General features: G+C 36.9%; 1 protein-coding gene and 2 pseudogenes across 1 annotated transcript; 2 read left to right on the top strand and 1 right to left on the bottom strand.

Annotated features, from left to right (window-relative positions):
* Positions 1-11,333: 11,333 nt before the first annotated feature.
* On the top strand, positions 11,334-33,116 carry LOC115420997 (protein NDRG4-like). Its single transcript, XM_030136651.1, is given in 16 exon segments — positions 11,334-11,675; positions 14,341-14,446; positions 19,605-19,725; positions 20,328-20,394; positions 21,566-21,625; positions 22,985-23,039; positions 23,042-23,070; positions 24,086-24,151; positions 24,230-24,333; positions 25,443-25,499; positions 25,930-25,981; positions 27,592-27,639; positions 28,148-28,183; positions 28,538-28,589; positions 28,721-28,759; positions 31,889-33,116. Coding segments are annotated over 16 exon segments (1,386 nt in total). The 5' UTR covers positions 11,334-11,336; the 3' UTR covers positions 32,044-33,116.
* A 6,149-nt stretch (positions 33,117-39,265) lies between these two features.
* Positions 39,266-45,269, bottom strand: LOC115420741 (olfactomedin-4-like; annotated as a pseudogene).
* A 5,041-nt stretch (positions 45,270-50,310) lies between these two features.
* Positions 50,311-55,115, top strand: LOC115420998 (olfactomedin-4-like; annotated as a pseudogene).
* The last annotated feature ends 16,974 nt before the right edge of the window (positions 55,116-72,089 follow it).

A 72,089-nucleotide genomic window follows, 5' to 3' on the forward strand; every position in this document is an offset into this window, starting at 1 on the left:
TGTGTGGTCATATATTACGTCAAGACCTCTTTTGCGCATGCGGGTCATTTCAGGGTCACATTCAGTTCATACTGAAAACTGATAGAAGTCACAATTAATGTGTAACATTAACAAACACACACACAAAAAAAAAACAGATTTCACCAAAAAATCTGAATTTTGCATTAAGACTGAACGTAGTTAATGAACAACTAAATGTCTAAAGAAAATAGAATAGAATATGATAGAAAAGTGTAAAATAGAATAGAATGAATAGAATAGAAAAGTATAAAATAGAATAGAATAGAATAGAATAGAATAGAATAGAATAGAATAGAATAAAAGAATAGAATAGAATAGAATAGAATAGAATAGAAAAGTATAGAATAGAATAGAATAGAATAGAATAGAATAGAAAAGTATAGAATAGAATAGAATAGAATAGAATAGAATAGAATAGAATAGAATAGAATAGAAAAGTATAAAATAGAATAGAATACAATACAATGCAGTACAATACAATACAATACAATACAATAGTGCTACTCCAGTCAGTGTAACATTAATTTAAAAAAAAAAACAATACATATGAAAACAAGACTAGAGTGAAAATAAAATTACAAAAACTAAAAGGAAAAATAAGAAAATAAAATATAAAATTGAACAAAAAGTAAAATAAGAATAGAGCTACAGTAGGATAAAAAAGATAGACATAAAATATTAATAGACACAATATTAACAATATTAACAGTATGTGTGTTTATGACAAATCTATAAAAATAGTTTGCAATAGTTGCATTTATGTTTGAAGAAATACTGAATAAATATTACATTGTTATTGCAAAAACAGAGGATTCAACCTTATCATGTATAAATAATAAGCTGAGGCATGATATTGTTAAAATTGTGGAAATTTCATTTTTTTCAGGCTATTCACATCTTTTATTGTTTGTAAATGTAAATATTTTCATTATTTAATGTTGTTTTATTGTACTAAAACATAGATAGACATCAGCATTTGTCAGTATTCATATATTAATTCTGTTATTATTTTACTGGTTCTGATCCACTTTAGATCATATTTGTCTGTATGTGGAACCTGAACTAAACTGAGTTTGTCTTTCCTGCTTTAAATCGTTTACTGTTCACGCTTCAGCTCCAGTCTGAATGGGCTGAGCTGCTACTCAATAAGAAGGATAAGAGCGCCACCTGCTGGTCCGACCACCGCACTGTCATCCCTGCCATTTACCCTCTGGAAAAAAACAACAAAAATAGACCAAAAAAAAAAAGAAAAACCTGAGCTACTTGCATGAAATCCTCAGGGGCTGAAGCTGCTCTTTCAGGTTTCAGTTTATTGGATTCTTCTCATGTTTGGTGATGAAACAGGAGCTGGTTTTTTGGTTTTATTCCATTTTATTCCTGTTCAGAGCAGCTTCAGCTTCTGTTGGACGCTGAATCCTTTTCTCTTGAGGCTTGACCCTGGTTTTACTTTATGAACTGAGTCCAATCCTGTCCTTTATTTCTTTATTTCTGTTTCTTTTTTTTCTTCCTTACAGTTTTTTCCTCCTCTTTTCTTAATCTGTCTTTAACCCTGTCACGTTTTCTTTCAGAAATCTCCTCCAAACCCTCTGTAAACTCACAGCCAGGACTTATTTGTGCATGATTCAATGACAGAAATGTTTAAAAAAAAAAAAAAAAAAAAAAGGAGCCCAGACCGGGTTCATCCAGGTGCATGCCCTCGGTGTTAATATGTCCAGATGTTCCTGCTCTGCTCTTGGTTTAATGAAGGCAGTCGAGCAGGAACAGGCTCTGAAATTACTTGTCCTGAAATAACACAGACTAGGATGTGCTGCTGTGCTGGAAAAACAACCATTTTTGCTTTGAACAGTCATGACCTGGTCCTTTAAGCTTAGAGGAGGTCAGGGGTCGGGGTGGAACATTAGAGGAACGACCTGAATCTGTTCATGTCAATACAGCAAGTCAGGATTTTGAGTTTTTAATCACAAAGATCAATAGATAAAATGGAACAAATGTCAAGTTGCTCCATTTAACACTGTGGATATTAAAAAAAAACACCAAAAAAAACCTACATCTGCACCAACCAAACCAAACTATGAGACACTTATTTGTCTCTGAACCTGAGTTTACACCGATCATCCACTGACAGAAGAGTTAATTAAACTGATTATTTCATCCCATTGGTTCCTTTCACTGGTTTGATAAATGAGACACCAAGTGAACATTTAGTGGTTGAATCAGTTAAATGTTTAACATAATGAACTGACTGACTTTGGTCCATACAGTACCAGTGATGGTTAATTTCTTGGTTAGTTTGGTCTGTATTTGTTCATTTTTGTTCATTTTGTTGGTTAGTTTGATCAGTATTTGTTCATTTTTGTTCATGTTGTTAGTTAGTTTGGTCAGTATTTGTTCATTTTTGTTCATTTTGTTGGTTAGTGTGATCAGTATTTGTTCATTTTGTTGGTTAGTTTGGTCAGTATTTGGTCATTTTTAGTCATTTTGTTGGTTAGTTTGGTCAGTATTTCTTCATTTGCGTTCATTTTATTGGTTAGTTTGATCAGTATTTGATCATTTTTGGTCATTTTGTTGGTTAGTTTGATGAGTATCTGTTCATTTTTGGTCATTTTGTTGGTTAGTGTTGTCAGTATTTGTTCATTTTTGTTCATTTTGTTGGTTAGTTTCGTCAGTTTTTGTTCATTTTTGTTCATTTTGTTGGTTAGTTTGGTCAGTATTTGTTCATTTTTGGTCATTTTGTTGGTTAGTTTGGTCAGTATTTGTTCATTTTTGTTCATTTTGTTAGTTAGTTTGGTCAGTATTTGGTCATTTTTGTTCATTTTGTTGGTTAGTTTGGTCAGTGTTTGGTCATTTTTAGTCATTTTGTTGGTTAGTGTGGTCATTATTTGTTCATTTTTGGTCATTTTGTTGGTTAGTGTGGTCAGTATTTGTTCATTTTTGGTCATTTTGTTGGTTAGTTTGGTCAGTATTTGTTCATTTTTGTTCATTTTGTTGGTTAGTTTGGTCAGTATTTGTTCATTTTTGTTCATTTTGTTGGTTAGTTTGGTCAGTATTTGTTCATTTTTGTTCATTTTGTTGGTTAGTTTGGTCAGTGTTTGGTCATTTTTAGTCATTTTGTTGGTTAGTGTGGTCAGTATTTGTTCATTTTTGGTCATTTTGTTGGTTAGTGTGGTCAGTATTTGTTCATTTTTGGTCATTTTGTTGGTTAGTGTGGTCAGTATTTGTTCATTTTTGGTCATTTTGTTGGTTAGTTTGGTCAGTATTTGTTCATTTTTGTTCATTTTGCTGGTGTTTTAATTGTTCTACTCATAGATACTGGATTGGTTAAGATCCGATTGTTGTTCTTTAGATACTTTTAGTCGGTTTGAACCACTTCAATCTGTGAATGAACAACTAAATCTGAAGACTATCTGACCCAGTGGTTTAGACATCAAACTTTACTGCATGTCAAATTTAATCAGATCCTACTTTCTTCTCTTTCAAGGTCTACATGTTGACTTGGTGACTAATATGAGAATCAGGTAGTCCACATTAATACCACTTTACCTGTGAGTGGGTGTTGAAACAAACCCATCACCAAGACCAATGAACCGTCTTTTTTTGCCACTTCTAAGTCAAAGATTCAAACATATTTAGTTCCTCAAACATGTGATTATTTTAGGAGTGGGTGTGGCCAGTTCTTGAGCCCAAACAATTGAAATAAGAAGGTTTGAGTGGTTCTTTTGCAGCACATCAGCATGTATTTAGAATAAATCCATGTCTTATGTCAACGTGTCTCTCCTCAGAGCGAATTAATGGCCAGAATCCTCTAAATGAAAAGAGCGCCGCTGCTGTAAAATGTTCTTCCAACACATGAAATTTCATCCAAGTCATATTTTAAACTCTTCAGACACGGTGGCTTGTCTTCAGTCAGCGATGTTGAGTGGTTCAGTCTATTTTGGCGGTGGATGAGTCCAATCCCCGCCCCCCCCACCGACAGAATCCACTTTTATTCCCTGCCTCCGTTTTGTTTCCAGACATAGATGAGTGTTGAAGTCAGGGGAGGGTCTGGCTGCTCTGTTTTCTTCATCTAATATTAAAACACCATCTTTTCCTCACTTTTTACTGCTGATTCATCCCCAGTTTCCCACATGCACTTTAGCGACTTATCCGAGTTTATTTAAATGAAACTGCAGCATTATCGTGTGGATTTGACACCGTGTAGCAGTAATGAAAAGTAAATATCACAAAGAAAAGTTTATCTCAGGAAATAACTATTGTGCAGTCTATTTATTACCGTGTATTTATTGTATATGCATTGGATTTTATTGGATTATGACCTTTATTGTGACTGCAGAGGAAGATGCAGCTAAATTGCTTTTCATTTTCATATTCTATTCTATTATTTTCTTGCACAAATTAATTGTATTTTTTGTCAGTCTAATTCTGCCCACGTCATGTGCTGCTGCAAATATGGTTGAGTTTAACTGTGCAGCATTACATTTTTCACATTTTTCCTCATGTCGTCTTCGTGGAAATGGATCTACAGGCTGTTACCACATCGTAATAATTAAATCAAATGGACAAAAGTATGTGGACATGTTGAATTCAGGTGTTTCTTTCCTAACAGGGGTCTGGGATACAAAACAATGCTGACAAATGTCATAATGTAGTTTTATATTGGAATAAATATCATATTGATTAGTAATATTGATGTTTCTGTGTCAAATAATCATGAACAGGACATCTATGTATTACCTCCGCCAAGGAAGTTATGTTTTTGCCAGGGTTTGTTTGTTTGTTTGTTTGTTTGTTTGTTGTTTAGTTAGCAAGATAACTCAAAAAGTTATGGACAGATTTTCATGAAATTTTCAGGAAATGTTGATACTGGCACAAGAAACAAATAATTAAATTTTGGTGGTGATGAGGGGGGGGCAAATCTGCCTTGGCGGAGGTCTGTGCTGTCCGAGTAGTTTTCTAGTTTGTTTATTTATTTATTTATTTATTTATTTATTTATCTTGCTCTTTTTTCTTCTCTTTCTCTTCTTCTTTCCTTCTCATTCTATCTTGTATATCTTATTCTTGCTCTAGGAAAGTTAGTGTATTTTTAGACTGTAAGCCCCATTTTATGTATTTGGCTGAAGCCATTCAATTTGAGCAGACTTTCCTATACCTGTCATGTTTAATAGTTTTCTTCCAGTATATTATGACTTTGTAATCTAAGTCATGTTTGTTATGTTCGTTGTTTGTCCAGGACAACAGATAGAAACAAGAAAAGCACTTGGAGGGCGCAGACCTTCGCCAAGACAGATCTGCCCCAACCTCCACCACCACCAAAATTTAATCATTTCTTCCTTGTGCCAGTATCAACATTCCCTGAAAATTTCATGAAAATCCGTCCATAACTTTTTGAGTTATCTTGCTAACAAGAAAACAAACACGCACGCACTCACGCACACAAAGCAAAGTGATCACAATACCTCCTGGTGGAGGTAATTAGCTTCTCCGTTAAATCTGGTGCATGCATCTTCTTCTCTGTAACTAATGCCAAACCACACTTTCCTGTAACTAAATGAATAAATACAAATACAAATCATACAGCTGTAGACATGATGTGTCCCAATATTTATGTCCATATAGTTTAGAAATGTCAATATTTCCTTAACCCATAAAGACCCAGTGCTAACTTTTCTGGCAGTTCCCAACTGCATTTTTCTCTGTATTTACCTTTTCTTAAGTAATTTATCACCCTTTATTATAATATTACCCTCTGTATTTTGAGTTTTTCACCGAAAATCATGTATTTTCCTTTATTTCATTTCTTATATTTAATGTAGAGGTTCATGAAAACTCAATAAATTAAAAGGTTAGTATATAAAAACATAGAAAAATGAAGAAAAATTTTCTTTTTTTAGTAAAATATATTAATAACTGAACATAAAACAAGCAAGTCCATCCACTGTCATTGATCCAACTCCATGGGTTTTACCGGTCAGTCAATGTTGTTGAAGACGACAGTGTTTCCACGGTAACTACGAGCCTCTGAACGTCCAAATGGGTCATATCTCATGACCATGAAAAGATGAATAACTACATTTTACACCAATTATTTACATATATTGATAGGATTAATGGATTAACAGGTATTAAACAGTTTAGATCGGTTGATGGTTTTAGTCACCAGTGGGTCACTGGGTCTTTATGGGAGATTGGGAGATTTTTCTTCTTCAGTGAGATGTGAAGACAGAAGATGGTTAGATGTGGTAGAAAATTATTATTTACAGTCAGAGCATGGAAAATATGTTAGAAATTTAGAGGTAGAACATTTTAAATCATAGTCGGAGACAATTTTTAAAAATCAGCGTTGAGAGAAATGAGGTATATACGATCTCAGAAGCATTTTGGAAGCAAAGATAATTTAAACCAAACTACCCAATGCAATTATATTTATCCCAATATAAAACTATTATTTCATTTGTCATTATTGTTTTGGATCCCAGACCCCTGTTAGAAAAGAAACACCTGAACTTAACATGTCCACATACTTTTGTCCATCTGTGTATGACTTAATTATGATATGAGGATAATGATATGTAGTCGTTAAAAAGACAGTGTTTGGTTTGTTTTCGAGACAAAATAAAGCTTTGACTTCACTGAGGGGCTTGTGGGAAACTGTTCTTTGTGTCTTTGTGGTTTGGACCTACAGTTGTTCTGTAAGTGTAGCGGCCTTCGCTCCAGCAGTGGATGCACTATGTAAATGTATGAGGTTCATATAGAAACATAGATATTTATATATGTATGTATGTATGTATGACAGAGTTTATATACTGTGTTACTATCCTGTTCCATCATGTAATTGTGTTTTTCTTTTTCATTTCTCTTCTATCTGACTCTACAGGACAGTTGTGAGCAGCTGATGCCCATCGGAGATTGGAAGGTATGAGCCTATTTCTGTTCTTATCACCTCGGTTCAGCTTCTGTTTCCGTTGTCTTCGCTTTTTCATTTTCTGTTGTTTGTCGCCCCTTGGGGTGAATGGTAATGCACAAGTTGACAAAGAATGGAGAAAAAAAAGGTGAAACATGATTTCTCGAGGTCCTTGTGGGATGTGCTTAGTGTTAGCTTAGCTCTGTTAGCTTAGCTCTGCACAGTTTGTCTCATTGTTCTGTTTTATTAAACATGGGTCTCAGACTGTTGGACTAGTTTATATATTTGAACATTTAAGAGCTTGTTTGAGTTGTGTTCTGGTTTTGTTGCATTTTTAGCTGATGTTCTTCTGGTTTAGTGGATTTATGGAACATGGATATTGGTACAAGCCTCATGTAGCGTTACCATGACAACACACTTCCCGTCTCCTAAGTGGGTGTGGCCAGAGGGGCTGAGAATATCATGTTTTAACGTCTGAAAACCTGCTGTTTCACAATGATGTGATGAGGCGCTGTCGATTTTCTCCCTTAAACATGTTAAAAAGTGCAGGTTTTCATCGTCTTTTTTCGAAGATGAGAAGAATTAGCGAGACTTAAAGTGTGAACGTGACACTGAGTTACTTATAGCAGCTGCATGTCTGGTGTCTAGGAAACAGTGAAGGTATTAAAAACAGCCTGTTATGGGTTTTATTCTTAGAATCGTGTTCTTCAGAGGACATGGTGTCACCTTTAATAAGCAGAGAAAACATGAGGCTTTGATAGTGTGTTATCGTCAGCTGTTTCCTGTTTAATCCTAACACACACTTTATATTTATTACACTGTGATGTAAAACCAGCCTCTGATGGTTTAATAAAGTCAAACTGAACCAACAAACACCACATGTTTGGTTTTAAATGTCCAAGTAATCATCAAATCAAAATGAAACATATAAAGAAATGATTCTTGAGAGGTACAGTATTTAATTATGACAATGTGGCCTGTTTGTTTATGGATGATGTACTGACAAATATGCTGTGATTGTTGAAGGAAATGGTTGAATTGTTGAGTCTGTTTGTATGACTGTACAGCCATGAACATATTGTTGTGTGTAATTCAGTTACTGCATTATGTATTTGTTGTGGTTCAGTGCTAAAATTAGGAAAATTGTATTGTTTGATTCTTGTATCAAGTTAGTGATAAAGGTGTAAAAGCACTGAGGGGTTGGGTTAAATAAGTTTATACTTCTTCCTACTCCTTTTCGACCGTGCAAAATTCAGACTTGTATGTGCTTGAAGATAGATTCTGTCCATTTAAATGTTTTATTTTGTTTTGTTTTATTTTGTTTCTTTGCATGTTCGAAATAAATAAATAAATCAAATCAAACCATCGTATGTATCAGTTGAGATAAAAACTGAATCAGAACTAGAACCAGCGTCATTTATTAATCTAAGGAAAAATTATTGTTACAGTTGCTCCGTTTAAGTATAATAAAAAGTAACAGTAAAGAAATCTTATGTATATATATGTATATATATATATGTATATATATATATATATATATATATATATATATATATATATATATATATATATATACACACACACATATGTACAATTAGAACAGCAATAGCAATTTGTACGATATGTACTGTACAATATATTAGTATGATAATTAACCCTATAACCCCAAACGTATCATATTTGATACATGAGTTTTGAAGCCCTCTACATGATCAGTGTGATATTTTTTTTCTTGAAAAACCTGATGTATACTATTAGATACATGCAATATACAGATAATCCACCAGGGGGAGGAATTCATTCACCAGAGGCCTTTCCAGTGACACTACAAGACTGTCATTAATGAGGAAGGAGGAAGAACTTTGACAATTTTGAAAAATAATTACCAATTTGTTAGACATGTTTAGGTTTTTGTTTGTTCAAAAATAATAATATTTGAGCACTGATGTATGAAGTATGATACAAAATTGAAACTCATACATGGAAATTGATATTTGAAAAAAGGATTTTTTTTTCTTTTTGGTTGTTCAGAAGGACCACTAAAGGCTCCACTTTCAAAGAAGTGGAATTTTCTGTCGAGGATTTAACAGTTCAGGCTTTATAGGGTTTTAAGAAATATACATAAGTAAGTGTGCAATAACTAACTAACTAACTAACTAAAGGGCTAAATAAATCTATAAATATATATTGTTATGTGGTACTTAATAAAAGTTTTAATTGGAGGTACCTTTGATATTGCTTAATGACTTTAATACAGGGGTGTCAAACATACGGCCCGTGGGCCAACACTGGCCACCAAAGAGTCCAATCCGGTCCATGGGATGAAAATTACACTGAAGATATTAACATTCAATGATGTTAAAATCAGTTTAGTTCAGGTTCCACATTCAGACCAACATGATCTCAAGTGGATCAGAACCAGTAAAATAATAACTGAGTAACATCTAAATAATAACAAATACAAATGTTTCTATTTGTTTAATGTAAAAAAAAGTGAAATTACATGAACGTGTTTACATCAACAAACTATCCATTAACAATAAAATGTGAATAAACTGAACAAATATGAACAATCTGAAAGGTGAAATCAGTCTAATTTTACCAATATTCTCTCTGTTATTAAATGTTTAGTGTCTTTGTAGATCCACTGTAATCCGTACATGATAAACTGATCCACTGTGATCCTTTAATCTGCTGGTTTGGGTTGTTAAGTTCCCCCTCAGTTTGAACTAAACCAGCTATGACATACTGGAGACTCAGCATCAAACCAGACGTAAACTGACTGAACATTTGATCAACCTGCTTTAACGTTACATCATCATGTTTTCTCCTTCCTCTGGGGTCGATCTGGGCAGGTTTTAACGCTGATTTATTTCTATCCGACACCAGGTGTCAACGCTGAGAATGAAACAGCTTCGTTTCACACCGAAGCCCAACACTGCATCTCATCAATTAAAACCTTTAACGATGATGTCGGCTTAATTAGACTGAGAAAGTTATATGACGACGGAAAAAATGTCTAGTCAAAGAATCAACATAATGAATAAAAGAATCAACAAAATGAACAAAAATGAACAAAATTACAAACAAATTGATGAAAATAATCGACAAAATGACTAAAATAATGGTGTTTGATGTTTCTGTTTGTGTTTTTTGTCGTCATATGGGTCAAAGGTCACAGTAAACAGTGACTTTAACACATGTAGTTTTTCTTTTTCTGTGTGTTGAAGTCTGTATAAAGTGTCCACATGTCTTCATGGGTCTTTGCAGTGGTTTGGACAGACTGTGTGTTTAAGACACAGGATGCAGAGTCAGCAGGGAGGGGGTTTATCTCTATGGATGGGAGGGGGTTCTTCTGTCAACAGGATGGGGGGGTTTAGAGGGACAGAAAAGGGGCTGAGGTGGAACAGGAACAAAGGCTGGATGGGGTCTGGAGTCAGCAGGATGGACACTGGTGTCCATGGCGACCGTGGTCATGTACACGTACACAGTAGTTTTTCTGTGTAAATCCTGTATTTTTTTATATTTAATTCACTGATCATACAGATGTTCATTCAATCTCAGAGTAAATTCAAATGTTTTCTTTTTATCAAAAACAGAGAAAAAGTGACTTTAACAGCCAAATCTATCATTAACTGAACATCAAAACAAAAGTCTTCAGCCTTATTTTGTTCATTGGCACTTATTATTTTGTACATTTTTATTAATTTTGTTCATTTTCATTCTTTTTTTGTTCATTTTGTCATCTGTATTATTATTATTATTATTATTATTATTTTCATTTTTATTCATTTTGTGGCTTATTTTTTCATGTTACTTATGATTTATTATTTATTTTTGTTCATTTTATGGATCACCATTGCAGTTTATGTTCAGAATTATCAACAAAAGTAATTAAATAATCAACAAAATGAGCAAAAATAACCAAAATTCACCAACAAAATGAGCAAAAATGAACAAAATTACCAACAAAATCAACAAAATCAACAAAATGAATATGATAATCAACGAATTGAACAACAGTAAACAAAATAATCAACAAAATTTTGCTGATGTCATTTTGTTGCTTATTTTATTCATTTTTTTTTTTTTTGGTTTATTTTTTCCATGTTATATATTATTTTGCCTGTTCTTTTTCATTTTTGTTCATTTTATTTATCATTTAACATAAACCCAGTGTCTCCATCCAATGTCATTGATCCAACTCTATGGGTTTTACTGGCGAGTCAATGTTGTCGAAGGTGACGGTGTTTCCACGGTAACTACAGCGCCTCTGAATGTCCTCATATTGAATTAGTTGAAAGCTTTGGCGTCGTTCCATCAGCTGTTCATCAGCAGTAACAGGTTTGAACAGGGTTAGAAAAACAGACCAGATTTATGCGAGTGGTGCTGATGAGAGAGATGCTGAGACGGACAGATGAGCCGACCAATGACACGCAGGGGGAGAGACAGTGTGTCCGGCCCTGCCCCATCCCCTGACTGTGATGGGGGAGGGAGGAGGAAGAGGAGGAGGAGGAGGAAGAGGAGGAGGAGGGGCTTAAGAGTCGTGTGGAAGCAGAGTCGATCAGACAAAGACGCTGCAGCATCAGACGAACCAACGTCCACGACTGCGAGTATCACCAGGACTAGTCCCGTCAAACAGGAGAGGCCTGGCTGCTTGTCTTCATCCTCCTCATCCTCCTCTTCTTCTTATTCTTCTCCTTCTTCTTCTTGTTCGTACATCTGCAGTGCAGCTATGCCTGAGTGCTGGGACGGGGTGAGTCACTCTTGGATTTGTCTGATTTATTTATTTATTTTTTTACAGTGACAGTTTTGTCCTTGATTTGATCCTAAAAGATAAATTCCAACACATGCCGTCGTTGTCATGGAAACACCGATCTGATCCGGTGTTCCTGCAGCGTCAGTGTCCGAGTGCAGGGTCACTGTTGTGTAGCTGTGGTTGCGTAGCTGTGGTTGTGTCCCACTGACACACATCCACCCATTCCTGCGGATCAGCACCGACATGTGCAGAACAACTGTTAATCCTATGAAACACAGTACATTATTAATATATTAGGTATTATATCTATTATTTATGATCAATATAAGAGGGGAAATGTGTGTTATAGTTGGTCCATTCAGGTTTAATTAAAAATAGCTGGAGAGAAATTACCAGTATATACATGTATATACATATGTGTGTGTGTACATATTAAATTATACATATTAAAACACAATTTGAGCAGCAATTTGTACTAGAGAATATATGATCAATATGATAATTTAATAAATATACATAAATAAGTGTGTAAAGCTCTAAATGCTGTGTTTGTACAGTAGATAGTTCCTCAGTCCTGAAGGTCATGTGCAGCTGTAACGTCTCCTTTCACTGTTTTAACCTTTAAATAAATCCCTCTGATGTTGTAACTCAGTCTAATTAAATCCATAACACTGATAATAGACTTAATCTGACTGGATTCACTCCACCGCTGACCTGCCTTTGTGTTGGTTGCTCTTTGGGGTTTTTTGGCGTTGACTTCTGGCGCTGGATGGACGTTTGTTTCTGGGAATTGTGGGTAATACTGCGAGGCAGTCGGATGCTGCAGTGAATCGATGATTGACAGGAGCAGGTTGAACTGTGATGAAGCGTCTTGCGGACCAGAGCTCAGTGGGTTGGGTTGTACAGAATAGAAAACAGTGACCGGGCTCTCAGGTTTCCCATGATGCCTCAGTGTTGTGTGTTTTGGAGCCTGCTCATGGAAAACACATCCCTCCATTTTGAGCTGAGCTGCCTCTGACCAGACACACCAACAAAATGTGGGTCATTTAAAGGCTCATTTATGTACAGAGTCAAAGAAACCACAGTTAACCCTCTGGTATCCGGGTGAGCAGATTATGCACACTTTACACTTTATATTATTAGAGGTCATATTATTGTTCACAATTTGTTTTAGGTCAGAATTCAAAAGTTGTTCTTTTTTACATAATTTTTAAAATTCTGATCCATCCACTAAAATCATCACATTATAAACACTGTTAAATTCTGACACTAACACCCTTCTACCAAGTGAGTACAAAATGCACACTGACAGATTTTAGGATTAATCATTTGACCTAGAACCAAAAATAATAATGTATATTAACCAATGTTGGTGTTAATAATTGACATATGCCAGGATGAAAAGAAAAAAAAATAACTAATGCAATTGATATGTTAAATACTGAAAAAAAAGTTACTATGTTTTTCCATCAAAAAATCTTAGTTTTTTGTGTTTTTTTTACATTACAAACATGACATTTAATCCTGTAAAGCCTGAACCATTAAATAATTGAAACTGGAGCCTTTATTGGTGCTTCCGAACAACCAAAAAAAAAACTTTTTTCAAATATCAATTTCTATGTATGAGTTTCAATTTTGTATCATATTTGCTACATCGGGTCTCAATGCTCACATATTATTATTTTGAACAAACAAAAACATAACAGAATATATCTAACAAACTGGTAATTCCTTTTCAAAATTGTCAAAGTTCTGCCTCCTTCCTCATTAATGACAGTCTTGTAGTGTCACTGGAAAGGCCTCTGGTGAATGAATTCCTCCCCCAGGTGGATTATCTGTGTATGGCATGTATCTAATTGTATACATCAGGTTTTTCAAGACAAAAAATATCTCACTGATCATGTAGAGGGCTTCAAAACTCGTGTATCAAATATAATACATTTGGCGTCATGGGGTCAAAGGGTTAAAAATATGACAATTACTGAGTATTTGGTGTTTTTGTTTATGACTGAAGTTGATGAAATACAAAAAAAATGTAAAAAAGTTAAAAACAAACTGTATGAAAAACATTTTGACATTACGACAGTGTGCAGATTATGCGCTATAGGAGGTTAAAGGACCTCTATGGGCGGGGTACCGACGGCTTATCAGAAAGTACAGTTTAGGTACGTTTTCATTCAGGTTTGGCAGAAAATTTGACCAAAATGTGATGCAAACGTTAATAAGCACAACAGAAAAAGTAATGTTAAAATGTGTCAGTGTGCATTTTGTACTCACTTGGTAGAAGGGTATTAGTGTAGGAATTTAACAGGGTTTATAATGTGATGATTTTAGTGGATGGGTCAGAAAAATGAACAACTTTTGAATTCTGACCTAAAACTAATTGCAAAAAATAATATGACTTTTAATGAAATGAAGTGTAAAGTGTGCATAATAAGCTTACCTGGATACCAGAGGGTTAATTTTCTGTTAATTTCTGTTTCAACCTTTGTTTTTTCTGTGATAAAACCACAGTTTGTGTTGTTTCTTCCGTCATCTTGGATGTTTTGGATCCGTGTGCTTTTATTTCCCTCCATCTCTTCCACTCAGGTGCTGATGTTTGTCCGAACCAGGCCACTGTTTTGTTTTGTGTTTTTTAACGCTGTGTTTGCGTCTTTCACAGGAACATGACATCGAAACCCCCTATGGGATGCTGCATGTGGTGATCCGCGGGGCGCCCAAAGGCAACAAACCCGCCATCCTCACCTACCACGACGTCGGACTGAACCGTGAGTATTTACACCGTCTGACAGATGTGTCAGTCGAGGTGTTGGTTCGTTTATTGGAGGTGATAATGAGTCTGTTTTTACTTTATGCAACACGGAAACTTGTTATCATCTCAACAGGACGTCAGTGTCAGCCGCGATAATTAACACATGAAGACATTCAACTAGTTTTATGCTGACAAATGACTTTACTCTACATTGAACTTTTCCTTAATGATTTACCACCATTTATTGTAATATTATCCTTTGTATTTTACATTTTTCAATGTAAATCATGTATTTTGCTACATTTAATTCACTGATCATGTAGACGTTCATTAAAGGTCACAGTAACTTCAAAGGTTATTATATAAAAAGAGAGAAAAAACTTAATTTAATCTCAGAAACAACAGACTGATGTTCTGTTTCACAGCGTCTCTGAACTCCAAAAGAAACTGAGGATGAAACAGCTGTAACATAATGTCACAGGAAATGTGGGATATTAAGGATATATGTATATGTAATAAAAGTGTCTGATCATCACCACTTTTTATATTTAAGATCCCACTGGAATCAGCCGGATCCTTCCATATCTGACTGGAATTCACACTTTACGTCATTATCTGCCCTAGAATCTGGTTTCGACCAACTCGATATGTAAAGTGTCATGAGATAACTTTTGTTATGATTTGGCGCTATATAAATAAAATTTGATTGATTGATTGATTGATTGATCTCAGACTTAGACAAACTTGATTGTCCTTCAGGTATTATATATAGGTAGTGTATACAGAACAAAATTTGGTTGCATTTAGGCTCAGGACAACAATCTAATGTAAAGCGCTAAGTTATATAGATGAATAATGATAAAATACTACTATACAGTTATTAAAAATGTATGTACATGTGTGCAAAGGAGCAGGAATAAAATGCAGCAGTGTTTAAAAAGAGAAAATGCAGCAGGAGTAAAATATGGCAGTTATCGAAATCTGCACCATCTACAGCAGGGACCAGTTAAGAGTTCTGCAGCCTGATGGCTACGGGTAAAAAGCTGTAGTAGAACCTGGTGGTCCTGCATCGGATGCTGCGGAACCGCTTTCCAGAAGATATAATGATATATATTATGATGATATATATATATATTATAATATATATATTAGTGCTGTCAAACGATTGAAAGTTTTCATCAGATTAATCGCAGGGTTGCTATGGATTAATTTTGATTAATCACGATTAAATATCACTCCTTTTTAATCTATTAGTCGCATTTCATTTTGCATGAGCACACAGACTCAACAAAGAAGGGAATATATATGCACTTAACATGTTTGTCACAAGCTGGGCGATGCGTTAGCCAAAGTGCTAGCAGAATCCCTGACTAATGTATACTTGGTGCTCATGTGGCATTTGAAACTGGAAGTGCTTCGGTAAAAAGAAAACTCCTTCCTACAAAGTGTGTAGAATACTTTATGTGGGTCAACTGTTCCGTCTTGTTTTTTTTTTTGTCTTCATATTTCCATCTGGAGGGTCAACGTGCAGTTTAGCGTCTTCCATCTTTATGGGTTGGTTCTGCTGCCTGTCACTACCGGATCAACTGACCATTTGTTCATGTGTGACGCTAACTCTACGTGGACAAACTGACCCAAATGTGTTAGCAGAGACGCTCAGAGTCATTCTGCTGCAGATGGGTTAATTATGTTAAAATTTTAATCAGATTAATCATGATGATGAATTAATCTGTGTTAATGCGTTAATTTTGACGGCCCTAACATATATATATGGGTCAAAACATGGTATTCGAAATCTCTTTGAAAGGATATTTTAGAGACAATTTGACAGATTAGTGTTGCCTAACGACTTACATTTTTACTTTTAAATTCATTTTTGTTTTAGTTTGACCATAAGGGATTATCCAAAACAAGAAGCTACTTTATTAATAATAATAATAATAATAATAATAATAATAATAGTAATACATTTTATTTGTATAGTGCTTTTCATGGAACTGAAAGACACTTTACATACAGAAGATAAAAACAGAAACCAAACACATTAAAAACGGATAAAAAGCAGGTTCAACACACAGGTATATGAATATAAAACAATTAAACATTAAAATTAAACATTAAATATTTTTACTTTATATTGAAATAAATGTTGGGATGACAATCAATTAAAGTTCGCTGTCTGATGGGACATTACTGTGTTCTGGCCCATATATATAGTGTCACAAACTCAAATAACTATAGAAATAGGGAAGTTGAATCAGAGGTTAGTTTTAGATTTCAGCTAACTTTGTTTATGTTGATCTGTTTTTGGTTTGTTTGTTTTTTTTTTACAGAAAATGGCTGATGTGGCATTGAACATATGAATATTCTCTCATTTATATCAATGCAAAAGCAGAGTTTGCAGTGAATTCCACCGTCCACTTCATATTTTTGATGCATTTCCACTGGTTTTACATTGACAAAAGCTGCACAATCCTTTTATGACTCTGACCTCATTTATGAAAACATAATGATGAGTATTATATCCCAGTATGTGCAGTCCCATCCTCCTAAATCTGACCGTATCTGTTCATCAGGTCATTGTCTCATGTTAACTGTGGCACCGACATATTCAACCCAACATCATGGCAGTAAAATCATCTGTTTTTAGCGGTGCTGAATAGAAGCCGAGGGCTCAGTGACTTAATAAAGGCAGGGATAATAATATATGTGCGTAGGATGAGGACGGCGGTAACAGCAGGAGATGAAAACAAAGAGAGGAGGAGGTGATGAAGGAGAAAGAGGAGGAGGAGGAGGTGCAGAGCTGATCCCAAAATAGAAAAGAGGAGGAGATGAAGAAGGAAAAGGGTGAGTTTGAGAAGCATCGATGAAATGTAGGTCAGAAAAACATCCCCGTCCTGCAGCGGGAGGTGGGCGGGGCTAATGGGGATGCAGCACCGCATTGATGGGAGGAGGAGGAGGAGGAAGAGGAAGAGGAGGAGGACGACTGCAGACACAGGCCTTCAGTTAAATCTATCATTAACTGAACATAAAAACAAACGCCTACAGCCTTATTTTGTTCATTTTTAGTTGTTATTGTATTAGTTGTTTATTTTGTTGCTTATTTTGCGTTGCCTATTTTCTTATTTTTTCTTCAATTCTGTTCATTTTCTTGCCTGTTTTATGATTTTTTTCCTTTAATTTTGTTGAGGTCCGGGCATATTTTGGTTTTATTTTTTTTCAGTTCAATTCATTTTATTGATCACTTTGCCTGTTTTTGGTCATTTTGTTGCTTTTTTAAAAAAATTTTGGTTGATTATTTGTGTATGTTTTCACGTTATTTATTATTTTGTCCGTTTTTCTATCAGGCTGTGGATGTTCAGGTCTTTATGGGTTAAATATAAATATATATTTAGCTGCAGCTCAGCCTCACAGGGTTATTAGTATTCAATGGCAGCAGGTAAAGAAGTGAACTGCAGCACAATCACGGACGATGGAAAGGACATGAAATAGGCTGAGTGGTGTTAAAACGAACAGAGGGAAAAGAGGTCAGCGCTCAGGAAGTAATGTACAGAACATAAAATATGGAGGAGAGGAAGATGATGGTGGTATTGGTGTTGGTGGTGATGATGAAGATGATAGTGGTACTGAAGATGAGGGTGTTGGTAGTGTTGATGAAGGTGATAAAGACAATGAAGAAGATGATGATGACGATGATGATGATAATGGTGGTGATGATGAAGATGATAAAGACAAGGAAGAAGATGATGATGAAGATGATGATGATAATGGTGGTGATGATGAAAATGATAAAGACAATGAAGAAGATGATGATGAAGATGGTGATGATGATAATGGTGATGGTGGTGATGATGAAGATGATGAAAATAATGAAGAAGATGGTGATGATGATGATGATGGTGGTGGTAGTGATGAAGATGAAGAAGATGATAATGAAGATGGTGATGATGATGATAATGGTGGTGGTGATGATGATGATGAAGAAGATGATGGTGTTGGTGATGAAGATGATGAAGACAATGAAGAAAATGATGAAGATGGTAATGATGAGGATGATGAAGACAATGAAGAAGATGATGATGAAGATGGTGATGATGATAATGATGATAATGCTGATGATGATGGTGGTGATGGTGGTGATGATGAAGACAATGAAGAAGATGATAATGAAGATTATGATGATGATGATAATGGTGGTGATGATGACGATGAAGATGATGAAGACAATGATGATGATGATGATGATGATGAAGATGAAGATGAAGGGGAAGTGGATAAGACCCAGGAGTCAGCACCACCCCAAGGGAACCTGTGAAAAATATTGTCCATATTTCTGTTTGTGTTCATCACCTTCCAAACCTTTTCTTTTTCATATTTTCATCTCTGTCTCACTCGTTTTACTAATTAGTCCATTTAATTAAAGCCGTTGAACTGAGCCCGAGGCAGAAATAAAGTATGTGAGTCCGATACATGTGGACGCAAAAGTAGGTCAACGTGGACGTTACAGTGGCTTTATATAAATCCTCAGTGAAAATAAACGGGTGGAGGATCATCATCATCATCTTCATCCTCCTCACCACATTCAGACTAATCACAGACGCAGTACGATGGAGGATGACAATACAGCACATCCTTCATCTGAACCAGAACCTGAACCAGACTGGAAAACATCTGAATCTGACAGCTGACCGACTCATGTTTGGTTTTTTAGAGCTGATGGAAACGTATTTAGATTTGATCTGTATGTGCAGATGGAACACATTTAAGACACAGTTATGTTTTATTTATCAGCTCCATTAAATCAGACCTCAGACGGAAAGGATTCCTTTCTATGTTTACTTTAACCCTTGAACCTAGGGGTGTCAAACATATGGCCCGTGGCCCAAAACCGGACGCCAAAGAGTCCAGTCCCATCATTTTAGTTCAGGTTCCACATTCAGACCGATATGATCTAAAGTGGATCAGAACCATTAAATAATAACAGAGAATAATGACAAATACTAATGTTTGTCTGTTTTAGAGTGAAAAAAAGTCTGTTCTGGCTGAGCGTCAGATGAACAGATGGTCATTTATGAGCGTCTCTGCGTGTAGTTGGTACTGAATATGAAACACGTTCCTCATGTCTACGTCTGTCTCATGTCCATCTCATGTCCTCATCCTGTCTCTGTCTACAGACAAGCTTTGCTTCAACTCCTTCTTCAATAATGACGACATGCAGGAGATCACCAAACACTTTGTGGTTTGTCACGTTGATGCTCCGGGTCAACAGGTTGGAGCGTCGCAGATGCCACAGGGGTAAAGAATATGCATCACACACACAAAAGACAACAGAAAAAACATAATAACAGGATAAATGAAGATATATTTATTATCTGTAGGTTATATACACACACATACACGACTGATGATGACTGACTTTTACAGACGAGACATAAATTAACCACAGAAAATGAACAGAGGTCAAAGTAAACTTCAAATTAGTTCTGTTATTGTTTCATCTTTTTATAATAATAATAATAATTATTATTATTATTATTAGTAGTAGTAGTAGTAGTAGTAGTATTTACATACTTATATTGCTTATTACTTATATATTCACAATGTCATTTTACTTTTTTACTACAAACAAAGAGATAAGTTTGTATTTGTTATTATTTATATGGTATCGTGTTATTATTTTACTGGTTCTGGCCCACTTTAGATCATATCAGTCTGAATGTGGAACCTGAACTCATAGTTTGACAGTCCAGGTCTATAAAGTGGTAATATAGTGAAAAAGTTTAGCATTAATAAATGATTATAATTAATGGGTCAGTATTATGAAGCTAATTAAACTTTTTGTTGCACATTGGTCATGTGATGCAGTGATGATGTCATCCTGTGGTTGGTCTCTACAGGTACCAGTACCCGACCATGGACCAGTTGGCTGGGATGTTACCCACCGTGGTGCAGCACTTTGGGTCAGTGCTTTTTATTCACATCACACATGTGTTCCACATGTTCTACAGAGGATTATAAAACACACACGGTGTTTTAATGCTGAAACATCCTGCCCTAGTTTCATTCAACATGCAGATGAAGCAGAGTTTTGGTTTCTACAGATGTCAAGTATTGCGTTAAAAATAATAGTTCAGTTTTTAACCTTTCGATGCCTGAGTGTGTGGACCCTCCAGTTTAACATAAATGGGTCAAAATGACCCAAGTTTAAATCAATGTGTTTTTTTTTGACTCTTTGGTCATTTTATCATGTTCAAAATAATCATCTGTCTTATATTTTGGTCAAAAGAATGATTTCATGTGTGAAATAGTTATTATTATTATTTATTTATTTTTACATTTTTAACACATTTCAAAATGCTTTTTTTTATATTTTGAACATTTGAAAAGCAAAGTATATATAGTATATAATATTTAGTATAAAATACCAATGAAACAATGTCAGCATGCATTTAATGAGAGTGAGTCCTTTGGATTTGCTGTTGAATGAATCAAAGGTTCAGATGTAATTCTATAGTAATTGAATGTGGGTTGTTTTTACCCACCTGTGGAAGCTTGGATAAGTTATCCAAAAACTACAATTACATAAAATCTATAAAAGTTAAGTTAAAAAGGTAAATATGATGCTGATAACATGTTTTTTTGAGAAATACCTGGAGTATGAAATAATAACTTTTATTACAAAGATACTCTTAATAAAAAACCTCACCGGGTCATTTTGATCCATTTATGCATCTAAGGGTTAATAATAATCATAATAGTTCCGTTTTTACACCAACACTAACATATTTTTCAACAGTCAGTAAATGTCACACCTTGTATAGAATAACAGAACAGTGTGTTTTCAGTGGATAGTTCAGTCCATGAGTCCCTTTGTTTCGTATCAGAGTAGGAAACTCTGAAACACTGGGGGGTTTAACTGCAAACTGGAGGTAATTCTATCCTGGACATGAAGCTGAGATGACAACGGATTCTGTACAAACGTGGATTTGATCCTGCACCGCCAACAACACCATTCTGTGTCACTGAGGGCAGAAATAACTCCATATCTCTCCAAACTATTACATGTTTTCAAAGGTTCATTCTGCTTTAGCTTTAAAATGGTGCATCTAATGAATCCATAATCTGCATTTTTTAGATTCAGAGCATCGTTGGAATCGGCGTCGGAGCTGGAGCGTACGTTCTGGCCAAATTTGCTGTAAGTGTTGTTGTGATTCTTTGCTGCTTCCTCAGATTCAGGAGCATGTGTCAACTGAATCAGACCCTCAGAGCTTCTGTTTATTGAATAAAACAGATACGTTTACTCTTCCTGGGTTAAGAAGTCAAACTGATGACGAATCCAAGTTTACTGTCATTTAATTTCAATGCACGAGCTGTTGGCGTTAATTAGCTTCTTAGATAAGATAAGATAAGATAAGATAAGATAAGATAAGATAAGATAAGATAAGATATGACTATTGATCCCACTGGGGGAAAACTGCTTGTGTTTTCAACAGCAAAACACAAAAAACAAAGCACAGGAAAGACAGGCAGAAGCTGGAAATCTAAAAGAGAATCTGTCATTTATTTTACTGAATCATTTTTAACAATATTTATATTGATGTTAGCATGATTCAGTATCACATTATAGTCTGTTGTTGTGACAATGCTAATTAGATGAATCTGGCATTACTGTTATGTGTTGAAATATGTGTTCAAAGTCATCGAGTTCCTGGAATGACCTGATGATATTTAACAACAGTGTTAACAGAATGGTGGATGTTTTCATGTTAGCATTAGCTCAGCGAGTTTCATCCCTTGATTTTCACCAGCTTTTATAAAACTAAAACCCCAAAAAACATGAGCATTGATGTCCATTTCTTTATTCAGGCTGTTTTTCTAGTTTACCGCATCCTGTTAGCATAACTTAGCTTCACTGGCTATGCTACTATAGCTAATGGCTAGTGATGAGTTGTTGTAATAATAATAATAATAATAATAATAACAATAAATTTTATTTGTAACACACTTTACATTTGACCCCAAATCTCAAACTGCACAATACAAAAACAACCACAGAAGCGGCAACAACATACAAAAAAAATTCCAAAACAGATAAAATCAACCAGAAAAGGCTTATATCTTGTGGCTGCTCAACTAGTTTGCTAATGGAGAGCTGATGTTCTGTCTCATGGGATGAAACTTTGGAAGAAATATGAAGAGACAAATAATTTTTCGATCTTGTTGCATTTGCAGCTACAATGTCTAACTCAAAAGTTAATTTCACAAGTCAAGAAACCTGCAGTTTGGTGTAAAGACAGTAAAGTAACATCTAGTTTAGTGTAAAATGACTCAGTGGAGTGCATCTCCTACCAGTAAAACGATGGTTAACTCTCAAAAACTGAAAATATTTCACCTTTTTTCTTTAAGAACAAGTTAATTCCCACTTATCCTGATAATCTACCCCAGAATTCATTTCGTTTTCATACTTTCGCAACGGGAGGGAAACGTCCGTCATCTTCTATACTGGTCTGGTTTAAGTCAAATGAGGTGTTTTCTGTCTGTTCTTTGTCCTCAGCTGATCTTCCCGGACCTGGTCGAGGGTTTGGTTCTGCTTAACATCGACCCCAACGGTAAGGATGGATCGACTGGGCCGCCACCAAGGTACTGATCCAAGTGCAGGAGGTTTTTTATCTCAGTGAACGATCGGCCATGAGCTAATGTGGAAGCACTGTGTCTTCTACAATACCACTGGTTGGATTTGTTTTAAATTTAGATGTAGCTTCTTCTGGACGATAGTCACTTTTCCATTGGACATCTGCGCAAACCTTTTCCGTTTTTTACTAAATGTCGAAAAACCAGAAGTGCGTAATGTCAGTTTTTCCATTAAATCACAAATGCGATGATTTGTTTATTTATTATCGTGAGATGACATGATAAATCATTCCATAAACATGGCAACGAATGTAAATATGGCGTTGATTTACAGATATATTCGTTATTATTATATATTACCCCTCTATCTCGTACTAAATTTAAAAATGACTGGGTTTCCTGGTGTGTCCACACATACCACGACATGTTTCTTCTTCTTCTTCGCTTGTTGTTAACGTACGTCAACATCGTTTTTTGTAATTCACCTGACTGTAGTTGCATAGAAAAACTCTTTCCATTGCAGTTTTGCGTGATATACTGCGCCCGAAAAACCACCTCTTGCCAGCTCAAAAACTTTTAAAATCGAAAATGAGACTTGTGGCAAAATTGTCGTTTTTTCCAGTTAGATAAATTTTTACATGCAAGTTATATTTGCACAATTTGTGGGTCAGTGGAAAAGCGACTCGTGTCTACAAAGTATGTACTTCTGGTGGTCCATATTTTGATGGTTTATTACATGGAAATGGTTACAGATATCAATATAGTTACTGTTTGAGCACTGATAGGAAGTCATATATGACTTTGATTTGGGTTCATGACCTTTGACCTTGAGTGACCTTGAAGGGTATCAGTCAAGGCACCAATGTCTAGATTTCACCATCCTCTCTAAAACTACTGGTCGAATTCATTTCGAATCCAACCAGTAGTTTCGGCCAAATACCTTTTTCTGGATTTGTTTGTCGTAACATGTATCCAGAGCTGATTTTCTTGGTATTAAACTTTAATCCTAAACTAATCCTGTGTTTTCCCCTCAGCTGTCGGGCTGACCAGTACTCTGCCTGATACCGTCCTGCCTCATCTTTTCAGCCAGGTACATGTCCTGTTCATGTGAAACCACGCATCTGCGTTTGAACATGTTAAACTGACGCTGCTGTTGTCTGATGTTCAGGAGGAGCTGATGAATAACACAGAGCTGGTGCAGACTTACCGACAACAGATCAACAACAACATCAACCAGTTTAACCTGCAGCTCTTCTGGAACATGTACAACAGGTAAAACCCATTCACCATTCATTCAAGCACAAACTAACTCAATGTGCAGCTTTTTAATCCTCCGGTATCACACCCATAGAGGTCCTACTAATCTGCAAAAGCACGTAGTCTGCACAGTGCCATAGTATATAATGTAAATGTTATGTAAATAAACAAAAATACCAAATACTCAAAAACTGTTATGTTTTTAACCCTTTAAATGCCATGTTTGTAATGTAAAACCATATTTTTTGAGCAAAAAAAAACACAAACTTTTTTCCCCAATATTCTACTTAAAAATTGGATTTTTTTTTTTTCTTCCATCCTGTCATACGTCAATGATTAACACCAACATCTATATTATAAAAGGGAACTGGACTCTGTGTGTGTGTCGTGGGCATTACATTAAATCCCTACAGAGCTGACTGCTGCAGTTTGTCCTACTTATGTATTTTTTGTTCATTGAACAGACTAGTGAAAACAGCAAGTTGATAGGACCAATACTTAGGGAAATATTAGTAATTTTGGAGTACAATAGCCTTACAGTCATGTTGCTATGCCCATAACGGTTGACAGGAAGTGCAGTACCACACTGCATGATGGGAAATGAAGTTAAAAACAGGAACGATGCATTTACTAATTTCAGTCGCAAGATATTGATTGTGATATTAATTGTCGTTTAAATTTTAACAAATGATTTACAAACAATTTTTATGTCAGAACTTATAAAATATAGACTCACATCTTTTCCCAAAAGTCAGCTCTGCCCAGCATGAAAACGACCACATCTAGAATCAACACACTATCGCACAATCAACACACTAGTTGGTTAATATACATTGTTATTTTTTTGTTCTAGGTCAAATGTTGTTAAAATGTGTCAGTGTGCATTTTGTACTCACTTGGTAGAAGGGTGTTAGTGTAGGAATTTAACAGTGTTTATTATGTGATGATTTTAGTGGATGGGTCAGAATTTAAAAAATCCTGCAAAAATGAGCAACTTTTGATTCTGACCTAAAAACAAATTGTAAAAAATAACATGACCTTAAATGCTATGAAGTGAAAGTGTGCGTAATATGCTTACCTGGATACTGGAAGGATAACCATGGGTCATTTATTGTCTTTATCAGTCGGAGGGATTTGGAGATGAACCGAAGTGGGACAGCGCTCAACGCCAAGACTCTGAAGTAAGTTGGACATTCACAGTTAGTTTAGTTTGAATACATTTAATGGGGAATTATTACTCACAGTTGAACCTGAATGAATGGAACACTAACAAATACAGAAGAAATAGCAACAGGAAAAAGACTGAGAACACGTAATAAGACCAAAGAAGAAGACAGTGATGGAAAAGATAAGACAAAAACAGGATCCAAACCACCTCCATGATGAAAATGATGCAACGAGACGAGAGGGAATAATGGAGATGGAACGAGATGAAAGAAAACAGAAGATAAAACACTGAAAATGATCCGACAAGATGAAAACAATACATGAGGTTCAAGAGAGAAGGAAACAGATGAATAAAAGAGTGAAGTAAACCTTTGTCTGGCTGAAACGTTGCTGGATATGTGTGTAAAGGGTTAATGTTGTGTTCTGTGTGTGTTTGTTGTGTAGGTGTCCGGTGATGCTGGTTGTTGGAGACAACGCTCCAGCTGAGGAGGGAGTGGTGAGTGTTTGATTAGTCCTTTTCATCCATTTCCTCCTTCAACTGATCATTGAAATAGGTTCCTTTTCATCATCTCCTCCTCCTCCTTTTCTTCTTTTTTTCTTCTTCTTCTTCACTGTTTTATTCTTGTTGTATGTATCCTTCTTAATGACAGTTTGTCCTGGTTTAATGGAAACAGAACCAGGTCATTCATCATCATGTTCGTCTAGGGACAGTGTCTGTCTATCTTTCGTCTGTCTGTCCTGTCTGTCTGTCGGTCTGTCTGTCCATCTGTGTCCATGTGACTCAGTCCCCCTGCTGCTTCATCTGTAGTAATAATGTCACAATGTTTCACCAGTTTATTGAATGGATCCGGATTTTAAAAAAATCAGGCAAAAATGAACAACTTTTGAATTCTGACCTAAAACAAATAAATGAAAAATAATCTGACTTTTTATAATATGAAGTACAAAGTGTTCATAATATGCTCACCTGGATAACAGTGTATAAAGCTCAAGTCTTGACCCCAGAACAGTAATAGAAGAACCAACTGGACCCAATCATTGGTCCTAGACCTACAACTGGAGGGATTTCATGAAGGGGGGGGGGGCATTCTGCATGAGTCATGTCTGTTATAATAGGTGTGACTGTGTTCTCTTGGGGGGGGGGGCGACTTCTGCACCAGTGAATCTGCTGCATGTGTTAAGTTAAGTCAGCCTATGGGGGGGGGGTTATATAAACGCCTGTTGGACTGAGAGGAAGTGGTGTTATTGGATCAGACAGATACAGGTCATGGAATAATTCTGACCACTTGAATCTGCTGCAGTTGACCCTGATTCATATGATTCATTAAAATTAAAACTGAATATCACAGAAATCAGACTGAAAATCACAGAAATGAGACTGAAAATCACAGATGTGAGACTGAATATCACAGATATGAGACTGAAAATCACAGATATGAGACTGAAAATCACAGATATGAGACTGAATATCACAGATATGACTGAAAATCACAGATATGAGACTGAAAATCACAGATATGAGACTGAATGAAATCACAGATATGAGACTGAAAATCACAGATATGAGACTGGATATCAGATAACAACACATTTACTGTCACATTCCACAACTCCAACTCAACAGTAATAGATGTGTCATATTTGAGGGTTAACAGGCTGACTTATGGAAGGATTAAAGATTTAACACAGAGTAAACCACTAGAGTGTGTGTTCAGCCCTGTTGGTGCTATGTTGTTGTGGTTTTTATATGTTGTGTGTGTGTGTGTGTGTGTGTGTGCGTGGTGTGCGTGCGTGCGTGCGTGCGTGCGTGCGTGCGTGTGTGTGGCTATGCTACGGCTACGTGTGCTGTGTGTGTTTACATCTGTGCTGCAGCGCTGCCTCAGTGACTCATCTCTGCAGTGCTGCAGTATCTGGGTCACATTCACTCACACTAGTACAGCAAACATATGGGAGTACACCACAGTACACACACAACATATGGATGGATGGATGGACTGCAGTACATGTACGTATAGTACATGGTAGTGGTTGTTGCTGCTGCTGCTTTTCCAGTTCAATGACTTGTCCTGTTGTTGTTGTTGTTGTTGTTTTGTTTATTTTCTCCAGGTTGAGTGTAATTCCAAACTGGACCCGACCAACACCACCTTCCTAAAGGTAAACCACCTGAACCCTTTACACACAAAGAATCAACTCTAGTTTTCCACAGAATACCAGTTTTTTTCCTGATGTACACAACATACAGTACTACGATGGTCATTTACTCTAATAGTTAAAATAAAGTCATTCTGTTACTTTAATTTTCTAATAAATACCAGATATTTGATATTGAAGTAACCAATATATGTATGTAGAATTGAGTTTTTACATTTTACCAATGTCATTTTGTTGATAATTCCACAAATATTCTCATAAATTCATTAAAAACACATATTTTAGTCAAAAACCAAATGTATGAAACAACCAATATGTAAATAAGTCCCATGTGTCAAACCTTTTATCAATGATTTTATTTAAACCGCCATTTATACACTTTATACTGAAATTAAATGAACCAATGTAAATATTACAATATGAACTTTAAAGATAGAAATCTAATAAATGAAGAATGGTCAAATATTCAGTGTTTTTTTTATTTATTGTTTGTGTTTTATTCTTGTGACAGATGGCCGACTCTGGTGGACTCCCACAACTCACACAGGTAAGAGTACCCACATGTATTTGTATATATGTACTAATACTACAATTCAAGTTAACTCTAACTTAAAGTCAAGTTAACTTTAAAGTAAGTGCTTTGAGTACGCAAAATAATTAAGCACCAGATAAATCTAATCCATTATTATTACTTATGGTAGTTTCTATAGTAATATTGTCTTTGGGAAAAATAATGACCTTTTACAACATGAAGTGCAAAGTCTGCATAGTACGCTCACTCGGACACTGGAAGGTTAATTGTATTCATGTTCATATTCATGTTTTTAAAACCTTACAGTTGTGTTCAAAGTCTGTGTTTGTCAGTTAAAGTCAAATAAACTTGTGGTGTTTTTTTTTTCAGCCTGGAAAGTTGACTGAAGCCTTCAAGTACTTCCTCCAGGGGATGGGCTACAGTAAGTACCATCACGATGCATTCACTGTCCTACTGTTACTGTTGTTTCTGACAGATACTGTGTGTTGTGTGATGGAGGAGCGTTGTGTGACTTGTGTTAATCTTCCCTCTGTTTCCTCGTCCTGTTCTCAGTCGCGTATGTGAAGGATCGGAGGTTGAGTGGAGGTCCAGGTACTTCCTCCTCCCCATTCACCTCTGACCTCTGACCTCTTATTACTGCCCTGTTCAGTCACATTTGGACATTTATTTATGGTTTTATGTTTGGTTTTTTATGAATGAATCCAATATCTGGGCTGTTATGAAACGTTTACTTTGCTGTCATTTCTGGTATTTATTCTTTTATTTAAGTACCATCTTTGTTTACTGAAAACAATTTTTCCTCCTTTGGAAAAATACAACCCTCCTAACCCCCCCTGACTCTGCTACCCCCCTGCTTCCCCCCATTGCATCTGAAGTGTTGCTCTTTGCATGGCCTTCAGCTTGCTTTGAGCAAAGCCTTTTGGACTGAGATTAACAAACACCAACATTTAAGAACCAATAGAACAGAACCATCCAACAGCGACACATGAGGGTTTTGTGTTAGTGTTTTGTGTCATTACTGTAATAAAAATACTTGAATGCCCATGTGAACACAAGCACTTTTTTAAAAACAACAGCTATTTAACAGATAGAAACTTAAATTATCCACATTCACAGATCAGCTACAACATCATTACCACTAACAAGAGAAGGAGTCTTAATGTTGATTATCTCATTACAAATGACCAAAAATGAACAAATACTGACCAAAACTAACCAACAAAATGAACAAAATGAACAAATACTGACCAAACCAATGAAATGAACAAAATAAGCAAATACTGATCAAACCAACCAACAAAATGAACAAATACTGACCAAACTAAAAATAAAATGACCAACTATGAACAAATACTGACCAAACCAATCAACAAATGACAAAAAATCAACAAATACTGACCAAACTAACCAACAAAATGAACAAAAATGAACAAATACTGACCAAACCAATGAAATGAACAAAATAAGTCAAATACTGATCAAACCAACCAACAAAATGAACAAATACTGACCAACTAAAAATAAAATGACCAACTATGAACAAATACTGACCAAACCAATCACAAAATGACAAAAAATCACAAATAATGACCAAACTAACCAACAAAATGACCAAATATAAGCCAATACTGACCAAACTAAAAATAAAATGACCACTATGAACAGATACTGACCAAACCAACCAACTAATGACCAGAATCTACAATACTGACCAAACTAAGCCAACAAAATGACCAAATATAAACAAATATTGACCAAACTAACAAAATGACCAAATATGAACAAATACTGACAAAACCAACCAATAAAATTAACAAAAAACAAATACTGACCAAAATAACCAACAAAATGATGAATACTGACCAAAGCAACCAACAAAATGACCAAAAATGAACAATACTGACCAAACTAACCAACAAAATGAACAAAAATGAACAAATACTGACCAAACTAACCAACAAAATTAACAAAAATGAACAAATACTGACCAAACTAAACCAACAAAATTACTAAAAATCATTCTTTATGTTAAACATTTGACTGATTCAACCACTAAATATTCACTTGGTGTCTAAAACATCCAACCAGTGAAAGGAACCAGTAAAATTATCAGTATAATTAGCTCTTCTCCTGTCAGTGGATGATGTTACTGATGATCAGTGTATTTTCCCCTTGATAATAACCTGTATTTATATTGTTGTAAGCACTTCTATAACCCTTTCCTGACCCACTGTTGCCATGACAACATGCTCTTATTCAGCTGTGAACCGTGCCACTCATGTTTTCAGGTGATTATCTGAGGTCTTAAAGGCAGAGCTCGGTGTTTCAGGAAGGTTCAGTTCAGATCATGGAGCTTTAAGAAGCACTAACTGAGCCCCGAAAGTCTGCAGTGCATGATGGGTACTGAGGATGTGTATGGACCAGGGGTTCTCCGACAAAAACCAAACCTATAATAGAACAGACCTGATAAAACTGTCATCGTATTCTGTTCATTGCACAGTTTGGATTCAGTCACGCTACTGAACATGAGTACTTAACCCTCTGGTATCCGACTCATAGAAGTCCTTTAACCACTGACAGTGTGTAAGTCTGCACAGTGGGGTATATGACATTTTTTTCATACGGTTTGTAACTTTTATTTATTTATTTATTTAATTAAACATTTTTTTGTATTTCATCAACTTGAGCCATAAACAAAAATACCAAATACTCAATAACTGTAATATTTTAGCCCTTTAAATGTCATGTTCGTAATGTAAATAAACCTTATTTTTGATGCAAAAAAACAAAAAAAACTTTTTTTCCCCTCAATATTCTACACAAAAATTGGATTAGTTATTTTTTAATTTTTTCATCCTGGCATATGTCAATGATTAACACCAATATTGGTTAATTTACATTATTATTTTTTGTTCTAGATCAAATATTAAGTGCTAAAATGTGTCAGTGTGCATTTTATACTCACTCGGTAGAAGTGCGTTAGTGTAGGAATTGAACATAGTTTGTATTATGATTTTAGTGGATGTGTCAGAACTTAAAAGATCATGCAAAAATGATCAACTTTTGAATTCTGACCTAAAACGAATTGTGAAAAATAGTATGACCTTTAATAACAAAGTGCAAAGTGTGCATAATACGCTCACCTGGATACTGGAGGGTTATGTTACATCTTTCAAAATATATGGAAGCATTTACTTTATTACAAGGGATTAGTCTCAGTGTAAAAGGAGACAAAAGCAATAAATATATTTAGAAAACAGAGAAATCAAAAGAAACATACGATGAAAAAAATATAAATATATAAAAATACAAATATACAAGAATGTACAAAATGTGTAATAATGAGTAATGTTTAGATTTATAGCATTAATTCTGACCAGACAGATGTGAACACATGACAGTCATATGTTCATCATCCCTTCGTTTATTGACCGTAGACATGATTCCTCAGGTTCCGTTCCAGTCAGTCTTTGATCGTCTTTGATTATCTTTGATAGTTCTTTGTGTTCTTTGTGTGACTTCCTGGTTGTGATGTCATGGACCCTTTGAGAACCACTGGTTTAAACACATCTATACAATCATTCACATCCACCGTCACCTTCTCACCAGCTGCTAACAGGAACAGTCAGTTCTCCATATTAGCATGTTTCTGACAAACAACAGCATATGTCATACAGTATCTAACTCTCCCCCCGGTTACCCCCCCCCCCCCTCCTCCAGTGCCCTCGGCCAGTATGACCCGCCTGACCCGCTCCAGGACCGCCTCCCTGACCAGCGCCAGCTCCATGGACGGGTCGCGCTCCAGGGCCTGCACCCACTCCGACAGCACCGAGGGGGTGGGCACGGTCACCCACACCATGGAGGTGTCCTGCTGAGGGGGCGGAGAAAGAGAGAGGGGATGGGGGGGAGGGGGGGCAGAGAGAGGGGCGGGGTTATGGGGGAGGGGGGTGGTGACGAAAACGCAAACAGGTATGAGAATAAAAACGAACAAAAAAGAAGATGTGAAAGGTGGAAACGGGGTGGTCTCTCTGTCTTCACCCCCCCAACTGTAAAATATCATATGTATTAACTATTAACCCCCCACCCCACCTTTAAAACACCCACCTCAGCTCCAGCACTTACAGAGTTAGTTTTGTTCTCGTGTCATCCTCGTTTGCTCAGTGTCTCCCCATTCTTTTGCTTGCACTGTATTAAATAAACACCCCCACATTATCCCCCCCCCCCCCCCCCCCCCCCCCAAAAGAAGAAACACAGCACAGCAATATGTCATAATAAGCTGCCATTATTCTGGTAATATTAGGAAGTGAAAGACAGAAGAGCTAGGGGGTGCCACTGGGACGGATTTTCAATATTGTCGTTTATTTTGTTGTTTTCCATTGTGTCAGAATCTCTCTCTTTGTTTTGCATCGGGGGCATTTGGAGGGGGGCGGGGAAGGGAGCGTGTCCAGAAGGTGGTCGACAGCAGGATGATGCATATTGTAGCTGAGTGCATCTGTAGCACATAGAGATGAACCGTTAGCTTCTAGAATTAGTTGGCTTCGTTAGCTTGGTGCCGATTTAAAGCTGCACTCGGTCACATTTTATTCCAATCGGACTTTAACGTTTGAGCTTCATCATCAGCATACATAGATTTTGGCGCTTTGTGATGACGCGGTTAATCGAGGGCTTTTTGCTCAGAAGTTGACCATGTGTTGATTAATATTAGAGCGTCTGCAGCTGCTGTGAGAATCAGGCAAAACAATAGTTTTTATTGAATGGAGTTAAACGCAGCATAGACTGAATTATCTGTCTTTGCATGAACACAGTGAGTTAAAAATCAACACAATGCATTTGACAATCAGTTGAGTATTGTGATGGAAGATAATGGGACTTGTACATGTTTGGGGTCATTAGGTCGCATGACTGGTCACATGACATTAGTATGCATGTTTAAAAAAACAGAAAAAACCTAATTCATCTAAATGTAATTTAAATCCACATATAAAACAAATGTTCTAAACTATAGGTTTTATCTTTAAATGAGGTGTCATTTGTTCATTTAGTTCTTGTGCTTCTTTTTTGTGATTATCTTTTATTTATTCCTTCTCCTGTTGTGAATCACACTGAACTGAAATCTGAACGATATGAAGCCAAATTCCTCCAACGTTGCCGAGTGCAGCTTTAACCCGTGCGTCATCGTATTATGACAATCCACACATGGTTGTAGACTAGAGGACGTACATATTAACACGTATATGCATGTGGATGTGTAATGGTAGGGCATTCTAGTATCGAAGTAGAACCTAATATTAGGGCATTTTAGTTAGACTTTAAATGTGGATGTTTAACCTTCCGGTATCTGGGTGAGCATATTAGGCACACTTTGGACTACATGTTTTAAAAGGTCATTTTATTTTTCACAGTTTGTTTTAGGTCAGAATTCATTGATTTTTAAAATTCTGACCCATCTGCTAAAATCCTAACATTATAAACAATGTTAAATTCCTACACTTACACCCTTCTACTGAGTGAGTGACACATTTTAGCATTTAACATTTAACTGAGCACAAAAAATAATAATGTCTATTAACCAGTGTTTGTGTTAATCACTGACATATGCCAGGATGAAAAAAATCGAACATAATTAATCCAATTTTTATGTAGAATATTGAAAAAAAAATGTTCTTTGCATCATACAACATGATTTGTTTACATTACAAACATGACATTTACAGGGTTAAAAATATGACACTTATGGAGTATTTGGTATTTTTGTTTATGGCTCAAGTTGATGAAATACAAACATTTTTTTAAATGGTTAAAAACAAACTATATGAAAAACCTTTTGACTTTAGTACCCTACTGCACATATTACACATATTATTTAGTTTTTTTTATTAGGACCTGTATGGGTCAGATACCGGAGGGTTAAAAGTGAAACCACCGCCATCATTGTGTAATTCATGTGGTTCTGCCTGTGGTCTGGTCTCTAATATGACAATCATATTCTGACCCAAACCAACCAGATCGGGGGGGGTGGGGGGATCGGGGGGATGAGGCCGAGCCAATAAACATGACCAAAGACGTCACTGAGCTCCAGTTTATGGACGAACCAAAGCTGCACTTCTGAACACACACATGTTCCCATTCACATCCTGTAAACACACACCTCTTCCACACCACAGTGACTCCACGGCTTTGGTGTATTTTTGTGCTGTTTAACCTTAATCTGATGAGTATAGTACGTGTATAAGTAGCTGTAGATTAGCGCCGTCATTCGCCGTCGACCACCGGGGCCTCCTGACACTATCCACGTACCGTCGCTGTTATCTGTATCCACTTCTACCACAAACCTTCGGACCCCCGTCAGTAGGGGGCGTAGCTTCCAATCGCTGAGGCGTGTGCTACTCTCAGGAGCCTGTAAGGGGCGGGGCTTTTTTGGAGCCATTTGGGCGCCAAGCTCAGAATGTAGGGCAACCCCCAGCATCCTTAAAAAAAAAAAAAAAAAAAAAAAAAAAAAAGAAAAAAGATAAAAATAAAACCCCTTCCCCTTAAAAAAAATCACAAGGTGCCCCGGCCCTCACAGGCAGACCTGGCCACACCCTAAAGGGCTATCAGCTGACATCACCATGACAACGACACCCATGGGAGGTGTGTTTCTGAGCACCAGGGGGCCCCGGGGAGCAGGAAATGGACTCAACCTTCGAAGGCTGAATTCAGGGAGTTTGGGTTTGGATGCAACAGAACGTTAAGTGAATAAAGGCTTAAATTTAGGCTTAAAACCGAATGAACAAAATGACAAAGCCATAAAACTAACCTTAAATTCACTTAAGTTATGGGTATTTACACCTAAACGACCACAAGTGTCGTTAAGGTTCCGGTTTAGAACAGAAGAAGCTGAGACGACGACAAGAAACGTCAAGTTTAAGCCTCGACGTCGATGTTAAAAGGTTTTAACGAAGCTCAGAGAGAGATTCTGGACTCAAACAGCGAATTCATGAATGTTTTAGGTCATCGAATGTGGAGAGAGATGAACTTTGACTGAACTGGTTGAATTATCGGAGACACTGAAGACCCTTTTCCACCAACATTCACAGGGACTTTGATGCTCCTGGTAAATGAATTCCTCTTCATCTGTGTGGTTTTATGTTTCCACCGTTTTGAAGTTCTGTTCAATTTATTCAGACTCCGCCGTTTCCAGTCGTCCCCAAGAATTCCATGAATGTGTAAAAGTCGAATCCACCTACTTTAATTGGGGGAAGTTTGGGGTCGAGGAAAGTTTCCGGCGGAAACTCGTTGAGGTTTTGAGAAAGTTCTTGTGGGTGGAAAAGATGATAAAATGATGATAAATGATGATGAAATGACGGACGAGTCAATCAAACCTGGTTTAAAACGTTATTAATGATCCTTTGCTCGTAGAGTTGGTATCCAGTCATCCTTCGGTAATTTCCACGTCGTTTTCGATATTTTCTGACCTCTTCTCGACCTGCCTGGGGGCTCCGGAATGTACTTGTGTTGTTCAGTATCGTCATCCTCCTCCTTCCATCCTTCCTTCTTTCGTTCCTTCATTCCTCCTTCCAGACCTCGTCCTCCTCGTTCTTGTAGATACGTTTTATTTGAAGACCAGGTTTCCCCAAACTGAACACTAACACTGTATCGTGATCATAAACTTCAGTGTATTTTTGTTCTTCTTCCCTCGAGTTTCTCTTTTTATAGGACATTAGGGTGTACCCTCATCTTGATATAATGATATTGGTTCATGTGTAACTACTACTATTCTACTTCTTACTGCCATTATGATTGATTTCTATTGAGCAATAAGTTGTTTTTTTTTCTGGTTTGGGTGGTTTCATATTGTGGGAGTCTTCCATTTCTGTTCACAGCAGTAGAAGGACTCATTCAGACGTGTACTGTAAAGTTTAAAGATAATTCTATATAAATACATATATGAATAATCTGTCTATGTCCATGTACTGATCAAGTAACAATAAAAGACTTTATGTCAAAGTTGAAGCGTCTAAATCTAGTCTTTTCTTATCCAGACTGTTGATGAATCCACTCACCTTCTATTACACTGGTCAACAACAAATTTATTGTCGAAGTTTTTTGAGCTGATTTAGGATCATTTTGGTGTGCTGAATCCAAAAATCACATTAATTTTGCTCAATCAGGTCAACTTTCTGAACTATGCTACATATTGGCTTTTTAAAAACATTTTTGCTTACATTTATGGGCAGTTTCACATCATATGATACAAAATTGTTTCATATTTCTTGCAATAAACGAGTTCTGAAGATTTTACTTTTGCCAATTTATGATTAATGGCTTTTTTAATATTACAGGTGAATGAAATGGCTTCGACTAGAAGATCTTGCAAAAATAAGCCTGACGTATTCTGCTACATCTGCGCTGAATACACCATTGTACCTAACAGGAATCCTGTTAGAAAATAATTTTTTTTCTCTTAAAACCTATTTTGGGTGAGAACTATATAAAAAATCCACTGATAAAGTCACAAAAATGTCATCAATTTTGTGAGAAGATCAAATTTTTCAAAATCAAATTAGCAAAAAAAACCTGACCTGATTGAGAAAAGAGAGATGTCATTTTTGGATTCAGCGGTGCAAAATGGTCCTAATTCAGTTGAAAAAACCTAGACAACTTGCAAAAAACATTTTTTGTAACCCAGTGTTAGTCAAAGTTTGAATGTGTTTATTCACAGGTTGATCCAACGCTCGTCTTCATATGACGAAGTTCAAGGTTTGAGTTGCATTTTAGTGACATTAAGGGCAAAAATTCAAGTTCTTGGTTATGGACTGAAAATATATCAGTTTAGGGTCAAATTTTCTCAGGAATCTGAATCTGAAATCATTTAAGCAAAATCTTTTGTGGTTTTCAAATCACTGAGCCTTTATTGACGCAAGGTTGAAACAAAAAAACATGAAATTTTGCCTATGAAATACCAAGGTTATTATCGTTAACGAAATGACGAAAACTAGAATTGAAAAAGCATTTTGTTAACTGATATAAATAAAAACTATAATTAAAAGAAAAAAATGATAACCAACTGAAACTGTATTGTGTGTTTACAAAACTAACTAAAACGTATAAAATTATGGTTAAAATTCCCTTCGTTTTCATCTTTGTCAATGTCGGATTGATACGAAATCGATTTATTTCCTAAAGCAACAGTCCTGTCACTTGTGTTCACTTGTGGTTTCCAGTCGTCTTCTGGTCCCAGCTCTACCTGGAAACATGGAGACTAGAAGTTGGGAGAAAGCAGCAGAGTCCTGTACGGGATTTATTTAAATACGACGAGAAGAAGAGAAAAGATACACAAAACTAAAACTAACACTAAAACTAAACATTAGAAAAAAAACTAAAACTAATAAAAACTAGCAAACCTGCTCTAAAAATGAATTAAAACTAACTGAATTAGAAAGAAAATTCAAAACTAAATAAAACTAAACTATAATGAAAAATCCGAAACTATTATAACCTTGTGCACTACTTGATTAACCATTTAATTTCTGTCAAAAATCAAACATACATGCTTTCTTCTCTTTATCTGTGAGCTTTGAATCCTCCCCAGAGGCCTTCCGTCCTCCACCCCTGGATGGCTTGCGTCTTGGCATCTTAGCTCTGTTCAGTCAGTCAGAAATTTAAAAAAATATATCATTAGGCATTAGTCCATAACATGTGTAAGAGTTGTTTTATTAGTTTAACTACACTGGTCTACAAGGAAAATGCTTCCAGAATAAAAGTAATGAAATTTTACCACATGAGAGTCACTGATAAAGAAAAGTCAAGTCAAAAAATGCTGGTTGCTGAAGTTTCCAAGATACAGCCTTGGGTCAAAATGTGAAATTCAAGATTTAACGAGAGAATGGGTTTGACTCAAAAGGAATATTTGTCTCAGAGCTACAAGATCTACTTCCAAACACTGTCTGCACATTAGAATACATTCACTTTACAAGTTCTATTTAGTGGAAGATTTATAAAACCATTATATAAATGTACATAAACCAATATATATGTGTAATAACACTTATCATATACCTTGAAAACATCACCAACCCGGCACTTTTGTCATTTATTTTCCAATTAATCTTATTAAAATACGTAACATTTCGCACATTTAATCTCTGAAGCAAATCATCTCTAAAAAATTGTAGACCAGTGCTATAAATTGATCTATATAGCCTTCCTAAAGTGTTGCTCGCTGCTTAAATTGGCTTCAACATTGACAAGCAAGTCCAAATCTAATACGTGGTGGGCCAGTTTCAAAAACCAATATGAAAATTTGGTTGTAAAAAAAACCTGATCTCACTTAGGAAAGTAAATGGGCCTAAATATATAAACTAATTGTAGCTTGGCATAGGTGGGCATGTAGGTGGGCATAATTGATTACATTTTGGAGGCTAGATATTGAAAATTGAGTGAATACAAGTTTGTTTTTTTACAATGGTATGTATTTTTTTTTCACAAACTAAAAACTGATGGGGGTAGGGTGAGTAAAAGTAATAATTTTACTGATCTAATATTAGAGTAGACTTAATTGTTGGGTAATGCTCTATTCACAACAGAAAAGAAAGAGAATGGTGTATAATACAGACAGATTTATGATCATATCAACTCTACATACAGAATTATAAGTCCAATTCTTACCTAGAAGCCAAAAAATCCAAACAAAATGGTCCCAGGACGTCTTCTGAGGAACTGGCTGATCTGACGTCATTGACTTTGAACTGAAATCACTGAAACTGATCCTCATTCAAAGGCCAGACCGTAAGCTGTTCTTCTAAAGCTAAAAGGTAGCAAGTTCAATGAACATTTGCAAGCAGCAACAAGATTAACATGGGTTTTCAAATTATTGTCACTGAAAAAGGGTAATTTTTGCCCACTTTTCAGCAAACATCATGTGAAAAAGTCACACAAGGACAAGTCATACACATTTTTGGATGTTCTATTCTGAAACTACACATTTTTCCAATGAATTCAACACAAGACACTGCATGAAAGGTATACATTTATTTCACAATATTTTTTTCACAATAATGATCCTCAAAGTTTCAGCCGTGTCATATGTGACAGATAATGAGCATTAAAAGAAGACGATTGAATTTTCACTGCATTTTTATTAATTTTCCCCTCATTTCCTTTTAACAATGTGTAAATGCATAAAGAATGTACCTGACAGTCACATTTGTAATTTGTTAGCGGTGTTAGTACTTTTTGGTTGAAGCGGTGGTGGTTTACTCAAACAGGACTTTGTAGGACACCATGTGGAGTCGCAGTAGGCGTGGAGCATCTGGTCCACGGGGCTGTAGTTCAAGGCGAGGATGTTGGGAAGCACCTTGTGGAAAATTATGCCGACGTTGAAGTTTTCGTCCCCGGTCACCGTGTCTAGAGAATAGAAGATCTCCTCCTGGTCTCTGTTGACGTAGCGCGTGACGTAGAGGACGCCGCACGCCATGAAGGCGTTGGTCACGGCCTGTTTGTAGACAGACGTCTGCAAGGTTTGGCCCAGCTTCAGCGGGTTGCCCTCCTCGATCTTGGACAGAACCAGGTTACCGAAGTTGTCGTTGGTGGTGTAGATGACCCAGACGCCGGACTCGTCTGTGGCCAGGTCCAGGTCGGTGAACGGGTAACATTCCTCCAGGTGACAGTAGTTCGCCTTGTTGTTAAACCTGCAGAACACAAACAGTTACACGTTCTACGAGAACTGTTTACACATTCAACAGCAAACCAATCTGACTTTCATCTGAAACTTCAAGATTAGGATTGAAATGAAAATCACAGAAGAAAATGAATCCCCAGTTGAATGTGTGAGGTCTTCAGGTTCTGTCTCTATGTTCCAGTCCTGTGGTCTGGATGCAGATCAATCTAACTATAGAAGTGGGCGGGACTTTCACAGGGGGAGAACTCAACTAATCCATCAAAGTCCACATATGACTTCTATCGGTGATCAGTAGGAACTATACTGATATCTGGAACAATTTACATGTGATAAACCATCAAAATATGGACCATGAGAAGGAAAGGAACTTTGATACTATTTTTAAAAATTAATTTAAAATTCAAAGTCTAAATTTCCTGGTTCCTTTGGGGGTTTGATCTGCCTGGTTCCTTTGGGGGTCTGATCTACCCGGTTCCTTTGGGGTCTGATCTACTTGGTTCCTTTGGGGTTTGATCTACCTGGTTCCTCTGGGGTTTGATCTGCCTGGTTCCTTTGGGGGTCTGATCTACCCGGTTCCTTTGGGTCTGATCTACTTGGTTCCTCTGGGGTTTGATCTGCCTGGTTCCTTTGGGGGTCTGATCTACCCAGTTCCTTTGGGGTCTGATCTACTTGGTTCCTTTGGGGTTTGATCTACCTGGTTCCTTTGGGGGTTTGATCTACCTGGTTCCTTTGGGGCTTCACATACCTGGTTCCTTTGGGGTTTGATCTACCTGGTTCCTTGGGGGTTTGATCCACCTGTGCCTTTAGGGTTGATCCACCTGGTTTCTCTTTGGGGTTTGATCTACCTGGTTCCTCTGGGGGTTTGATCTACCTGGTTCCTTTAGGGTTTGATCTACCTGGTTCCTCTGGGAGTTTGATCTACCTGGTTCCTCTGGGGTTGATCTACCTGGTTCCTTTGGGGGGGTTTGATCTACGTGGTTCCATTGGGGGTTTGATCCACCTGGTTCCTTTGGGGGTTTGATCTACCTGGTTCCTCTGGGTTTGATCTACCTGGTTCCTCTGGGTAACTGCAGGTCGCTGATGGTTTTGGTGGTGAGGTTGAAGCGGCAGACAGCGTCCCGGTTGTAGCGTTGTAATACAAGGCCTCTCCGTACATCACCACATTTGGACCCTGGACGGTGTTGGTGGTCGGGTTGGAGCTGTGGATCATGACGTTACCTGGAAGAACAACAGAGCACTGATGGTACGCAGTAACACACATATTAAACACAGACAGAACACACAGACAGCTGTTAGACATAAAACTGCAACAACTCTGACCAAAAACGGTCATTTTCATAAACGTGCTGTTAGCGGTGTTTTACCTTAATATTAACCCTCTGGTATCCGACCTATAGACGTCCTTCTAAACACCAAAAACACCTAATCTGCACAGTGTCGTAGTAATGTCAAAATGTTTTTCGGATAGTTTGTTTTTAACTTTTTTTTTTTTTTTTTTTTTTAACATACTTTTGTATTTTATCAGCTTGAGCCATACACAAAAATACCAAATACTCAATAACTGCCATATTTTTAACCCTTTAAATGCCACGTTTGTAATGGAAACAAACCATATTTTTTGATACCACAGACTTTTTTTATATCCATAAAAATTGTATTCGTTATTTTTTGTATTTTTCATCCTGACATATGACAGTGATTAACACACATTGGTTAATATGCATTGTTATTTTTGGGTTAGGTCAAATGTTAAATGCTAATCATGTAATTTTACTTTTTTTGTATTTGTCATTATTTATAGATAATTCTGTTATTATTTTTCTGGTTCTGATCCACTTTAGATCATATTGGTGTGAATGTGGAACCTAAACTAAAATGATTTTAACATCATTGATATATTACAATATTAATATTGTCAATCTCAGTCAAAATGGTACAAAAAAAGGGTTTGCTCAGATACAACAGAAAGCATCCCAGACTTTTCTGAGCCAGTTCCCTAACCCTAACCCTTACCCTAAAGTCTTATTTCTTTAATCTGGAACGTTTGCAGTTCAACCTCGTGTTCCGTCAGTTGTTTACCTGGAGTGCTAACGCCGACTATCAGTGAGCTCAGGCTGCTGTAGCGTCGGACGTAGTGGGCGTATCTGTTACTGGAGGCCATCGGTACCATCCAGTACCAGTGCTCCTTTCCTGGGTCCGGTTTAGGGTCGCGACCCCAGGCTCCATATTTAAAACTGCCTGGATATTCTCCTGCCGTGAAGACCCGGGGTCCGGAAACGTTCATGAACCGACCGTAGGGACACAAACCTGCAACAGGAAAGAACCGAAAAGGAATCAGTAATCCTGAAACAGCCAAACAGCCACCATAAGAAACCCCACCCACATCCACTGCAGACATAAGAAACCCCACCCACATCCACTACAGATATAAGAAACCCCACCCACATCCACTACAGACATAAGAAACCCCACCCACATCCAATGCCAGTCATAATAAACCCCGCCCACATCCACTACAGACATAAGAAACCCCACCCACATCCACTACAGACATAAGAAACCCCACCCACATCCAATGCCAGTCATAATAAACCCCGCCCACATCCAATGCCAGTCATAATAAACCCCGCCCACATCCACTACAGACATAAGAAACCCCACCCACATCCACTACAGACATAAGAAACCCCACCCACATCCAATGCCAGTCATAATAAACCCCGCCCACATCCAATGCCAGTCATAATAAACCCCGCCCACATCCACTACAGACATAAGAAACCCCACCCACATCCACTACAGACATAAGAAACCTCACCCACATCTACTGCCAGTCATAAGAAACCCACCCACATCCACTGCCGGATATATTAAACCCTCCCACATCCCCTCCCAGATATGTTAACCCCACCCACATCCACTGCCAGTCATAAGAAACCCCTCCCACATCCACTACCAGTTATAAGAAACCCCTCCCACATTCACTCCCAGATATATTAAACCCCACCCACATCCACTCCCAGATATAGTAAACCCCACCCACATCCAATGCCAGTCATAATAAACCCCGCCCACATCCACTGCCAGTCATAAGAAACCCCATCCACATCCACTGCCGTATATATTAAACCCCTCCCACATCCACTCCCAGATATGTTAAACCCCTCCCACACCCACTGACAGTCATAATAAACCACGCCCACATCCACTGCCAGTCATAAGAAACCCCACCCATATCCACTACCAGATATAAGAAACCCCTCCCACATTCACTCCCAGATATATTAAACCCCACCCACGTCCAATGCCAGTCATAATAAACCCCACCCACATCCACTGCCAGTCATAAGAAACCCCACCCACATCCACTACCAGATATATTAAACCCCCTCCCACATCCACTACAGACATAATAAACCCCACCCACATCCAATGTCAGTCATAATAAACCACGCCCACATCCAATGTCAGTCATAATAAACCCGCCCACCAGTCATAATAAACCCCACCCACATTCACTACCAGTTTATACTAAACCCCGCCCATATCCACCACAGTTAAAATAAACCCCGCCCACATCCATTACAGAGTCATAATAATCCCCGCCCACATCCACTACTGATGTCATACTAAACTCCGTCCACATCCTCCACCAGTGTCATTATAAACCCCGCCCAGTCTAAATGTACAAACACCCTAATAACGGCTACCTGAGCTAATTAGCGGCTAGCAGACAGACCATAGAATTCAACTCATGCTAATGCTAACATCAGTAGTGTCCACCATAATAGTGGGGGTTACAGGGTGCATGTGCAGTACCTGGGGGGGGGCTGGTGGTTGGGGCCTTTGTGCGGAGGCCGTTCCTACACTGGTCCAGGTCCCTCTTCAGGCGCTGGTTGGCCTGTTGTCGTTTCACCACTTCCATGGTGTCGAGCTCCTGCAGATCCTTCAGTTCTTCTTTGATGTGCATGATCTGACACATTACAGACAGTTTTAGGGTTTATTTCCCATGATTCCTGAGCACTGAAGGCGGCGTCGGTTTGACTCTACCTGTTGTTGGGTGTTGGCGGTGAGGCGCTGGTGTCCCTCGGTCGACCCGTTGAGTTTCTCCAGGATCTGCGTGATCTCCAACAGTTCGTTCTCGATGACCACGAGGCTGAGGAGTCCGTAAAGGTCACGATCGTCCTCGACCTCCAGCAACGACACTTCGGACTGGATCTGAGGAAGACGACGGTCCAACGCCAGGAGGAGAGTGTCCATGTCTGCAGACTGAAACCATGACGACCATGACGACACAACAGCACAACGATAACAACAGCAATACAACAATGACAACAACGACACAACCCGATCATTTTGGTCTGAACGTAGAACCTGAACGAACATGATTTAACACCATTCTTTGTGAATTACCATTTTTAAGCTGATGTTTCTGTTGCATCTGGAGGCTTCATCCTTCGCTGTGTTCAGTCTGTCATGAGGAAAAGGCTTCTGGGAGTTTATCAGCTCACAGACACAGCTGTCAGCGGACGACTGAAACAACACGAACACACAAATACACAACACAAAACACAACCACAGTGCAAACACACACAAATACACAACACAAAACACACAACAAAAACCACAAAACAAACACAGAACAAACACAGAACAAACACACAAATACACGACACAAAACACACAATAACGACAGAACAAACACACAACAAGCACACAAATACACAACACAAAACACACAACAAAAACCACACAACAAACACACAACAAACATAAAAATACACAACACAAAACACACAACAAAAACCACAGAACAAACACACAGCAAACACAAACACACAAATATACAACACAAAACACACAACAAAAACCACAGAACAAACACACAACAAATACACACAACAAACAAAAAAACGAACACACAACAAACACAAACACAAAACAAAGACACAACAAACACACACAACAAACACAAAACAAACACACAACAACAAAAAACAAACACACAACACATAACAAACAAAAAATGAACACACAACAAACACAAACACACAACAAACAAAAAACAAACACACAACAAACAAAAAACAAACACACAACACAGGTTTATGTCAAGTCACAAAAACATGACCGTCCAGCAGACGCTGAGTTTAAGGCGTTCTAAAATAATGGACACATAGTTTTACCTCATGCCTCTTCTGTTTATTGCTTCCCTGCTGTAATGCTTTTAATGTTTTATTTACAGCATTTTGAATTGTCTTGTACATGAAATGTGCCACAGAAATAACCCTGCCCTGCCTTACCTGTGTGACGGTGATGAGCTGGAACAGCTGGAACAGCTGAAACAGCGACAGGACGAGGCTCCGTTTCATGGTCGATGGTCTCAGACTCAGTGAAGTGGATGATGTTCAGACTCTGAATGAGACTCATCGTCCACGTTTGACCCGTTTCCTTCCAAACCACAGCTCTTCCTCTTGTGGTCACGATTGCAGTAACACGGAAACTTAGGGAAACTGGAACAAATATCTGATGGTAAGCAATTCACACACCCAAAAACCTGTATTTACATAATTTTTCAGAAGCTTTATTTACAGGAACGATCATGGCCTAAAGTTTCTGCACTGATATCAAAGTCATTTTCACAAGTTTTAGAGGTTTAAATATACTAGTCAACATTTGCTAGGGATCAGGATCTCCGGACCTCAGTCCCATTGAACACATTTGGGATATGCTTCAGGTCCGTGTTCGTGCCAGACAGAAGTAAAGTAAAGTAAGTAAAGTAAATTTTATTTATAGAGCACTTTTCACAGACAGAGTCACAAAGTGCTTTATCAATTCAAATCAGAATCAAATTAAGTTTACAGAGACCCAACAGAATCCTTTGACCCAACAGAACCTCCAACATACGGCACGGGAGCTGGAAAATGCCCTTCTGGAGGAGTGGAACCCTTATCCCTCAGCAGCAGATTTCCCACCTCATCCTTAGCATGCGTAGAAGGTGCAGGTCTGTTATCGATGCGGATGGTGGCCACACACATTATTGACATCACACCGTATGTGTTTTCAGAACATTCTGAGTGGTTTCAGTGAAAACAAAATTGGAAGAGTAATTGATGTGAAGTCTAATTTCTAGGGTTGTATCACCCTTTTGCCTGAAAGTGCAATAAAAATTTATGTTTTTTTACCTTTTGGTCCATTTTCTTTACATGACTAGCCAAAGTACACACATAATATATGAAGTCACCCAAAATATTATACAACATCAATTATTGTGCAAACATAAAACTGATCCCTAGCAAATGTTGACTAGTATATTAGAAGTGTCAAAGAATTTAATTGGCAAATAAATCACATTATTCAAATGTTTGACTATCAACATTTTCACATTAAATTATAATATGTTTTGGAGCGATGGAAGGTTAAATCAGTTAATTAATCAATCATTCAATCCAATTTTATTTATGCAGCTTGTATAAGATAAACAGTATTGGTCCTAGAACCGAACCTTGAGGAACTCCATGACTAACTGGTGCACTGAGAAGATTCATTATTAACGTGAACAAACTGAAAACAATCTGTTCAATTTAAACCACATTAATGCGGTTCCTTTAAAACCAACTGACTGTTGCATTTTTCTGCTGTATGTAAACCAGTTACAGGAACAAGTATAAATTATAAATACGATCTAAATATATTAATATTCACTCAAAGCTAAAGCCAGAGAAGTGACTGTTTTATTAATGTTTGAATATTTCCACGAATTTAAGGTTTCTCACTTCTGGTTTTATTTCAACCTCAAACAGCGAAAAATATTCAGCTCAGTTTTAAAACATTTTTATAATTAATGACTTTTAGCTGTTTATACAGACGACAGTGAACGAATGAAGGTGAGAAAATAAACTGATAAACTCACTATGTCACTATTAAAGATAAAAAAGTCTTTCATATTTGTCACGTACTATTTAGAATATTTAATACTATACTTATTTAAAGTACTAATGTTTAAGACGACTTCAGTCATGTTTACAAGAGTTGAACTTTATAAGTTTCTAACCAACAAAAACACAACAATACACAACACAAAACACAACAAATACACAACACATACACTTAAAACCAACATAAACACACAAATGCACAACAAATACACATGAAACCAAAAAATACACAATAAATACACATGAAACCGACAAAGCGCAACAAATACACAACAAATACACATGAAACCAACAAATACACAACAAATACAGATGAAACCAAAAAATACACAATAAATACACATGAAACCGACCAAAGCACAACAAATACAGATGAAACCCACAAATACACAACAAATACAGATGAAACCAAAAAATAACACAACAAAAACACAACAAATGCACATGAAAACCAACAAATACACAATAAATACACATAACACCAACAGAAACACTATATATCAAAGCCAAAACCGACACCAAATTGTTGCTGATTTTGCGATGTTTTTTTCTGACGTTGGTGCTTTTTTTCTGTTTTGGATGTTTTTGGGGGTTTTTTTAGTGGGGGTGGGGGGGGTCGTTTAATGCTGATGTTTTTTTGTTGTTTTTTTTCCATTTTTGATGTTGATGGGTTTTTTTTTTTCATTTTTGATGGCTGATGTTTTTGTTTGTTTTTTTTTTTTTCCGTTTTTGATGCTGATGTTTTTAGTTTTCTTTCTGTCGTGGTGTTGATGAACATCTTTGCTGTTTCTTTCTCCAAATAAACCGGAGGAAAACAGAGTTTTGGGAGGAATCCCTAAATGTTGAACTTCTGTGCTTTGTTTCACTTTCTGTTTCCTTGCGTTGACCTTCATTAACTGTTGAATCGTATGTCTTTGTTCCTTTAGTCATGTCAGCATTACTCAAATATCAGGGACGATGGAGAAATAAAACCTCAACAAGTGTTCAGACCATACGTTGTTGAGTGCAAGGACCCACAGACATAAGACCGTCTTCCTCATGGGGATAAAAAGTTCCCAGTTATCTAATGTAAATGTTCCATGTGGTTTCCATAAGCGACCATCCACTGACCGGAATGGTGTTTATTTCAAACCAAAACTCAATAAAATGCTGATTAATCACAAATTGAGCTGATATTAATAATATTTTGCATTAATTTCACTTCCATCTTTGGGTTTCTGCAATGAGGAAATAACAGTGTTGTGTAAAAGATGAAGAGAAATTATGGGAAGTCCTGAAACTCTGGACACACATTCGCATGAGTTTGTAAAATTGCGTGACATTGAAGGCATCAGCAGATTGTGTCAAAGCGTGGTCGTGGTTGAATCAGATTCAGTGGCTTCAGTTTTCATTCATCCAACCGTCAACATGCTCCTGCTTCTTCTACTTCTGTCCAACGCGGTGAGTTATCGCTCATATTCTATATTTTTAATGAACTTTATTAAGAAGCAAAGCGATCAAACATTACAGGCAACAGAACCGATGAGAATAAACGTAATAAAAAGACAAAACAGTCACTGAGAAGGAGTTTAATTATTTAATTTAAAGGATTCTGGTTCATATTAATGGATTTTGTTGCTTTTTTTTTTAGTTCATTAGGGATAAAGAATTTAAATAATGATGTTTATGAATATGAAATGTTTCTGATAAAATAAACAGATTAAACCTCCAGTATCTGACCCATAGACGTCCTTTAATCCCCTACAGAATTATAATCTGCACAGTGTCAGAATAATGTCTAAATGTTTACATACAGTTTGTTTTTAATTTTTTTTTAAAAATATATATTTCATCAACTTGAGCCATAAACAAAAATAACAAATACTCAACAACTGTCATATTCTTGACCATTTAAATACCATGTTTGTAATGTAACAAACCGATTTTTCATGCAAAAAAATACAGACAAAAAAAAAAAAATCCAATATTCTACATAAAAATTTAGTAGGTTTTTTTTGTTTGTTTTTTTTCATCCTGTCATATGTCAATGATTAACACCAACACTGGTTAATATACATCATTGTTTTTGTTCTAGGTCAAATTAAATCCCAAATTGTTAAATCCCAAAAAGTGTCAGTATTTTGTACTCACTTGGTAGAAGGATGTTAGTGTAGAAATTTAACAGTGTTTAAGATAGATAGATAGATAGATAGATAGATAGATAGATAGATAGATAGATAGATAGATAGATAGATAGATAGATAGATAGATAGATAGATAGATAGATAGATAGATAGATAGATAGATAGATAGATAGATAGATAGATAGATAGATACTGTATATGCTGGTTTAGACAAAGGGGTAAGAGCTTAATAAGCTATGGTTCTTACTCCTTTTCAAATATGACTCATTTCTTTTTTTGTTTGTATTATTTTTTGCTTCCTTGAATTTTCATTTCTATATAATGGTGTGGCAAACAAGTCAATTTGTAGCAGTCAGGGAGCTTGTACCATTTCCATATTCAGAATAAATCAATAAAAAAATGTGTGTTCTGATTTTAGTGGACAGGTCAAAATTAAACAGGTCATACAAAGATAACAACTTTTGAATTCTGGCTTAAAACATATTGTGAAAAATGATAGGACCCTTAATTGTATGAAGTGTAAAGTGTGCATAATATGCTCACCTGGATAGCGGAGGGATAATAAAAATTAAATTATAGTATAATTATGTTGTTACTAGCTCATTGACCCATGAGGATCCACAGGTTCTAGATGTGGTAGTTTTTATGCTGTTGTGTATTCATGCATGTTGTGCTGCATGTGTCCAGCAGGCACCACTAAAGCATTCTGGGTATAGAAATGTAATTGTAAGGCTACTGTATTCCAAAAGTAGTGATATCTCCCAAAAGTATTGGTCTTTTCAACTTGCCGTTTTCACTAGTCTGTTCGTTGACCAAAAATACATAAGTATGACAAACTGCAGCAGTCAGCTGTGGACGGATTCAGTGTGAACACACACACACACACACACACACACACACACACAATGAGGCCACTTGGTTTTTATGATATAAATGTAAATTCAAAGGTGTCAGTTGAATTGAAGAAGCAGCAGGTATATTGTGAATATTCTGTTTATATCCAAAAGACAAAAACTCTATAAAAAACAATATCAGACTCAGATCATTTGGGAAGGTTTTACAATAATGTATATGTATGAATACTAAATTTTCCTGATAAAGTAAAAAGTTTGATTCGAAATGAACTTTTAGGATTTGTGTGTTGTGACCTGGTTTAAGGTCAGAGTTCCATTTAATACATGATTAAACTGATTTAGTTCAATGTTTTAACCACATGTTAAACTAGAACGTCGTTCCTTCTCTAATGAAGTCAAACGTGCATTTGGACTCATGTTTCTGCTTCACTGACACCAATGTAACATAAGAGTCAATATTTAATGTTTATGTCCACTTCCTGTTGTCCTTTGTCATTTCTTTGTGACTGTTTGGGTTTGTCTGCTGTTCGTCTGCAGGACGTGGCTGAACCTCAGCGTTTGTTGGGTTGAAGAACCAAACTCGTGTATGTGTAACGTGGACCTCGGGTCAGTGGTCATTTCCTGTGGTGAAGTTCGAGGCCGTTCTGAAGGACGTCGACACCTGTGAAACCTCCATGAACCGTCTGCAGGAAAAGGTCAAACCTGTGTTTAACCTGGAACAGACCTGTTCCATTAACCCTTTAACCCCTGATGTTTCTGAAGGCATTGTTCTGAATGTAGATTTATTCTAAATATTCAGAACATTTTCCAAACGTGCTGATAGACTAGACCTCGTTCTTTCCATAGACATCTGAGCATGCTCAGTACACCCCCTGCCACCTGTGGAATGGGGGGTAGACCCTGTGGTTTATCCCTTGCTGCCACCATCTTGTGTTAGTAGGTTTGTTTCATGAGTGTTTGTTCAGTTACAGTTAATGGTTACATGATACAGTTTAGTTTAAGTATTTTATTTAAACATCCTAATGTGGGTGCACACATATTAGTTCTGTTTGAATTATTACTCACATTGTTCTTCAGTTGCGACAAAAGACCAGACTAGTGATGTGACGTTCACGAACGAATCGAGTCTTTTGAACGGCTCTTTGAAATGAATGATGGGAACCGAGTCCTTTGTAAGGAGCTGTTCATTGTTTTGTTTTTTGTTTTGTTTTTTAAGGAGGGAGTGTCCGATTGCCTGTCAATTTACCAACATACTGTTCTTGTTCTGAGAATTGCACTATAGTTCAGGTATTTCAGTAACTGCAGTGATTAATCACTGTTGGTGTTTTGTGCAGTTTTTTTCTGTACACATTTATTGCTCTTGTTTTGAGGAGAATAAAATGTTATTTCATAAGAAAATGTTTTATTTTCTTCTTCATTTTTAGGCTACAGACTAGTCCACATAATGTACTGTGATGTTTTTGGTCAAATTCCAGCATTTGCCTAATGTCACCTCTCATGTCATGTATTTAGCCCACACATTTGAACCAACTATTCTTTTTTACGGTAAGATAATATTTACTGCCACACCAATTAAACACCTTTAAAATGTAATGTCAATCATCACATATAGCCTATTAGTGGTTAAACATTGGTGTTTCAAAATAATGCAAAAAACATAAAGGGCCAGTCTTTTGAACGACTCTTTCAGTGAACAGCTCCTGAGTGAACGGCTCCCTTCAAAGAGCCAGAAGTCCCATCACTAGACCAGACACAAGGGCTTGGCTGGTATTTAAGACGGGGGAAGGAACTAAAGTCACAAGACTGAGGGGGGGAAACACTGTTTGTTTCTTTGTATTAATTTAGTTGTTTAAATTCTTGGTTAAATCACAATGGTTTCACACAGTTAGTATTTTGTCTAGTTATGATTATTTGTTTTTATGTTATTTTGACCAAGTTCATGCTTTTGTTTAATTCATAGTGTAATGCCTCCCCCTTGTGTTTGATTTGGGTTAGTCCTTTTTTATTTAAGCCTGTCTTGGTTCTTTGTCTGGTTGGGTCAGTTTTGTTCTGTTGCAGTTTGGTTTAGATGACCTCAGTTGGGCCCTGCGATGAACTGGCGACTTGTCCAGGGTGTACCCTGCCTTCGCCCCTATGTAGCTGGGATAGGCTCCAAGCGACCCCCGTGACCCCTAGTGAGGATAAAGCGGGTTCAGAAAATGAATGAATGAATGAATGACCTCAGTTGGGCCCGTCTTTGTTCATTTTGTTAATTGACATTTTTTGGAGCTTGTGGTTAAATTTTTCTAACTTTATTTAAATGATGTGGCGACACGGTGGTGCAGTGGTTAGCACTCGTGCCTCACAGCAAGAAGGTCCTGGGTTTGATTCCAACACCAGTCGACGGGGGGTGGGACCTTTCTGTGTGGAGTTTGCATGTTCTCCCCGTGTCTGCGTGGGTTCTCTCCGGGTACTCCGGCTTCCTCCCACCATCCAAAGACATGCACTAATAGGTTAATTGGCTAATCTAAATTGCCCATAGATGTGAATGTGAGAGTGATTGTTTGTCTCTATATGTTCAGCCCTGCGATGAACTGGCGACTTGTCCAGGGTGTACCCCGCCTTCGCCTCTATGTAGCTGGGATAGGCTCCAAGCGACCCCCGTGACCCTAGTGAGGATAAAGCGGGTTCAGAAAATGAATGAATATTTAAATGATCATTTTTCCTAATTTTACCACCTTTGTCCTGCTCCTTATGTTTGGTCCTCTACAAACACAAGCAGTGAGTGAGACCGACTCAATATAAAAATAGACAGTTTGGGTTTTATTTTTTTACTCTGTTTTCCTCATCTTTTTTTTTTTGTTTGTCCTGTTGTTTCCAGTGTTGTGGTGATCTTCCTTTATTTGTTTCCTGTGTTTTTGCTGAGTTTTGACCATTTAACTGCTTTTTGGAGTTCAAACCAGGTGTCAAAAAAGCAGCTGGACTGAGTTAGAAAAAAAGAGCCCAAAACAAAAAACAACTGGGCCCAAATTCTAATCCTTGTTCATTTTGTTCCAGTTCACAGTTTATGTTCAACATCCTAAATCTCTTATTGACGTACATTCTAGAGCCTTATTTAGTCCAAACCAGTCAAACTTCAATTCCTCTCTTTGTCTTTTTGTTAAAATAAATGGAGTGATTGTGTGTTTTTTGTTTGCAGGTGGTGTTGTCGCAGCTGCGTCTTCCTCAGATCCAGGATCAGATTAGCAACATGACGGCCCGTCTGCAGCCTTACCTTTACCTCCACGACCAGGGCCTGTACTCCACCTTGTCTTTACGCCTGCTGAGCTCCGAGCTCAGTGTCCTGGAAACCAACGTCGGCAGCATCCACGACAAGTTCAACACCGCGCAAACGCTCCAACTGTCCAAAGAGGTACGCAAAAACGAGAAGTTAGAAAACTGTCCAACAAGGTATGCAAAAACAAGTACTTCTGAAACGGTACCAAGACGTACGCAAAAACTGGTACTTACAAAACTGTCCGAAGAGGTATGCAAAAATGAGAAGTTAGAAAATAGTCCAACGAGGTACACAAAATGAGTACTTCTAAAACTGTCCAAAGAGGTACGCAGAAACAAGTACTTCTGAAATTGTCCGAAGAGGTACACAAAAAACAAGTACTTATAAACTGTCCAAAGAGGTATGCAAAAACAGTACTTCTAAAACATTCTGAAGAGGTACACAAAAACACAAAGTTAGAAAATTGTCCAAAGAGGTACACAAAAATGAGTACTTACAAAACTGCCCAAAGAGGTACGCAAAAACAAGAAGTTAGAAAACTGTCCAAGAAGTACACAAAAATGAGTACTTAGTACTTATGACAGGCTATAATTAATATTTTTATGCCATTTTTCTTTATAAGTTTTACTTGTCTTAGATATGTTCTTGTGTTTGATGATAGGTGGGTAAACTACGTAAAAAAGTGGACAGTATGCAGAGGAATGGACGTAATAAACATGAAGATGTTTAAGGAGAAACTGCGATATTTGAAGAACAGCGCTGAGTCCTGCAGGTCAATCCCCTCAGACTTCACAGGTAAAAGTTACTCAGATTATCCACTCTGATACTCGATCAATATCTGATTAGTACTGATCATATAAACAGTCTAATCTGATCTGTTTGATTGGATAACAGCAGTAATCTGATTATAATAAATCAGATTAACACACCTGGGTTTGTCCCCAGTCCTCCCATGTCTTCATGCATGTACAGGTTTATCTGATTTATTTAGTTCTGCTACACCTGAACATGTGGAAAAACTATGAAACTGGAGAAAACACAAGTGACAGACGTAGTCAAAGTCAAAAGTTTGGTTTTACAGTGTTTTAGACTAGTTTTACCAAATTATGGTTTGTGTTAACCATCTTTGCTTTGTTTTTACTAAATTTTAACTGATTGCTAACAGTTATGGGATTGTTCTGGTCATGTAAATGGGCTCAGTCTAATTCCTGGACTGCTTGGACCTCCTGCTGTGTTTCCAGGTCATCACATGTACTGCCTGAAGGGTCTGATCAAAAGCATCAGTGAACCCGTTGTGACCAAGGTCAGTCCTTATGGGAAGAGCTACATTTCGGGTTCTTGGGGTAAACAGGCGCAGAGGGACGGGGTGGACCAACCGGACACCTACTGGGTCCTGTCTCTGCTCAACAGCAACATCTGGGGAACACCTTCCGCGTTTACCCACATACGAGGACTTCATGCAGTCCAGGAACAGAGGGACTTCACCTTGGCCCCATCCCAAACCCACACCAACGCCGTCGAAGGCCCCAGTGCTGTCCTGTACGGTGACGCCCTGTTCTACCACTGCTACCGCTCCGCAGACATCTGCCGCTACGACCTGAAAACCAACAACGTCAAACGGGTGACGCTTCCTGGCACCGGCGTCGGCTTCAACAACAAGTTCCCGTACTGTTACTACGACTGTCGGGCCAATAGCGACGTGGACGTGGAGGTGGATGAAACCGGGCTGTGGGCCATCTATGCCACTGTCGGTAACCATGGTAACCTGGTGGTGAGTCGTTTGGTTTGGGACGATCGTGCCGAGTCGCTGAACGTGTCCCAGACCTGGGAGACCAGGGTGTTCAAGAAGGCGGTCACCAGCGCCTTCATGGTGTGCGGCGTCATGTACGCCACCCGTTCGTGGATGACGGCCTGGAGGAGGTGTTCTACGCCTTCGACACCGCCACCGGCCGCGAGGACAACACTCTGGCCCTGCCCCTGGAGAAGGTGGTGAAGGGCGTGGCCAGTGTGAGCTACAACCCAGTAGACAAACAGATCTACATGTACAACGACGGGTACCTGATGGCGTACCAGGCCAGTTTCTGATCCGACGGAAGTCTGAACGAAGATCCAACGCATTTCTGATCGTGGTAGATTTGGTTAAAGCGAAAACATGGAAAAAAATAAACCCTTAAAGGCCCAGAATTACTTTTGTGGCGACTTCCAAATGAGTTTTTCTCTAAGTCTAACTTTTCTTAACTAATTTTTCACCATTTATTCTAATATTTAAGTGAACTTTTCCATGTAACTCATGTATTTTCATGTTTCATGTAGTAGAGTTTAAAACATCTACACTGAATTCTCTAATAATAAACCTTGCTATAACTTTTGTCTGAGTTACATGTTCATATTATCCTTATACATGTGTTGTTAGTTCAGTGTATTATGTATGTTTGTAGTGTAGACGTATGGATGGAATCTCTGTTGTCTGGAACTTCTGCTGCTGTCTTGGCCACGACACAATTACAAAAGACATTTTTAATCTCAAGCCTTTTTTTCCTTGGTTAAATAAAGGTGAAATTTTAAAAAAAGTTATTTTTTGTGAAAACTGTAACTTTAAATGAACTGAATGAAAATCGAGGTGATGTTTGACTCTGAAACTATAGATATACATTACAAAAACAAACCATATTTTTTTTATTTAAAAAAAAACCCACATAACTGTTTTTCCCCCAATCTTCAACATATAAACTGTATTAGTTATTTTTTTATTTTTTCATCCTGTCATATGTCAATGATTAACACCAACATGGTTAACCCTTTCATGCATAGTGGTCACTACAGTGGACAGCTGTTAAAAGGTTTTTCTCTTGTATATTCATGGATTTTGTGGTTTTAGTTCCATATACAATGGACACTTATGCATCATCCTATACGCTGCATTTCATACTATTACTGGAACTTTGCTGTTCTAGATAAACCTAATCTGCAGTAACATGTTTGAGTGTAAAAAAAAAAGGCTAATTGTTATTAGACTGTAATTGACAGGATTTTTTTTTTTTTAACCAATTTTTTTTTTTTTTTGCATATTATCTCCATGAAATGAGTAACAACTAGTATTGGAGTATGACAAAATGTGAGAAAACATCAGATTAGCAGCATTAAACATGTTTTTATTTCATAGTTTCACATAGTATATCTGTAAATACTGTTTCGTTGCTTCTAAAATTAAACGCATGGTGTCCAGCTGAGTGGACATTTTTGTAACTCCATGAAAAATAGGTTCATAAAAAATTCAGTCTCATTGTTTTTTGTTTTTCATGTCCAAAGAGGAACAAAAATCACTTGGGGAAAAACATCTTGATGAAGGTTCTCATAATTCATGCATGAACGGGTTAATACACACACACATATATATATATATATATATGTATATATATATATATATATATTTTTTTTTTTTTCCCCAGGTCAAATGTTAAATACTAAAATGTGTCACTTGGTCGAAGGGTGTTAGTGTAGTTAGAATTTTAAAGATCAAACGAAATTAACAACTTTTGAATTCTGACCGAAAACTATTTGTGAAAAATATTATGACCTTTAATAACAGGAAGTGTAAAGTGTGCATAATCTGCTCACCCAGATACCAGAAGGTTCATTAGCAACGCATCTGAAATACTAAGAAAGAATAAGTGGAGTTAGAAGCAGATGTTATTGTTCGTGTGGACGTAAAGGAACAGTAAAAAGTCCAACTAATGCAGGATAAAACTGCAGTTGTACTTCAGTGAAGTACACACTGTCGTTGAAGCAGCTTCAGTCAGTTTTTGCTCCAGTTTGATGAATCATGAACCAGAGAAAAAATGATTATTAACCCTTAGATCCATAAGTGGGTCAGAGTGACCTGTCAGGTTGTTTTATTGTAATATCTTCGTAATGAAAAGTTATTATTATTTCATATTCCAGGTATTCCTCAAAAATATGTTACTGACATCATGACATTACATGTTTAACTTAACTTTTATAGATATGATGTAATTGTGTTTTTTGTTTTACCACCTTAGGCTTCCATAAGTCCTACATTCAATTACATAGAATTACATCTCAACCTTTAATTCATTCAACAACAAAACCAAAGGACTCACTCACTCACTCACTCACTAAATGGATGTTGACATTGTTCTATTGCTATAATATATACTATATATACTTTCAGATTTTCAAAATATAAAAAAATGTTGAAAATGTAAAAAAAAAAAAGAAAAAAGAAAGAAAGAAAGGGGGGGGGGGAATCCAAAATCCCTCTTTTACGGACCAAAATATGAACCAAATGATTATTTTTACCCTGGTAAAATGACCACAGTGTCCTAAAAACACATTGGTTTGAACTGTTTCTGTTAATGGAAGGTCCAGACACTCAGGTATCGCAGGGTAAATATGGTCATTCAGCCAGAACACCCATAATGCTTTGCGGCCGTGCCCTCTGATGTGGCCCTGTGCTCAGCGTGTTAGTGCAGTTCCTGTGTGTGTCCACCAGGGGGTGGTGTGGGCTCACACTGGAACCACAGGACATGTGGGCCTTGGTTTCCTGTTGGTGCTCAGACACACCCAGACCTGGTTCACAGAACCTGTAGAACCTACTGAACCTACTGAACCCAGAGAACCTACTGAACCCACTGAACCCAGAGAACCTACTGAACCACAGAACATATAGAACCTACAGAACCTCCTGAACCTACAAAACCTAGAGAACCTACAGAACCTATAGAAGCTACAGAAGCTACAGAACCTATAGAACCTACAGACCTCACACAGGTTCTGGAACCACACACTGAGGTTCTGTTTATAGAACCAGAACAGTTAGAACTCCAATGTTTCATCATCACTGAACCAGTGAAACAGAAATGAACCCAAATGGAACAGAATGAATGTGTGTGTGTGTGGTGTGTGTGTGTGTGTGTGTGTGTGTGTGGTGTGTGTGTGGTGTGTGTGTGTGTGTGTGTGCGTTGTGTGTGTGTGTGTGTGTGTGTGGGTGTGTGTGTGTGAACCGACTGATAAGATAGTGTTCTTCTACCACGACTATTACTGTGACTATCACTACTACCAATACTACTACTATTACTACTTCTATTACTATTACTATAACTACTACTACTACTACAACTACTACTACTACTAATACAAATACTACCACTATTACTACATACTTTTACTACTATTACTACTACTACTATTACTATTACTACTACTAATACAAATACTACCACTATTACTACGTACTTCTACTACTACTATTACTGTTACTACTACTACTAATACTATTACTACTACTACTACTACTATTACGACTACTAATACTAATACTACCACTACTACTACGTACTTCTACAACTACTACTACTACCACTAATACTACTAATACCACTACTACTACTACTATTACTAATACTAATAGTAATACTACCATTACTACTACATACTTTTACTACTACTACTACTAGTACTACTACTTACTACTGCTACTACTACTAGTACTAGTACTACTACTACTACTAATAATACTAATCATCATCATCATCATCATCATCATGATAGACCTTTATAACACGAAGTACAAAGTGTGTATAAATACTCACCCAGACATGTGAAGGTTAACTTCATTCAGTGACTTTCCATGTGCACTGTACAACAGGAGTTAATTGAAACCTTCACTCTGAATTACACAGAATTCCATCCCAGAGCATGTCTTTGATGGAGCAGGTTTCTGTCAGAGGAAGTGGGAGGGCTGTGGATGTAAACCATGTGACCCAGGTGTTCAGTGGATGGATCATTAGTGCTAATGGCTGCTAATGGCTGTGGATGCCATGGGTGCTTGAATGTGACCATTAGATATTTATGGGTAATGATGGTGTAAAGGTGAAGTGGTCAGACCATGGCTGTGGTCACATCCGCCTGTAGACACTCAACAGGATGGACTTCCTGGCAGGAGCTGTGGACTTAATGTAGTATAAATGACTGTCCGACAGTGTAGTGATGATGCACTTAAACAGAAGCTCCTGCCTTCAGCTCATAGTACCCTTCAGTTTTCTGTTAACTGCCCTTGTATCCCACCGTCACTGTTACCGGACCAAATGTACTACTGTGTTTTATTGGCAGTCATTTGCATATGTGGGTTGTGGTCAGTGTTACCTGTCGGTCTCTGGTATGTGGTCATATTTACAGACCTGGAACCTGGGGTTTGGTGTTACACTGGAGGCCCTCAACATACAGCACTGCTCATCATTTTACATTAACCTTCCCTGTTTCCAGGTGAGTATACTAAACACAACTTACATTTTTATTTATGAAAAGTCATTTTTATTTTCTCACATATGTATTGGTATATATAAGTATGTATTAGTATTTATTGATATATATAAGTATGTATTTATATATTAGTGTATATCTGTATGTATTACTATGTATTAGTATGGCTTGGTATTTATTGTTATATTTAATCTATACTGATATGTATTGGTATATATTAGTATATATAGTGGTATGCATTAGTATGTATTGGTATGTATTAGTATATATTAGTATGTATTGGTATATATTGGTGTGTATAATATGTATTTATATGTATTCGTATGTATCAGTATTTATTGGTATGTATTAGTATATATTAGTATACATTGGTATGTATTAGTATATATCAGTATTATTGGTATATATTATATATATTAGTATGTATTGGTATGCATTGGTATATATTAGTATGTATTAGTATATATGGTATATAGAAGTATACATTAGTATATATTGGTGTGTATTAGTATATATTAGTTCGTATTGGTATATAGTAGTATATATTAGTATGTATTGGTATGTATTAGTGTATATCAGTATGTCATTGTTATGTATTACCATATATCAGTATGTATTGGTATGTATTAGTGTATATTGGTATATAGTAGTATATATTAGGATATATTGGTATATATCAGGTTGTATTAGTATATATCAGTATATATTGGTATGTGTTAGTATATATTAGTATATAGTAGTATATATTAGTATGTGTTACCTTCGGTGGACTCTTTATTATGCATTACACATAAATGCTTTGCTGAATGATCCATAACATTAATCCATATATTTATTCAGGGGTCGATCTAATGGATTCTGACGACCTTTACTCCTTTATGAAGCCGCTCATCTCCACCCCTCCTCCACCAGCATTACAACCATGGAATATAACTTTAATACATGATCAGCTCATGATGTTAGTTTTACACAGTATTTGTTATTATTATCACATATGGGTAATACCTCCATAAAGACCAAATCCATCCCCATGAAGAAAATGTCATCATTTACAGCAAAGTTTGCCCTGATGACAGATTTACTGTATTTACTGAATCTACTGTATTTACTGTAGTTGAATTGTGGTTAAAAGCAACATTAACAAGGTCATGTCAGTATTTTATGACAGTGTTTACATCAGTTTCTTTTCATTCCTCTGATTCAGATGCTGGATGTTCCATGCCTCTGAGTGAAGAGTGAAGATGTGAGAAGAGGAATGAAAGGGAAAGGATGGATGAAGATGCAGACATTAGGCACCAGCAGGAGCGTTGGAAAACAGACTCCCCTCTAATTTAACCGAGAAGGAAAGTAATTACCCCCCAATTTTACCTCTGCATCCCTGTAACTACTCTGACTCCGCCCATCACCACCCATTGCCACCCGTCGGCCTCCAACTCACACTGATTTCTTCCCACCTACCTCCTCCCTGCAAATAGACTGACAACAAATTAAAGGAAAGAACATGAATACATGAGTGGCCAAAACATTAGGAACACAGATGTTTCCATGTCTACATGATGTCTGGAATATTTAAGGGTCCAATAAAGTCTAATTTTAGAAGATTTACATGACTTACAGACAACATGATTTACACTAAATCCCTATTTACACTTAGACAAAGTACATTTACATACACTGGGAAAAAATCAAAATTTTACTAAGTGTATTTTTCTAATTTCTAGTCAAAATATCTCATCACACTTTGATTTCACTTCTTCCATTGGCAGATTTTTTTTTTTGCATAATTCAAGATTTCTTTTGGTTAATTCAAGTAAAACAATCTGCCAGTGGAATAAGTGAAAATTATCTTGGTAAGATTTAGATGTTTGCAGTGTAGAAGCATCTGACAGTTATTCATTATTAGATGTTTCATTTTAACAATATATCCCAAAATAACTTTAATTCTCACCATCAGCCAAAAGAGACTGATCTCATGAAATCGTGTTGTATGTCGCACCAGTTCTTATGGCATTCGCCGTGCTATACATACGCATTTTTGACCTTTTGCATGTTATTCAACGCCATTTGATCGCATGTCAATTTATGCCAAGATCTCCAGTTCACATAACCCTAACACTAACGCTAACCCTCAGTGCGTGGTGTGAACATACACGTGGAAAGCGTATAATGTGTACAGATAACATGGCAATTAAAAGTGGTGTGTTATATTACATTAAGTCCTATCACGTTGACCAAAATCATTATGATGTAAAAGGATCCATCTTTGGTGTTTGCATTTGGACAATGACATGGTGACATGCATCGGTCAGATCACTGATGTAAGTGAAAATAACAATGGACCAGGACTATAGAGGCCCTGTGGGACGCCTACAGGACAGACAAGATAAACCAGCTTTATTTCACTACATCGTCAGTAGTGTTTCCTGTTTGTTTAAGGGCAAGAGGTGGAAGGAGCGACTCTCCTTTAGAAGTAAAAAGCCAAAAAATCAATTTTTATGTGATTTAGGTTCAGTGAGTAAAAAAAAAAAAAAGAAGAAAAAGACAAGAAAGCAGAAAAAAAGAAAAGAAGGAAAGAAAAGTTTCCTCAGAACAATAATTCACAAAATTAATGGAGATGTTGTTGATGTTTGTTATATTGTTCAATGTATAGAATTATTATTATTATTATTATTATTATTATTATTATTAGTATTATATTATATTATTATTATTATTATTATTATTGTTATTGTTGTGTGTTGTTGTTGTTGTTGTTGTTGATGTTTTCTGTATTCTGTTGTGTTTCACCATCAGCTTCTGCTTCAGTTTCAGTTTCAGTCTGAAGGTTTGAGCCGACGGTTGTTTTTACTGTGAATCAACAACAGGAAAAGGAAAAGTACTGGTTTTCCTTCTGTAAATATTACATTTATGTATGAACTGAATGTTGTTTTATCCATTTCCTGTCGACAGAGGGAACACGGATGATGCGTTCATGGCTGATGATGCGTTCAGGGCCCTCCTCCATCCGTGCTCAGGTCTGTAGTGCCTTCAGCGTCTGTTCCAGTCCTTCTTGGTCCAGACCAGACTCTTTCCTCTGCTCTTTCCGTGGACTCTGTCATTTCCACAGACTCTGTGGACTCTGTCCAGGTTTTCTTTAGACCAGAGTATTTACGTCTTCAACGGCGCCTTGTCATTAACCCTCTTCTTATAGCAGCGAGGTCGGCTCCACCCATCCACACCCCACTCATTCTACACGGACGTCCACACCTACGTGGTTTTACTGGAAAACGCAGACGTTCAAGTACTTTAACCCTTTAAGGAGTCCAGTGTCTGAATACTTTTACCTTATATTTATCATTATAAAACAGTTTACTTTACCTTATTTCAGCCCAGTCTCACCTTTGTGAAGTTTACAGTTATTTTTGTCATTTAACATCACATTAACCCTCCTCTATCCAACCCACAGACGTCCTTTAACCTCCTGAGACCCAGAAATATCAGCAAAGTACAGCTTTTTTGTTTTTTTATTAAATAAGTGCCTATATTGGAAACATCATGATGCAACAGTTTTTTGAGATGCAGTTTTTAAAATTTTTATGGAATGTCCTTTGTGGTGGACAGTTTTTTTTTTTTTTTTTTTTTTTTTTTGTATTAAGTTGTGAAACTCTTGTCCACAAATGTGGGCAGAAAACCCATAGCTGGGTCTTAAGAGGTTAATCACCTGAACACATAATATGCACAATGTTCTACTAACGTCATAAAGTTTTGACACAGTTTATTTATTTGTTTATTTATTTAGCTTTTTTTTTTTGTATTTCATCAACTTCAATTCAGTTCAAACCAACTTTATCCATCCTCTAGGGTGCAATTCAAAACAGACTGAGTAGTTCAATATAGAAGACAGTAAACCACATCATTAGTTTAGTGTACTTTTATTTTGAACACATAGAGTCATCAGATAACACAGAAACATTCAACATGATCAAACAAAGTTTTTCTGCCCTCAAAAGTAGTGGGAAAAAAGTATCACTTACAGACTCCCCTTTTTACAAACTAATAATTAAATTAAATCTGCTTCTTTTGCTTTGTTAACACACTTTTTTTTCTGTATATTTTTACAATAACACAAAACATCCAAACAAACTATTCACATACACTTTTTTAGTCACCTCCCACACACAATACAATTTTCATAATGAACCATTTTTATATAAACCATAATATTTATATTCACTTTAAATATTTATCATAAATACAATGATCAATAAATGTGATAATATCTTCTTATCATGATAATTGATTAATTACAATAATATCTTATTTTATGTGTACTTCTGTGTTATAACTAGATCTACACTTACTCAGATAATGTCTAGGTTTCTCATATAAAGTGCAGTGCATTTGTGGAAAAGAACAGTGACTCCACCAAGAAAGAGACAGACACAACAATCAATACAGCAGAATCTTTGGAGTAACTTCGCAGATGTTTATTATAAACAGTATGAGGAGAATTTTGGGTGATTTTTAAAATATTTGACAGTATTTACTCTTTAGTATCTGACCCATAGAGGTCCATCTACTCACCACAAACATGTCATCTGTGTAGTGTTGTAGTAATGACATAATGTTTTCATACAGTTTGTTTTAACATTCTGTCTTTTTGGTGAACATGAGCATGAGTCCGTTTCATGGTTTTCTGGTTGTTTAGACTAGATTCACATTTTAAACTGTACTGTCATTCATTCATTGTCAACAAAATCGACTCAGAAGAAGCTAAAGTAGAGAACATAAAATCAATAAAATCTACATTTTCACCTTATTTGGGTCCATTATTATTGTCATATTTGTCTGTAAAAGGATTAAAGCAGAGTGACTCACTACTCCCTCTAGTTGTCACATCACTGGAAATAAATTTACTTCATATCTACAATTAATACATTGGAATCTGTGGAAGAACTTCACAGATGTTTATAAATAATAATAATACATAAAGATGTTTATGTATTATAAACACTATGACTTAACTCTTCAGTATCTGACCCATAGTGGTCCTTCTACACACCACAAACATGTCATCTGTGCAGTAGTGTAGCAATGACATAACATTTGTCATACAGTTTGTTTTAACATTCTATTTTTTATTTCATCAACTTGATCCAAAAATAAAAATATCAAATACTCAATAACTGTCATATCGTTAACCCTTTAAATGCCATGTTTGTAATATAAACAAATCGTATTTCTGATACAAAAAAATTTATATGTAACATTAAATATTTAACATAAGAACTTTAAATAAAGGTTGCATAAAAATTTGTGTTATTTATTGTGGAACTTTTAACTTTAAATCAAAGAGATGTTTGACTCCTGACTCTGGAACTTTATACACCCCACACACACACACACACACACACACACACACACACAATTTTTTTTCTCATTAAATTAACTTTTTTTGAAATTATTTTTACATGCTGGTATATGTTAGATTGTTTTAGTGGATGGGTTAGATTTTAAAATCATACAAAAAAGAACAATTTTTGAATTCTGACCTAAAACAAATTGTGAAAAATCATATGACCTGTAATAACCTGTAGTTAAAGTGTGTATTATATACTCACCTGGATGCTGGAAGGTTAACTAATTTCCATTTATTATGATATTACCTTCTGTATTTTCCATTTTTAGGTGTAAATCCTTTATTTTCTATATTTAATTCACTGATCATGTAGATGTTCATTAAAGTAAATTCAGTTAAAAGAACAAACAAACAGGACGTCCAATCAGACGCCAGGGTTCAGAAGAGTCAACGTTAGCGTTAATAAGACAGTGTAGCTTCATATCACATAGAACCAGAACCAGAACCGAGCCGTGGATCCCAGATGGTATCTGTGTATTCATTCATTCTCTTTGTGTTGGCAACATGAGAGACTGATGACATCATCCAGACCTGAGGCGGAGCTTATCAGAGCAGGTGTTTATTAAAACGGAGGAGTCTGTGAAAGGCCACCGGATATGAGTAGAACCCAGATAGGCATGATTGAAAAAAACAGTTGGATGATAATCTGGCATCGCACCCAAGGACAAATGGAAGCTCTTGGTTTTATAGTAAATAAAAGCTCCTGTCGATCAGAGGAGGAGAAGAAAAAGGTGAAAAATAAAAACACAACAGTGTCCAAAGCAGTCAGAGGAACATGTCAAAGCACTGATGTTTACAGTATATTTATACGTATGAATTTATGTGAACTCATCTGGGAGGTAAAACATATATGAGATGGACTTTCTGTATAAACGTCCTAAACTGGAGGATGATCATGATGCATTCTGGGATATAAATAGATCATACAGATGGTTGAACAGTGGCCGATTTGGAAATCTGGAGTTTATTTCATTTGAGATTGAGACCAATATGTTTCAGCCAAATCCCACTCTTGTCATATTCCACAGGAGAGCATATTATGCACACTTACACTTCAGATTATTTCTTAACAATTTCTTTTAGGTCACAATTCAAAAGGTGATCACTTTTCCATGATTTTTTAAAATTCTGATCCATTCACTAAAATCATCACATTGTAAACACTGTTAAATTCCTACACTAACACCCTTCTACCAAGTGAGTAGAAAATACACACTGACACATTTTAGCATTAAACATTTGACCTAGAACAAAAAATAATAATGTATATAAACCAATGTTGGTGTTAATCACTGACATATGACAGGATGAAAAAATGAAAAAATAAAAAAAAAAAAAACTAATACACTTTTATGTAGTATATTGGGGGGGGGGGGGGGGGGGGATGTGTGTGTGGGGTTCCTTCAAAAAATATGGTTTGTTTTTGGAAAGTATTTCTACAGTTTCAGAATCAGGAGTCAAATAGCACCTCCATTTCATTCAGTTCATTTAAACCTAAAATTTTCAAAACAAAAAATACTGTTTTTTTATATAACCTTTACTTGATATTCTTATATTAAATATTTTTTTATAAAATATTTTTTTTTTACAATTTATTTATTTATTTGTTTGTTTGCATGAAAAAATAGGGTTTGTTTGCATTTTAAACATGGCATTTATTGGCTTAAAAATATGACAGTTGTTGAGTATTTGGTATTTTTGTTTATGGATCAAGGTGACGAAATGCAAAAAAAAAAAAATGTTAAAACAAACATGATGAAAAATTTTGTCATTACTACTACACTGCACAGATGATATGTTTGCGGTGATTAGATGGACCTCTATGGGTCAGATACTGAAGAGTTAATACTGTCAATATTTAAAAAATCACCTAATATTTTCCTCGTAGTGTTTCTGATAAACATCTGTGAAGTTTCATCCACAAACTGAGATGCATTGATTGTAGATATGAAGTGAATTTAAATCCAGTGACATGACCACTAGGGGAGCAGTGAGTCACTCTGCTTGAATCCTTTTACAGACAATAATACAAAAAAAAATAAGGTGAAAATGTATATTTTATTGGATTTTATTTTTTCTACTTTAACTTCCTCTGAGTTGATTTTGTTAACAATGAATGAATGGAAAAAAAGTTTGAAAATCTGAATCTAAACGACCAGAAAACCATGAACGGACTCATGCTCATGTCCTCAGAGGGTGAAGGTGTTTTATTTTCATAGTGATACATTTATGGATAAAACTAATGAACCCTTGGACCCAGTGCACAGTGATAAACGTTCCCTGAGGTTCTTTACCGATACTTAGTGCATTTAATCATCTGATTTATGGGGAGTACCCTCATGGTCTGCTGGCAGTATGGATGTCTACGTCAAGGCCTCTTTCAGCCTTGGGAGTTGGACGTTTTTCGTATTTGTGATGTGGAGGTTTATGCTGCACCCCCCACCCCACCCCCCTTCTATTCAACACCCATCTCCAACTGAAACCCATTCACTGCTGCTCCATCTCCATTCTGCTCACGTCGGATCATCACTCATAAAGGACAGAGACTGTTTCAGGGCTTGAATATGAGCCCCTCAGCAAATATGGGCTTTTGCACAACTTACCGGTCCCTCATTCAACGAGGAATGGACTGGGATGGTTTAAGGACCTGAGGAGGACCGGACTCCATTTGGTCAAACCTGGTTCATCCGTCTGAATCTATAGAAGACTCATTTATCATGTGGACATTTCACCTCCTCAAAGGATGTTTTCACTTTACAAACCATTTAAAAAAACATCTAAAACCGTCATCACATTCAGTTTAATACAGTCTCCACTCCTTCAGACCAGTCAAATACGATCATAAAAACCTGGAGATAATGACAAGTCCAATATTTTTTCTCTTCACACAGCACTTCTCACTTCTCATACCCCTTCGTTTGTAGTGTGATCCTGAAAAATCTCCGTTTTGAGGGCCAAACAACCCTTCTCGTGAATGCACAAAATGGAGGGGGAGGGGTAAGGGGGGAGGGGCCAAGAGGTGAATTGGGATTGGACAACATTGTTCATTGTGTGTCATGTATGGTGTTTTGTTTTGTTGGACTGTATGGCTGCTGTCCTTGGCAGGTCTCCTTTGCAAAAGAGATTTCTAATGTCAATGGGACTTCCTGGTTAAATAAAGGTAAAATAAATAAAACAAGAAAAGCACTTGGAGAGCGCAGAGCTCTGCCAAGACAGATCTATCGTCATCACCCCCCCCCCCCATCACCACCAAAATTTAATCATTTCTTCCTTGTGCCACTATCAACATTTCATGAAAATTTCATGATAATCCGTCCATAACTTTTTGAGTTATCCTGCTAACAAACAAACAAACACGCAAACACACAAAGCAAAGTGATCACAGTACCTCCTGGTGGAGGTAAATAGAAAAGCACTCGCAGAGCGCAGACCTCCGCCAAGGCGGATCAGTCGTGATTGATTGTATGAACAGGTTTGAAAAGCACTCGGAGCTATCGTTTTACAGACACCGAAAGACAAAGAAAAGAGAAGTAGATGGATCCACAAATCCAGGAAACCAAACCTAGATCTGTGGATCCCGTTTGGTGTCAGCTAACATTCATTTATGCTGTAGTTTTGGGTCCAATCAGGCCTTAAATGACCTATTGTTTTGGCTAACGTTACTTCTTAGTAAAGCCCTTTGTTTCATGATCAGATCTGTCATGGTTTTTGTCTTCATTTTGTGATTCTGAACCTTGTGTTCCTACATGATTAGTAAACTAACTGAAACTGAGGCTAACCTAGTTTTTCAAATACGGGGGAACTGGAGAATAAAGCTGCGACAGAGTATTAGGACCACAGAAGAAAATAAAAACACTTGTCACTATGAGTATAAAGTCATAAAATATCAACATAAAGCCCGTAATTTTATGATAATAAAGTCAAATACAAAAAGAATTGCAATGTTATGAGAATAAAGTCATAGTTATAAAAAAAAAAAGCTCATAATTTAACAAAAAGGTCATTCGTTTATGAGATTAAAGTCGTCATATTCTGACAATAAAGCCATAATATTACACGAATAATGTCGTAATTTAAAAACAGGTGGGAAAAATCTCCTAATTTCCCAGAATCCAGTGGTGCCCTGCTGGTCCACAGCAGTAGTATCTGTGTTGGATAAAGTACTGGATCTGAACTAGACTCAGTAAATCTCCTCAGTCCCAGTAGATCATGCACATGTTCACTGGGGGTCAGTCCACGGTGGTTCTACTGGAAATGACTTTGGATCAGCTGGTTCTGGGCCCTAGTTTTGGACCCTGGTTGTCAGTCATGATGAAACCATGTATATTTGTTTCAGGTAAAAATAGCGCTGATCCCCTCACACCTGGATCAGGTCTGGATCCTCCATTTGTGTCCACATGTCAGTGTTCATGGACCACTTGTTCTTTGGTAGCCGTACAGGATCAATGTCCAGTCCAACTGTCCTTCATTTCATTTCATATTTCCCATTTTCCCGCTCTGGCTGTGTTTACTGCTGTACTCCGTCTGTTGAGCAGGTTGGTTTTGCCACTCAGTCTGACTAGGGGGGGCGTGGCCTGGGGGGGAAGTGACGTATGTGCAATACCCTCTATAGACTAATATGCACAATAATCCTGTCTGATGCACATGAATATTTGACAGTTTCCTCACCCCATACCTCTCACCAAACTCCTTCTACATTTTTTTTGAACTGTCCTTTATCCACATCAGGATTGATCCTTGAATGACCATCATGCATTGCTGCTGTATTTTTCAGGTAAACAGCTCATAAATGTGTGTTTTCTGTAGCTGGAACTGCAGCCACTGTGATGTGGCGGTTACAAATCTTCTGACATTACCCAGAATTCCTGGGTGGCAGTGACCGCAGTGAACTTGCAGAACCACTCCGATGTTTTAGACGACAGTAACAGGATGAGAAGACCAACGCACCAGTCAGACTGTTCATGTATATTTAACAGGACTGCACTGATCTGCACAAACACAAACCATGGAGGACCAGAGCAGCAGCAGGGTTTTATGTTTACTGACGTGGTTCTACGGTTGTCTGTACAAATATTAAACGTTCAGGACTTTATTTACCTATTAAAAGACTTCTGTTCATCTGTGGGGTTTGTGTTTCCACCTCACAGTTCCACAAAATAATTGAAAAGTCCAGTCCCCCCCACTAGGAACTTTTATCGACGAAAGTTTGGGGTCGAGGGAAAGTTTTTTTTTTGTTTGTTTTTTTTTTACCTTGAAATTTGAGTGGAAATGCACCAAGGTTTTCAGAATCCAGGTAAAGTTAAAGTTCCTGTGGTTCCAGACGGAGTAAAAGCTCTGAGTTTGAGGACAGTTTAAAGGTGCTTTAACCCTTTCATGCACGAATTATGAGAACTTTAATCAAATTTTTTCCTGGTTGTTTTTATTCCTCTTTAGGCATGAAAAAAAAACAATGCGATTGAAAATTTTCTTCTGGAAAAAAAAAGAGAAAAATTTTTTTTTTGAATAATTTAAAAAATGTAAAAAAAAAAAACATTACAAAAATAATAATTTAAAAATTCTTATGAACCTATTTTCATGAAATTGCAAAAATGTCCACTCAGCTGGACACCACACGTTTAATTTTTCGACGCACAGAAACATGTACTGATAAATTGTGTGAAAACTATGGGAGGGCTTGTGATTCTGGGGGTTTATGCTCAGGAGAGATCTACATCATGTTACCAATTCATGTCAGAAAAGTATAAAGTGTCTAAAAACTTTAATAAAGATATGTGTAAAAAACAAACAAACAAAAAACAATGAAAAGAACAACAAATCCATGAATACATAAGAGAACAGCTGTAGAATAGCTGTCCATTGGAGTGACCAGTATGCATGAAAGGGTTGAAGACAGGGTTGTTATTATTATTATTTCTTTGTTTTGTTTTTGATACTTCACTACATTCATAAGGTATTCATTGATGGAGTCGCTGAATGATGAAGTGAAACCAGCTGCGTCTGACTCGCTGATCACACAACGCACTATGATGTAAGCTCCCACAATCCCTTGTGTCCTAAATTTACTGCCCCCCTCCCCACCCCCCAACCCCCCCCTTCTAATCTCCCTGTTCGGTCTCAGGTTGGCTGATGCTGCCCTCTATGATCCACATGTTCTGGATGATGGTCCTGATGCTGGACACTCAGATGATCTGGATGGAGATACGAGGTTTCTGGACATGACGTTAAAGTTAACCCTCCAGTGTCCAGGTGAGTATATTATACACACTTTACACTTCAGGTTATTAAAGGTCAGATTATTCAATATTATTATATACAGGGTGGGGAAGCAAAATTTACAATATTTTGAGGCAGGGATTGAAAGACAGTGTATGACCAATTAGTTTATTGAAAGTCATGAGAATTTATTTGCCACAAGAAAATGTACATAATAGAAAATGTTTTTATTCTATGTGTCCTCCTTCTTCTCAATAACTGCCTTCACACGCTTCCTGAAACTTGCGCAAGTGTTCCTCAAATATTCAGGTGACAACTTCTCCCATTCTTCTTTAATAGTATCTTCCAGACTTTCCCGTAATAGTTTTGCTCATAGTCATTCTCTTCTTTCCATTCTAAACAGTCTTTATGGACACTCCAACTATTTTTGAAATCTCCTTTGGTGTGACGAGTGCATTCAGCAAATCACACACTCTTTGACGTTTGCTTTCCTGATTACTCATATGGGCAAAAGTTTCTGAAAAGGTATGGATAATAGTGTTAGGTATGATTATGACATCAATATATGTTGTAAATTGTATTGTAAATTTTGCTTCCCCACCCTGTAGATCAGAATTCCAAAGTTGTTCATTTTTGCATAATTTTTTTTAATTCTGGCTGATCCACCAAAGCTCTTTTCAGACTGACAGAGAACCATGTCAGTGCTAGTGTAGTGTTAAAGTATGTGTCCGCACTCAGAACTGATTCCCCAAGCCACAGGAGTGAAGTTCAGACTTTAAAAAAAAAAAAAAAAAAAATCATAATTTTGACTTTTTATCTCATAATTATATATTTTTCTCTTATAATTATGACTTTTTATCTCATAATTATGACTTTTTATCTCATAATTATGTTTTGTCTCGTAATTATGACTTTTTATCTCATAATTATGACTTTTTTTATCTCATAATTATGTCTTTTTCTCATAATTATGACTTTTTATCTTATAATTTTGACTTTTAATTTCATAATCATAACTTTTCATCTCATAACTATGTCTTTCTATCTCATAATCGTGGCTTTTTATCTCATGATTATGGCTTACCATGGGGATATTTTCTTTTTTTTCAGAGGCAGAATAGTGACAAATTATGCTCCTGTGGCCAGGGGAAACAATTTTGAGCAGGGATTCGTACCTTGCGCAACACCGGTTCCTGCA

The sequence above is a fragment of the Sphaeramia orbicularis genome, chromosome 6, assembly GCF_902148855.1.
Source record: "Sphaeramia orbicularis chromosome 6, fSphaOr1.1, whole genome shotgun sequence".
In the NCBI taxonomy this organism is placed as follows: domain Eukaryota; kingdom Metazoa; phylum Chordata; class Actinopteri; order Kurtiformes; family Apogonidae; genus Sphaeramia; species Sphaeramia orbicularis.